A 72089-nucleotide genomic window follows, 5' to 3' on the forward strand; every position below is an offset into this window, starting at 1 on the left:
GGATAGACTTTTAAAGGTGATATTGTTTCCCCAACTTCTGCAGTCTGTTTCTCAGCCCCATGAAGACATACACTTTTAAAAACACGTCACAAATATATACTTTCTTTAACGGAAAAAAAGGTCAAGACATTTCTTAAAAATACAAAATTGTACATTTGTTGGGGACTATTTTCACCAGCGGATTAATACACACTTGTTCTAGTAAGTATTGCAGAACGGTGTGTGTGTGGGAGCAAAAATAAACTACAGTGTGAGTGTTCATGGTAAGGAAAAAACATGTCACCCAGTGCAGCAGTGTGGCTCATTGAGATGTTTCACAATGCAGCTCTATTGTACAGTGGAATCAGATTTATCAGGCCATTAACACAAATTCTTGCTCTCTTTAAAATGTGTTCAACACGCTAATGTTTCAGTCCAGTTCTCCGGTCTGTACTTCCTGCCCTCTCACCGCCACACTGGGCAGTAGGGGGCAGTGTGCTGGTCTTGGTGGGAGGGGGGGGGGGGGGACAGTGCAGCTGGAACCGCTGTGTGTTGCGGTCAAAGCCCTGGCTGGACTTGAGTGGGTGGGAGGCCGGGGAGATGAGGAGGAGGGCTGCATCTATTGTCTTTTAATGAGAGCCTTTGATGTGGCCCCAGTGTTTGCTGTTTGTACACCTGGGTCACTGCGCCTGCATTCAGATTGGCTGTCTGCTGGTGGGGGGGGCGACTCGGCATATCCCAGGTAACACTTTCCAGTCAGCTGCTGCTGCTGCTTGGCGTGGGAAGGCAGTAAAAGCTGCCCAGCCCCCTTTGTTTACCCCACCTCCAGTTTACGGTGCAGTGGAGCCCCCCCCCCCTTCTCCTATAGTCCTGCCTGTCCCCCAGACTCTGCAGGCAGACGCTGGTGGCCTCTCTGGGGGCCCCTGGACACCCGTAGAGGTAGAGCTGCATGTTTCAAAATCATCAACAGAAATTGGAGATTTTTTTCTATATATTGCTTAGAAAGTTATTTTTTATGTCATCTATTTATAATGAGCACATATTTGTCAAGCTCAGTTTAAACACATCATAATTCATTTTTTCCCCCCTCGTTGTTTTATTTGAATTTAAAAATAAAGTTAGAGGCCTGAAGATGTAAAATAATGCAGAAATTCACAATGTTCTGACCTATACTGTTAATCATCTCGTAACCCCGCAGATCTCTCTTAACGGTGCCCCAACGCCTATGTTGACAACCACAGGTTTATATAGAAACGTTGTGGCTGCAATGGCGACACAAAGTGCATCTGACACCTAACAGTGGCACCTGTAGTAAATGGCAAGTACTTTTCTGCTCTTAACCTTTAGCGTTTTATTCATTTATCGCTGACATTTCCAGGTTAATTAGTCATCCATATCATTGCTGGGCAATGAGCTAAGCAAGTAAGTAATGCTGACGGCTCATTGGTGATGCATTTGAAGGTGACACGGTGTTGTGTGAACATCTCATTTTAATTGTGCATTTATAGAGAGAGGAAGTGCCGCCAGAGGAAGAGGGTGATGAGCTCTGAAGTCACACGTCCTCTGACTCTGGGTAAATAATGTTCCTGGCTGCACCTATCATTAATCCTCTGTCTTTAACACTTACTGTTTGTCAGTGGAAACTGGCCTCGCTCCTTTTGATCTCACCCCCCCACACACACCCCCACACCCCCCCCCCACACCCTGGCCCATTCAACCCTCCCACTAAAAAAACTCAGCCACCCAGGTCAGAGCAGAGAGAGACTGTCCTATGGCAGACTGAGGCGGTTATAAGAAGTCTTCCCGAGCAGACAGCGGGGCCGGGTTATGATGAGCCACCCAAAAACTTATGATTGATATCTGCTAATATTTGCTAATGTCTTTCGAGCTTCCCAGGACAGCCAATCCCTCTTCACGTCAGAAGGAGATCGGCTGAAGTGTGATCTCACTCAACAGGGTCTACAGTTAATGTGTGTGTATGTGTGTGCGTGTGTGTGTGTGTGTGTGTGTGTGTGTGTGTGTGTGGTAGCATGTGCACACAGCTGGGAGCTGCAGCACGGAGATTTAACTGTGTTTTCTCACACACTGGTGTCTGCTGACCTCAGCTGCTCATATTTACATCAGGCAGCAGCACTGATCGCTGTGGAGGAAACAGGCGAAAACAAAACCTGCAAGGAAGAAAATAAGTGTGAATTACAACTTCACTGTCTACTAGGGTGGAAAACCATGAATCAGTGACAATGTTTTTCCGTATAAATAGTACAGAATTGATGATAATTTATGTGAATCAAAAGCAAAGCTGAGCTGTTCCTTGAGACGCCCATAAATAAAACCTGTAGTGTAATACTGAAACAAACTGTGAACGATCACACATATTAGGACACTGCCCGTCAACCTGTTTCTTCTTCTTAGATAAGACAACCTCTGGGTATCAAACTACTGAATTATATAAGACTCATACCCGTCCTGCTCCTGAGAACTTGATCTTAATCTTGGTGTATTATTTTGCTTTCTTCTTTTTCTTCTTCTTTGCTTACATTTTGTCATAATTTGCACATATCACACTGGTCCAAATGCAAACAATATACAACACTTTGAAGTACTTTAAAGTACTTAACTTGAGTATTTTCACGCTACCTTGTCTACTCCACTATTCAGAGTCTTTTTCTCTAATCTGTTGAATTTTTACTCGGCAGGCTAAACGAATACGTCCAATGGAAAGAAGATCATTGAGGATTTTTTCAAACTTCTCCCATTTATCATCAATTCCCTCATCCTCATGTTTTTAAGTTGTTTTCTAGAAACCTGACGCGTTTCAACCTTTGCTCATTCATACCAGCAATGCCTTGCTTCATAACACAGTTAAACAGTCTCCTTCGTGGGAGCTGTATTTAGCTCATTTTCTGAAACGACACATCTTGGTGCCGACCTAACAAGTTGTCCTCCCCGTGGTCTCCTCAGCATTATTATTTCTCCAGAGCTGGCTGGCTCAGCCCCTGTAGTGTCAAAGCTGAGCCTCCTGACATTAGCATGCCAAAGGTCCCCAAGGTCTACTGTAGGGCACCTAGATGGGGGCCGGAGGGGTGGGGGTGTGTGGGGGGGGGTGGGGGTGGGGGGGGCAATTACTGTCCCCACTAATTCTTTTTATCCCTTTCAAAGGGACGGGTGATTAGAAGAGGAAAGTTTAGATTTCCTGAACTTGAAGTGGAAACGCAAAAGTGACAGACGAAGGCTCAGGGCTCAATCCGCATCAGGGAGGGCTGGGGCCGTGTGTGTGAGTGTGTGTGTGAGTGTGTTTACTGGTAGGCTTACTATGGGATGTGAGGAAGTGGTGGCTGCTGGTTGCTGTCTTTACCTGCACACAAACAGAGGGATGTATTATAACTTTAATCTGACCGCTTTAGTTCTTTACATATGAAGATTTTTGAATGCAAAAATGTATGCTAATTATAATGCCTTGTTATTGATTAAACTGCCTAAAAGTATGTATTAGCTCCATTAGCTATACAACATTTTAATAATAAGTAATAATAATCAAGATTCTGAATAGAGGACTTCTACTTGTGATGACATGAACTAAATTGTCAATCGGACTCAGAGAGATTGTTTTTTCTTAAAAGCTCGCAGCAATTTGAACTGCCTTCCTCAGGCGTTATGTCAAACCGCCATCACAAAGCAGAGCAAGCAGTATATCGACTCACACACATTCAGCACTCAGGTGATTGAGATCTGCGTGATTTAGAGTCAATCTACTCTCAAGTTGGCCCAATCAGAGCAGAGCTGGACTGATACTCCCACATGAGGGACGGAGCCTCGATGGAAAGGAAGCAGAAACATCAAGATCAACATAAAACAAGCTTATATTAATCAAAACATTACAAAAATAGTCAAATTTAGATTTATATCACATAAAACATCTATAAACATCATATACATAGACTTTTTTGTCAGGAATACAATCAAGTTCAGTGATCAATAATATGTTTGTGATAATATGTACATATTAACTACAATACGTAAAAGTCAAAGTTATAAAATAACAGAAATCATCCCTAAAAATGAACATGAAAATTATTACAAAGAAAAATACAAAAAGTAAAAAAGTAAAAAAGAAGAGTAATATATTACTCACCCAAAGAGATTTACGTACAACACAAACAAAACTGGAAGAAAAAGTGGGAGGTTGCAGCGACGAAAGAGATTCGAATTCTTTAAGATATTTGTAAAAGTAAAGTTAATCATACTTAGAAAAAATTTTTTGTTTCATCAACCACTTACAAAAAAAGATCAAAATGTAAGCTTTTAGGTGATATTACAGGTAATAATACAGAAAGCATCTCTTTCCAAGAGGACGATGTTGGTGTCCCCTCCCTTTCTGGAGGTTTTCACGTTTAATCCCAGTTTATCTCAGTGTGCTCACGTCACAGCCACGGCTCTGATTGGGCCAATTTGAGAGCAGATTGACTCTCAATCATGCAGATCACAATCACCTGAGTTGTGAATGTGTTATGAGTTCTGAATGTGTTGTATATTGCTTGCTCTGCTGTGTGATGGTGATTTGATAATGCCTGACGAAGGTCTCTGGTAGATTGAAACGTTGCACAGTTAAATGTGCCGGCCTCTGTTAACACAGTGTGCTGATCTTTTGTTTTTCAATCCTGCACCTGTTGACGTTTTGGGACGTGCGTATACCCTGCACACTGTTTGTCTTCCACATTCCCCAATTTTGTCTAAATGACCCATCGTAGATGTATTATATCACTTCAGGCTGCTTACACCTCTGAGACTTCTCTTCGTTTTGGTCCTTGGAGCTTCAGTTATCGTGTTGTTTTGTTCAGTAACCCGCTTATGTCATAATTCATAAGAAAATGACTGTGTGTGTTTGTACATGCGTGTGTGTGTGTGTGTGTGAGTGTTTTTTCTTCCCAGGGCTGACTCATCCGCCTACTTGTGTTTACTTATTTAGGCCGACGAAGTCCTCTGGAAAATATGCATCGTTATAACTGTCCCTTTGTGAAGCACCAGACCTCTGCAATATTTCTCACCTAGGTGAGTGTGTGCCGATGCCAGAGCGAGGCCTTGCGCCGGTTAACCCTCAGCTCGCCGGGCGGCAGCGCTGCGCTCACGGGGGGGGGGGGGGGGGAGAGAAGCAGTGGGGAAACTCAGCTGGTTTATTCAAGTAAACTTTTCAGAGCAGACATTCGCTCACCGTACGGGATCGAGATGCTCCTCCTGCACCCTCGGTTCGGCCTGTCAGCCAAACTGCACGGATGTTTTGTGTTGTTTTGCGCTTTAATAATTCTCACCAGGCAACACCTGACAAAAACACAACACACAGCTCAGGTTCAGCCAAGAGGGTTTCGTTGCTGCAGCTACAGACGACTCGTCCCCTGATCGATCAAACAGGCACGATGAGTGAATGAAATCTTAACGTGGCGTTATGAGGCGGCTCCCTGCGAGTCTGACTGTCTGTCGGGGGTCAGCAGAGCCTTCAGGCCTGGTCTGCGGGGGTTTTGTCCTGTATGCAGCCGCTTTTTTAACACTCTCTGTGTCCTTCTCTCAGCCTCCAAAACTAAAAACACACACACACACACGGGGGGAGAAGGAAGAGACTGCTGAATGATACGGGATGGAAAGGTGTGAGAGAACCCCTTTACATTTATGGCCTCTGTAGAACTGGAGGAAGTGGTGTAGTAAAGTGGAGTCGCGCTCCAAAGCCCTCACTCAATTCCAAGTACATCACAGACGGTGGAATCAGAGGCGAGAAAGCAAGAAGGCTCAGATGTGAAACATGGAAATCTTCCTGGGGATCAATGGGGAGCATTATAATGAATACTGTAAGGCCGGGGATGGACGTGGAGGAGGTTTCCCTTCAATAAACGCATCGGTCTATGTAGAAATACTCTATTACAACACTGTACTTATCAGCCATGTCCAGTGAAAACTGTTAGTCAAAGTTTTGTGATTTTGATCTTTCCAGATAAACAAAAGAATTACGTTTTTTTTAAATTTTGTGTTCAAACAAAACATTTCTGAACCTAGACTATTTACAAACTTTTGGGATTTTCAAAAAAATTTGTTTTTCTGACAATTTGGAGATACATCATTTTCACAGGATAATTTAATTTAAAGAGGTATAAGCAACTCATATATTTTGATGTAATATATATTTTATAAATGAATTAATGTATAAGCAATATTTTGATTATACATCAGACCGAGCTGGAGCTCATTTATCTACTTTATATTAACAATGCACATTTAATCAATTCAATATATAAAAGTTAAAAAATAACTTTCAAATGCAGTGAAGTTGCATTCAAAAGTAGCCGATCGAGTACTCAGACCTTTTACTTTGCAAAAAGTAGTAACAGAATGAAGTAAAAATACTTCATTACACATTTCACATATGTAGAAGTATGAGCAACAAAATGTACTTCATGTATTTAAAAATAAAACATGCTCATGATACAGCAAAAGGCCTTTCAGTGCTATCAATATCAATTATCATTGTTACTAATTGCTAATTCTTTGTATACTGTTGGGTAGTAAAATCTGTAAAAATCTATAAACTCTCCATACGTTTTGTTTATAAAAATCTTAATTTGCTAAGTGGTTTTCACACTGCTAAATGAAAAAGGTTGGCATCATTATTATTTACTTAAATTGTCAAATAAATGTAGTCACATTTTGTTTTTCCCAGTTATGTGCATGTTCACTTTAAAGTACAACAGAGAGACTATAAGAGCAGGATGCTAACTGTTGAACAGATAAACTCTATTTCATTGTTAAATACAACACTTCCCTCTGACATGTGGTGGAGTGGAAGTAGCATATCATAAAATAAATACTGAAAAAAGGTACTTGAATAAACAGGACAGGAATCTATTAAAACAAGTCACATTTTATTGCAAAATTCTCTGTCAATATTCCGCGACGCTACAGTTCCACTTTCTGTCTGAAATGTATCCAGTAAACCGAGAAGTTCTGCTGCTGAACGATGTCAGACAGAGAGACCTTTTTCACACCTTTGGTTTGGTAGAAATACGTAGAAATAGCTTCGGCCGAGCACTCGGCCTCCAACTGGCTGAAATGTTTAATATCAGAGACTCAGAGGGAGTCGTGCAGGCCCATTATGCAAATCCAGGCCTCAGTTGTGTGCCGTCCACACTTTGGCACAACAGGAACACAAAGTCTGCCCTAATGGCCCATACTCAGTAAACACATGTGGATTTGAGACAACAAAAGATTAGCACTATTTGCAAATATACAACTGAGTTCAAAGGCATGGCTCTGTGCCCTCGCTTCCCTTCTTTTGTTTGAACGCAAAGCTTTGAATGAGTATGGCATCAGCTGCAAAAGACTGTAATAGATTTGTAGGTATCAGACTATAAATCCCAAAGTTCACGCCAACCGCAACAGGAAAAATGCATTATTTGAACTTCCATAAAAGCCGTGAAATATAGATTTTTTTTAAAATAGAGTTTGGTTTAGGAAAAAAAAAAGTGCAACATTTTTTTTTTATTATAAAGAAAACAGTTATATTGTGGAGAGATGCTCAGCCTGGTGTGGGGGCGGGGTTTGGAGACGTTGAACCCGGTCAAAGACGCGATCTGTGTGCGCACAGACCACGCCCCACATCCCCATGAGGTCCCTGGGGGCCCTTAAATGATGATGCCTCGAGGTTTAGAAAGCAGTATCACTCGGGCCTTCTCTCTGTCAGCGGTGTCTCTGTGAGCCCCTGCACTACACATCTTGGATTTAGATCTATCTACTCTGCTTGGAAATAATGACTTCTTCCAACACTGACCAGCGCCTGGAGCATCTCCTCAGCGCCGTGGAGAGCGAGTTCCAGAAGGGCAGCGAGAAGGGGGACGCGTCCGAGAGGGATATTAAACTCACGCTGGATGATGCGGATTTGTGGAACAAGTTCAAAGAGTTAACCAACGAGATGATTGTCACCAAAACTGGAAGGTAGGTCCAATGAAGCACGCAGCAGCCTGTGGAGATGCCGAGGTGGTGCCGTTTACGCACTGGCCAGGCACATTTACGCGCTTTTTACGCACGGGGTTTTCAGTGTGATACGTGTTGACGCTTTATAAAATGTTATTGAAGTAAATTGTATTTTTAAGTCACTCTGGGTCGCGCGTAAGTGCTCTGTCAAAAGTGCTGCCCCGGAAGCCTTAAAGGCCCTGGGACGTTTTAAAAAACTAACGAAACTTGGATCTGTGAGTGAGTTCATTAAAGTAAAATGAGGTGCTTGAAATATTGGCGAAATGCACTCACAAACGCCATGTATCAGTGCTTACAAATGCCGTCCTTGTTGTTTTCCAGGAGGATGTTTCCGGTGCTCAGGGCGAGCGTCAGCGGCCTTGACCCCAACGCCATGTACTCGGTGCTGCTGGATTTCGTGGCCGCGGACAACAACCGGTGGAAATACGTGAACGGGGAGTGGGTCCCCGGTGGCAAACCGGAGCCCCAGAGCCCCAGCTGCGTCTACATCCACCCGGACTCCCCTAACTTCGGAGCGCACTGGATGAAAGCGCCCGTCTCCTTCAGCAAAGTGAAACTCTCCAATAAACTCAACGGGGGCGGACAGGTGAGGAGACTGTTAGATATGCAGGATCCATGCGCGAGGAATATCATAAATGGTGGCGATATGAAAAGCGTTTCTGACACTTTTTATAATATTTCAGTTGTGCCACATTTGGTTCATAGGACAAAAAACGCACACGATGCATTCATTTGAAGATGCCTTCTAATATAAAATTATTATTTTAACTTTACCACTGGAATTTAAAGTATACACTCCATTTCACGTGTTTTAGGAACTATTGGATTTTTTAAATTATTTTGAAACATGACAAAATATTGTGGATCTTTGGTATCAGGTGAAAGTCACTTAAATCAAGGAACCAGTGGATAAATGTAACTGAAGTGCAGTTTCTTCTCTTGATCTGGGAACAGTATCAAATTGACTGGGAGTAACATTAGTCCTGCTCTTTATTATAATGATAAATAGTACCATTAACTGTGATTATCTTCTGTAGATCATGCTGAATTCTCTGCACAAATACGAGCCGAGGATACACATCGTGAAGGTTGGAGGCATCCAGAAGATGATCAGCAGCCAGTCTTTCCCCGAAACACAGTTCATCGCAGTCACCGCCTACCAGAATGAAGAGGTCAGCTGCGCTACATGAAACCTTATCAACACAGACTTGTTTTAGATATTGATTGAAATTATCACAGTTGTCATGTCCTCCTCACAGATTACTGCTCTGAAGATAAAGCACAATCCCTTTGCTAAGGCCTTCTTGGATGCCAAAGAAAGGTAAAGACTTGAACCTCAATATTCCTCAAATGATCAAGTTAATGTATAAAGCATGGTGTCTAATAATGTTGTTACTGATTGCAGGAGCGACCATAAAGACATCCCCGATCACAGTGTAGACAGCCAACAGTCGGGCTACTCTCAGCGTGAGTTTCCTTTATTTAGACTTTACTGAACATGGTAAATAAAATAATGCTGATATAGTATGCTTTCTGTATTTTCCCACAGAGATCTGTGATGTGTTTTATGACTTAAATCTGTTTAATTCCACAGTTGGAGGTTGGTTCCTCCCAGGCCAGAGTCCCATCTGCCCCAGCAGCAGTCCTCCTCAGTTCAGTGGCACAGGGGGCCACTCCTCGGGCTCCTACTGCGAGCGCTACTCCAGCCTGAGGAGCCACAGAGCGGCCCCATACCCCAGCCACTACCCCCACCGCACCTCCAGCACAAGTAAGACCCCGCTTGGACCACACATACCGATAACCTCTGTGCCTCTTTCTGACCCTGTATCACGTCCTCCTCATCCTATCCAGTTACACATTTACCGGAACCTCGTTCATTTATTAAATTGAACATATTGGCGGGAACATTTTTTTCTTATTAAACCTTATTTTCAGACAACTACATGGACAACACTTCAGGGACTCTGCCCTCTCATGACAGCTGGTCTGCTCTCCAGATCCCCAACTCCACAGGCATGGGCACTCTGTCCCACACCACCAACTCCACATCTAATTCCAGGTAAGCCTCGCAACCATACGCAGCTTAACCAGTGCCACGCATTTCGCATTTAGAAAGGTGAAGAATGGCTCCAGAATGTCTTGCTCTATTTTCAATAAAAAAAATGAATATCATCAGCGTAAATTATCTCTGTGTTTATTAATTAATGTGGTTCAGTTTCTCCTATGCTCCCTGGCCCTGTGCAAACAGTTCTGGGTAAATTTTTATGGCCCAATGATCCCTGCTGTGGCGGCCATCTTTGAACCCTCAGTTTTTGAGTAAACAATATCAAGTGCCATCTCAATAACAGAACCCTCTTGTCCCTCTCGTTCACAGTCAGTACCCCAGCCTATGGTCAGTAGCCGGCACCACCCTCACCCCTTCAGGCTCGGCCTCAGGCTCCATACCTGGAGGTTTGACCTCCCAGTTCCTGAGGGGCTCCTCATACACAGGCCTGACCTCCTCGCTGCCCGTCTCCTCGCCCTCCTCCATGTATGACCCCAGCCTGAGCGAGGTTGGGGTCGGAGAAGCCCAGTTCGAGAGCTCCATCGCCAGGCTGACCGCGTCCTGGGCGCCTGTGGCTCAGAGCTACTGAGCTAAAAAAGTCTGCTGCCTCACGGTCGTCTCTAGAGGCTTTAATAGCAGGACTAAAGACACAAGTAAAAGGTCCCGGAGAAGATGAAATGTGACGTCTGCAAGGATCTCCTCTGGCTCCTGTTTGTGAAAAAAAAACTTTGATTAGTCATTCCAAAGCCTCTAATTAAAAAAAAAAGGTGTTCAGTTATAGGCTGGAGTCATACTGAGCAGTTGATGTGCAAAGACAGAACTTGAAAGACAATCAACATCTTTCCATGATGGACAATATCATACTAGAATAAAAAACCTTAGAATAGCTTCATGATCAGAACTCCCCCTCTGCTCTTAGTAACTCCCAACATGCTTATTACACATTTATAACCTGTTTATTACACCTTTTATGAACTCCCTTTAGTGCCACACAACCAAACTCAACTAAGCAATCCTTTGTATTGTTGTTTTTATTCTTGAATATATAAGATGAAAGAATGGTTCTGCTAACATAAATGTGTATATGTGTGTAAATAGAATAAATTAACGTCCAGTGTTTTCCATATAAATGTGCCTTTTCTGTTTGCAATAAATGTTCCGAGATCGGACCGAGAGACACAAGTGCCTTATGCATCCTGGCAGGGTTTTGTCAAGACCCCCCCCCCCCCCCCTGCACAAACACATGTACATAACTATCTATTTGTATTTGAACTCGCTGTGAGTTTTATTTATGTCATTTAATAATAAATTAAAAATGTTTGTTTTCTCAAATTTTGTCTGTTTGTTGAGTACCTTGTAAAATAACTATAACTCAAGGAATGTATTGCTTCTTACCTTTAAGTACTATAATAAGTTGCTATTTTCTTGACACAAAGCATTTAATACACAGAGGGAAACATCATGTACTTTAACACTAAAGTGGTAAAATCTCTGAGGTCAAAGGGAAAACAAGGGCCTCTGTGGTTTAATCAAGAAGAACAAACATCAATAGCATTTCTTATATTCTCATTTGGAGCCCACGGGTTTAGAGTCGAGTTGCAACTCTCACGTTGCCCTCGTTCATCAAACCTAACTCATCAAACTTTTGGCCCTGCAGTACAAACGTACTTTATATAACAGCTTCCGCACAGCTACGCTAAGTGAATATAGCTGCTCCGACATGTAATTGAAATGACGAGGTGATGGAGAAGTGTCCAGTTTAAGAAATCTGTCGGGGTACGTTTCCATCACTGGCACCCTTTTGTTACAATCTGCGTTATGGTGCGACATACGGCCAACACATTTAGATCTGCATGTGAGGAAAGTCAAAGGCACTGAAGACAAATCCAAAATGCCAACACCTGGGACGGAATATAATAAACTGAGATCTCCACAACAACATAGATATTACTCCAAAGTCAGCTTTGCTTTATTAGCAGGAACATAGTGGATTCAAACAAAACTCAACTCAGTTTACCAACCTTTTCATTTGCACAGCACTACTTTAAAACCCTTTTTTTATAATGTCATAATTTATTCTAGATATTATTATGAGTCAAATAATGTGTTCAAGTTAAATGACGAAAGATCCTGCCAAGAAAAGAATCATATGGTCTTGAAATGATGCATGAAAAGAAATTGATTTTTTGTTATTTACATTTTGATTCTCACTGACTGAAGGTTGTAGTTTAAACAACTTTGTGTTTAACACGATTCAATTTGCTTAAATGGACAAATCTTTATAATATATTGCAAAATCAAAAAGAAAACATACATTCATACACGCAAACAAATCCATCAAATTAATAATAGAAATCAGCAATTGCAAGAGAAAAAAAAACACAGAGGTAAAACCATCCAAAATATACAGTTTAAGTACTTTCTGGTTGATTCGGCTCCGTCCCTGGCTCATACCTGAGGCCAGTGGCTTGGCCGTTCACTCATGATGTCAGTGGTGTGATGTGTGTGTCAGGCCCACAGAGGCTCGGCCCCCAAGCAGTGATGGAGTGGTCCTCACCGAGGTGCAAATGAATGCTGGAGGGTCACGGGGCCACGGGCAAACAGTAATGAAGCAGCAATGTGACCTGCAGCTGGCGGGGCCGATCACAGCGGAGCAAAGGTCCCCTCATGAAACGCCGACATCTCTGAAAACCTCCACTTTACTGCCTTTCCAAATTTAGGATTTTATCTCCGTTAGCTTAAACAAAATACCGCAGCTGCCTTGTTTAAAACTGTCAAATGAGATATTCCACTTTTGAGATTTTGGATATCTATTCAGATGAACAAAATAACATTGAGTGTATTTATTTCTTCATGGAAGAAGGCACAAGTCTCCTACTTTACTTTATAATTACTTGTTGCAGAAGTAGAGAATACAACGTGCCTTAGTATCAAAGGCTACAAAGGCTCATTACTTTTTCAACATAGTGAAATATTACATTTCACTTTCATGTGCAATATAGCTTTTTTATTACTTTTATAATAATAATATATATATATAATTTTTTAACATCATTGCCAATATTACTTTTCTATTTCAGTTTCTATTAGACATTGTTGTTACTATTACTTCTTTTACGCTTTGTGTTTTTACTCCTATTTTAATTCTCATGTTGCTGTAATTTAGTTTTTTGAATTTGGCTTATTTAATTTACTAATTTGATTTTACTCGTATTGCTATTCTAGTTTTTATACACTTAATATTAATTACTCTCTTATTCTTACTCTATTTGTTTTTTCCTATTTTTCTGATCTAATCTTTAAACAATCTCTTGCCCAAGAATTTTCTTTGGGATTATTAAAGTGCTATCTTATCTTATCTTATCTTATCTTATCTTAAGCAAAGTGGTTAATTATTACATATTTTTGAATGAATGAAATTGAAATAGGCAAAGTGCAAGTGCCTAAAAAGTAGTCCAATCCTCACTGTCTGGTCCTTCAGCTGTTAAATGCTTCACTAATGTTCACTAGTTCATCACTGACACAGACTGACCTGAAGCCTGCCGCTTACTCGAGGAGCTACAAGAAGCGCGAAAAATTGCCTCGAGTAATATTGCTTGAGTCAGCATCGGTTGGGGCTGAAGACTACAAGTTTGACTTTGAAAGAATCTTGGAATGTGGAGTTAGAAAGACGTAAAACTAACTATTAGACATCTGTAGCCGGCTTCCCATCTCTGCTTGAGGCTAGCAGCTACATCAGCCGCTATACTGTACTAGCATAGCAACACCCAAATCTCTGGCTTAACCATAGACTGGATATAAGAAATGGACGTAGTCACCGTGACTTCACCCTTTGGTTCGTGCACTAGTTTGTGGACAAACCCAAATTAAGTGAGAAGTAGGGTCATTCTCTCATAGACTTCTATACAATCAGACTCCTTTTTGCAACCAGAGGAGTCGCCCCCTGTTGGCCTTTAGAAAGAATGCAAGTTAAAGGCACTTTCTGCATTGGCCGTTACATTTCAGACCCGTAGATTGCCGCCTATTGACAATCACGTTGTATTGTGGGTAATGTAGGCCACCAGGTTTAAAAAAGGAGGACGTGTGTGAAATAAAAAAGAAATCATCTCAGCCTCTCCTGAATAAATCGTTCATTTTGACTGACCATCAAGAGTCTGACTACTCTCATTGTCCTACTCTTATGAAATAGCACTTTGGGCTTTTTCTTTATTTATTTATCTGAGCTTCAGCTTTTACAAGAACATATATGTATATATACAGTCCTGTACATATACTGTACCGGACTGTATATATACTGTACAGGACTGTATGAAATGTATCACATTTCTGCACACTAATCCAACTGATTTGTATTTAACATGTATATATGATATAAATAATATTTTCATATTTGATTCACTGGACCAATGACCAACTGACACCTTTTTTGATATTAGCGAGTATTTGTGATTCATACTGGGCCAGAATGTAACACTGGTGTGTGTACAATCTCTACCACATATAGTATAGTGAGTAGGCTATTGAGGTACTTTTCATCTTAGCCATTACTCATAGAATTGGAGTTTGAAAGTTGATTGACTTTATTACATTCAGTAAACAATAAAATAAAAAGAGAGAGAGTGTGTCTGTGTGTGTGTGTGTGTTGATGCAAACCTGTTTATGAGCAGTTGTCCAGACTTAACGGGGAGGATGTTTGCTGATGGTCTTTGCTCAGTCTGGAGCGATAAACAGGTCCTGCTGGGCCCAGAGCCATCTCTTCCCTCTCACTTACAGAGAGTGTGTGTGTGTGTGTGTGTGTGTGTGTGTGTGTGTGCGCGTGTTGAGCTGAGGACTGACTCTGAGCTCACTGAAGCCTTTGTTGTCCATGATGGCTGATCTGCTCTGTACACCCCAGCCTGCAGCCTGTGTTGGCCTTCACTAATTGACAATTGGAGTTTGACTTTGCACACTGGCCTCCTCTCCACCCCTGGAAGTGTGTGTTCCAAATACGCTTTACAGAGTGTGCCCAGCACCCAGGTGTGGAGGACAGATGCAGATGTTGGGTTAGTACCACTGTTGCCTTATTGTGACAGTTATTAGTTTTAGTTGTAGTGGAGTTGTAGTGTAGGGTAAAACACACCAAAACTACATTGACATGACATAAATGAAAGGTATATCAATAGTTGAAAGGAAAAATTTGAGACGCCGACAATTAGACCTGCGTTTTCATCCATTGAGGTGAATCTAAATCTGACAGAGGAGGAAGATGCCAGTCTCCTGTCTCATCTTTGTCCTGGTGTCCCCTCACGTATCCCTCCTCCACTTCCAGGAATGAGCCACCGAGCAGCCTTATGGAAGAAGACAGAAGGGCGAAGCGGCCTCCGCAAACATCGCGATTATGATGGTGAGTCACATTGTGCAGGGCCTTGCGGCTGATTTACGAGGGGCCGCTGCCAAAAAACAAGTTGTCAAGTCTGGAACAGCGAGTCAGCGCAGCGGCGGGGAGGTGTGTTTGCAGACCGCCCCCTCGTCCACCCCAAAACCCTAACCCCGTCCCTCTGATGTCTGTGTGTCTTCGTTAATGAAGAAATTCTGGTACCTTGGTGAGACATTGCTCTCAGCTGAGCAGACTCGGCCTCCTCCGTTGCCCTCAACCCCTCTGCACAGTGATACAGCCGCCCCACCCATCCACTATCCCATCAGGCCTCTGGCTTCACCTCCCTTGCATTTAAATGGAGTCACTGGAAGTTTGGCTGCTACAGTGATCCCCAATTTGTGGCTGATTCTTTGCATTTCGTATCTTTTGCCACCAAAATTCCAAAGTTCTCAGTATGTTGATAAAATGTTTGCGAACAAACACCATGTTTTTATTTTTTCCATGTGATTATTAGATGTAGTTTGCCACTTTAAAGGGCCACTCTGGTATTGAATGGTAGTTTTTTCTTTCAGATACATTTTTGGCAAGTTCCAATGAATTCCACTGTTATGACGTTTGCTACAAGATCAAATTGGAGGATATTTCCCAGCCCATCTCATACTAGAACTCTGCAGTGGCCTAAGACCCAGGCTGACTGGATACGACTTAGGTACTGCCAAATTTGAGACTCCATACTGACCCGAATCTGTTAGCTTGCCAGGCTAACGCAACACATCGTTTATCTGTCTCAATCTGTCTCAATCTGTCTCAATCTGTCTCTTTCCCTCTTCCCTCTGGGCTTTGCAAATCTCCTTGAACACACATGGATGCAAACTCTTGGTACAGTCAGAGAGAAGAGAAACCTCTTCATTAATTACATTTAACGACAACCCAAGCTCGAAAGCTTTAAGCAATACAATGTCCTTAAAGTAATGTAGTTTGTAGTAAGATGGCTGAAACATGAAAAAACAAATGGTGCAGTCCGTTTAAATAAATCTCAGGGGTCACAAGATGACTGAAGGAATAAGGAAGAAAAAAACATATGTGAGATAGCCAGAATTATTATTTTTTTCTGACTTTTGTTGAAAATGAAAAACTGGATTATTTTGCCTTTTCACTCTCAGAAAAATCACAATTTGGTTGAAATGCTCCTTCAGACCACAACCTGGGAGGTTGGGAGCCACTGATCTAAGTTTACGTTCACCCTTCCTGGCCCTCGATTATATACTGTAAATACATCTAAAGCCCACAGTGTTTGCTTCTGTCACATCTGCCCCGTGTGATGCCCTGTATGGTAACACACCTCAAATTGTAAGTCGAAAATGGAGCCCAACACGTCAGCCTTTGCAAAAACACCATTGTCCCGATGACACAGATGTCCGAGGAGTGTTTTTGAACTACACGAGTAATTTCACACATTAGAAAGACTTGCTGGCCAGCATAAGCTAATGTACGTTTCCCCCGGTCACCACAGTGATGGTGACAGCCTCTCACCATCCTGACAGGCCGGTCCAGTTAGCGGTGGACAGTCACACAAGCCGAAAGGACTTGTAAGCAAACTGGTCTTCACTGAAGTAACATTTAGCAGAGGTGCATGACATCCAGTGTGGTCTGAGTGAGAAACCGTGTCTTTCAGTCACTGGTAAGCGGCATGCTGATTGTCCAGAGGGTTCAGACGACGGGTCAGTCGCTGCATTCACACAAAGCACCGTTTTGAGAAGAGTTCATTACTTTGTATGATTGTTAGGAATGTCCTCGACGAAAGAAAGTTTTAGTCGATGCATACGATATTGTCCACTAACGACCAGGTCTGTAAAACGGAGTTTCTGCACAGAGAATCATGCAAAACCAATTTAAATCTTGTGTTTACGTTTCTTTCTGGGTCGCATGTCAATTTTGATTAAAGATAACAGTAGAAATTCCTGACATTTTACTGCATCTCACACTTAAAGGGTGAAAATCCACAAAGTGTGCACATTAAAGTGTGTCTACAGGTGTCGGGGAGTACTGCTATATTATGTGGAAAGAGTTGTATAAAGCTTTTTACTTAAAGCTGAGAGACACACTGAAACTTCTTTAATGTCTTCATGAAGTTCATCTCTACAGTATGAATGTGGGCACTCACTGTACACAAACACTTGACACACTAATACTTCCAAACGCTCTCTTTACACTTTAAGGAAAACACTGCTCCCTTGTGGTTCGAAGTTAAAACTCTTTCCAAGGTGTGCATGCTGCATTATATCATTGGTAAACAGGAAGCCTAATATAAGTCAACTGCAAATAGCTTTTATTAGTTATTATTAGACTCCCAGTACTATGCAATTAATCTGTTAAGTGATGAGCTCTAGGAGAACCTGCTCTCTCTCATTGTAGGCCAGCAGCCTCTGGATAGGATCCAAACGGATCACATGGAGTTCATTGACTCAGCGGGATGGTAACACCACTCGTCCTGGCCTTGAACTCTTTAAGGTTAGGAACGTCCAAATTCATAGCCAGTAAAAAAAAAAAAATACAAAAGTGAGCCTGTAAAAAAAAAGGCTAATAATTTAAATTTCACTGCTTGCAATCATTTTCTATTACACTCTGCTGCTTTGATACTGAACTACCAGGTTGTGCTGACATTGTGGTAAATTATCCTTAAACTTCACTCTGTTAAGCTCCTTTAGTTACACATCGCAAGCCAGAGTTTCTGATCTCTCTGGAACACCGGACATAGATTTATGTCAGCATGTACTGTATGTGTTGTGATGTTTTAAATGTGTATTATAATGTCTATTGCACTAGTTGTATCTATGTTTTAATGGCCAGGTCGTCATTGTAAATAAGAATTGGTTCTCAAATTAATTATCTGGTTAAATAAAAAGGTCAAAATATAAACACTCATGCGTCACTTTGATTTTAAATTCATTTATTTAAAAAAAAACAAATCCAGATATATCTTTAAATATTGAGACGACATGCAAAAGGGAGAACAAGTGCATTTCAGTCATCAAACTTATTATGACGACGACAACGCACTTCAGACACGTTAAGTCAACAAAACCACGTCCGGTACGGAGAGATGGAGAGATGGACGGAGCCCGACGGCGGCTCTGATATGATGCACATGAATCAGGAAGTGGATTCCACAGCCAGGCTCAGCTGAACTTGGCTTTAGAGAAATCCATCTCTGGGTGCTGGGCCATGAACCTGCAGAGACACGAGACAAAAACGAGAGGTTTCCAGTCAGTCTAATATTTGAACTTTGTGTCGATAAAACAACTCCGACAGCAGCTACCATCTCAGTATTATTGTTTAACCATTCTGAAACTATAAACGATCTTTAGAGGTAGTTTTAACAGACATGTCTCCTCTGGTCTGAGAGCAGCAGGAGGAGGAAGAGAAGGTCATTTACTGCAGTGAAGAGAGCGTCACCGGGTCTTATCCGAGTTAACTACTGCTCCGTTTAATATTTGACATGATACGTCATGGTTGGACTACTGACTCAGTGGAGGGAGGAGGACACTGCTCCTTAAATTACTGACTATCCCAGTCAGAGTGCCACGATCTTATGACATATTGTAGTACGTTCATTAGGTTAAAGCACCATTTTATTACAACTCTGCACGAGGACAACGCTGCCTCTTTAAAAGAGAGTGGGGCTTTTAATTTTAATATTCATTAAGACCTCCGGTGTGAACGGTTCTTTATGCTGATGTAGCGAGACGAGCCTCCTGAATTTGCACCCAAAATGCCGTCAAGACTTTCACTTACAATTGCCAAACGACCCCAAATCACGAGTCGCACAGGACAACTATTACAGATTACTAGAAGGCCCCGGGTTATACGAGTCCCGTGCGAATAGGGATTATGAGCAGCTAGTTGTTCACGGCGATGGAGCTCAGCATCTGCACAGCGTAAAAATCCCCATGCAGACACTAAAATGAACTGAAAAACAATTAAATTTGAAGCATAGCATAAAAATAACAGGGGAGTAGTACACACAGTTTGTAGGTAATGGACTACAACATGCAAAACCCACTTGGATCATCTTAAACCTGGAGTCTTAGGGGTTTCTGTCGGGTATCGGTCCAGAGTAACAAGGTACCACCGTCACGGAGGGGAATTATATTGTGAGACGTCAACACAAAGGGTGTAGAGTGAAAGTCTACAGTTGATTTCTGGTCCCCGTCTGTGCATGCGGTGGGTACAAACGGCACACTATCTTTTATCACCTGCAGTTACAGCAGGTGAGCCTGGCCTTGAGCACCAAAAGGTAAAGCTAGAAAAAGGCAGCTTTCACTCTTCTTATAAAACCTTTGTAGATCATAAAGTCTCTGCAGAACTGACCCTGAATACAGCGTCTGTTTGGAAAGTTAGCCAATAAAAAACAAAAAAAAAACACCAAAAAGATGTCCCGAAACACCTGTAATATTCGAGGCAACACTGGAAACTCACTTTTTGAGAATGTCTTGTTTCTTCTGCTCTTCAGACGTAGGCAGGCCCATTGATTTCTGCCTCTGGTCGTACATCATCTTCTCCACCATACCACGCGTCTCTCCGTCCAGGTCTGACAGCTGCTCGGCAGGAAGAACACACAGTTAGGACGAGGCGGGAAGTGGTTACTGCAGATGCTTAGGAGGTAGGAAACATCCTTTTTACCTTGGAGTTCTCTGGACACACTTTCTTGGTGTTAATTTCTGGATCTGTGGTAACGATCTTGCTCCACCACTCCATTTTATTAATCTGAAAAGGAAATGATAGGATCAGCTCTTTCATTCACTTTGTCACTGCTGAAGAGACACAGATCAATGGTAATAAACAACAGTAGTGGTCTGAGCTTTCTTTCATAACGTTAGCGTTTAAACTCTGTTCTTACCTTTTCCAAGTGGACTGTAACAACCTTTCCGTCGTCGATGAGCCAGGAGCTTTCTTCTACCTTCACCTCGTTGTAGAGCTCGCCTTGGATAACGGGGGGTTGTCCCTTCAGGCCCACCTTGATGGAGCGCCGCTGGATGTCCACCACAACGTCTCGCCCCTTAATGCGGAACTTCACGTCGAAAGGCACGGCCAGCTGAAGGAGGAGGTTAAAAGTGTGTGTTTGTTAGAGACAAGACAGGCGACGTGTCGAGATACAATAGACAGGATGTGGGGAGGGATGTCATGGTTTGTTTTTTTGGTAAAAATCTGGCTGCTGTGAGAGGCTGGGGAAACACAAGCTGGTGATGCAGGAAACGAGTCAAAGCGTTATTCTGAAAAAAAAAAGGCACTCACGTCAACTTCAGACAGCGATTGTGTCCACCTGTAGTTCGGCAGGTCAGCTCCGTTTTCAGCGTTGGGCTTCAGTTTGTCTTTGTCCTTCTCGTCCTCCTCTCCTTCAGACTCAGACTGGGGGGAAGGGAAATTAAGATGAGCAAGTCAGCAGAAACAGAATTAAATGTCAAACTCTTTCACCAACATTTCACTCTAGAAACCGTTAACTCACCCCCTTCTCTTTTTCTACTTTTTCAGATGGCTTTTCTGCATTTGTTGTCACAGTCTTCTTTTTCTCCTCTTCTTTCTTTTTCTACAATAACACAAATACATTAATAATCTTTGTAAAAGAACAACAACAGTGATTCTCAAGGCTTCCAGATTTCACCTGGTCCAGTTCAGTCTGAAGTTTCTCTGCCTCTTCGTCGGTCAGTTCCTGAATTCTGGGACCTTCTTCGTTCGTCTTCTTCTTCTTTTCCTCCGCTAGCTTGGCGGCTCTTTCAACTTTCTCTTTCTTTTCCTTCTCCTGTTTCATCTGCTTCTCTTTGTTGGACTTCACCGCCAGCTGACTGTGGTGGGCGAGAGCATCTTTGACCAGCTGTAGAAGAGAGAGGTACTTCTCGGTCATGACACAAACACACAGCGCAGTAGCGTCAAATGTCACATTAGCTTGCAGATACAGTTACATCGCTCACCGTCTCTGCAGCACCTGTTTCACCACCGGTGAAGAAATCAGTTTTGCGGCGGAGGAAGCTGAAAAATGTGTTTACTAACTGTTGAGAGACAAATAGGCCGTCACAAATATATCAAATATAACAGATTATTATGTGCTTGAGGATTGTTGGCATGACTGGATTATATGATAGTCCCTCTATATTTATCAGCTGTATGACTGTTTTATCAACAATAAATTCTTCTTCCCATCCTCCTTAACCTCATGTTATCTCAAATATTCCATTCATTATTGTGAATTAACGACATTATTTATAAATAAATAATAATAAATGAATTTATTTATATTATACATTATTAATTACAGGGCCCAGCATCACAGTGTTACATATACAACAAATCAAGTGTAGCAAAGGACACTGGAAAATAAAAAAATGTAATTTTCACGTGCACGCCAAATTTAACATAACACCCCATTGATTAACGACGTATAGTTAGTTACAGTATGTGCTATTAACAATGATGAAAATATTAGCTAAACCCTGTATACAGCTGAAAACATCTGCTTTTCTGAACGCCACTGCTTAACGTTACATGCGAGGTGTGCATACTAGCCTACAGGCTAACTAGCTGTAGCATTAGCACGGTAGCTTTAACATGTGAGCGCTAACACTACGTTACCTCTTGTATCCCGCCTTCGTGTTGTTGCGCCATAACAAGCAACATGCCGTCATACTTCTCTTCATCATCGCCCATGTTTGTAGATTGAGAAACGGTTTGAATACAATAATGTTAGCTGTACGAATGACGAGCAAAAAGTTGAGATGGGCCCGTGGTCACACACAACTCACTTCCTGGAAACAAACCCCGCCCACGCTGAATTTGACCAATTGGAAGGTTAGGCTTTTGAATGACAATCAGAATATCCAATTAAGTGAGAGTATTGGTTCAGGGAGCGATTGAGGCGCCCGGGAGAATATTCTAGAAAATAAGGAATAGGATTTTATTGTAAATATACTTTTAAACCACTACATTATAATTTTAAAACGCAACTGTATTAATTGACTTTTGCCCTCGTGAGTTCATGGCCCCAATGTAGCGAAACATTGTATTACATTAGCAGAACAAAAATATTCAGAATAACAGTTTAAAATGAAAAAAGATTCTGCTCTTTTATGTCCGAATTATGTTTTGTAAGGCTAGAGGTGGCTTGATTAGTGGAATCCAATTCTGAAATTAAAATAGTATTTTATTAGTATGTATGGCTTCAAATAGGCTTTTGTTTTATTCATTTATTTGTTCAACTTTTTACAACGGACAGTTTCTCTTACCATACCAGGAAAATGATTTATATTGTTATTATTGACACCTTAATCATGGATGCTATCAACAAAGGCAGCTGGATGGTTTGTACCAATTTAACGGTTATGTCAAAGAATAAGCTTTTAAGTTTGCTTTTAAGATGTTACAAGTATAATTAACATCTTATGTTATGAATCATACAAAGTATTTTCACTGACAATTAGTGTTACCAGAGCACACATAGTATTAGAAAGTGATATCCATACTGGACGAGAGTTCACAGCTCTGTCTGCGGCCCAGATTACAGCATCTATAGAGGAATTTAACGAACTGATTCCACCTTAATTAAGCATGCTTATGAGGAGTTTCCAAATAGTTAGTTGCCTATATCATGTGCAAGATGCTCATAACAGAAAATCGTATGTCATAACAATCAGGTAAACATCAACTGGCAGCACAGTTGTAATCCTCAAAACCTGTTAAAAAAACAATAGAAACATTGCGACCTGTCATGCAGTTCCAGGGTGTAACTGGAACACATGACAGGTGGCATCCTGTGTGTTGACCCCGTCAGTCCTTGGTAGACTGGTACAGGCTGAGTTAATGACTAAAATAAACATGATGAATGTCATTCACCCCACCGGCTTCTGTATTTCCCTTCCCTTGTTCAGCTGCAGAGTTTAGCCTTATCACCGCCACGTGGAGAGAACCTAGATCCGTCATCATGGGAAGTCCAGGGTCACTTTTTCCCCCTCAAATGCAGGGTCTTAAAAAGGAGGGTCAAGGCTGAGCATGCCACATCCTGGATAAATACAGTCAGGGCCTGAGCTGGAGTTCACTGGAGTCATTTTGCGGATACTTTTTTTCCTTCGTAATGTTTCCTCTGGAAGAGATTACAAACCACTCTTGCTCTGGTTACCGGGATCAGCCTCCTCACACGATCCTTTACAACATCTTGAGCGGGAGCGAGAGTCGCTAGTGAACCTTGGTCGAGAAGCTCATGAATAAACATTTTAATATTTTCATAAAGCTTGAGAACTGTATGACAGTGTCCTACTGGAGGGGGGGATTTAAACGCAGCATGACCTGACCTTAAAAAAAGATGAGTACTTTGACTCCCTCATGTGGCCATGTGTGGCAAATGACGAGCAAACAATGACTTCTTTTTGTTTCACTTCATTTGCTTTATTGTTTTTACAACAAGAAATCAGTTAAGAGATGAGATAGTGTCAATATAAGAACCTGCCAACACATCAATGGCAGAAAATACAAAGTACAACACCTTGGTGAGAGGAAACCTTCTGAGAAAATCTAATGTGCGAATGAAAACAAAATGCTAAGCTTTGGCAGACAAGTCAACTAGTTTGGTGAAATAAGAAGTATGTTAAGATAATATATGACACAGATACACATTATCACCTCGACAATATAGTAGCATTTTCTGTTTCTTCGTCGAAACCTGAGCAACCAGTCTCACACCATTTCATTATAACCACCCTGATGCTGCAGCCAATACACTGTGGTGTTACGTCCCTTAAACGATCTCTGTCACAAACTTACTTTTTGCTTTGTACTTACAATTGAAATGGGGGCACGAGAGGATAGATCCTGGGAGAGTGTAATCTGGACAATTAAAACATGTGGATTAGCTGCCCGTGTGTGATAACTGAAGGTATTACAAAAGGAGTCCGTACGCTTAACGCTGATAAGAAGCACACAAGAGCTGAATAAATTCCACTGAGTCAGCTGGCCAAATTCCCATCAGAACCCAGGAGCAAACACAGCAGGCATGGCTGCGGCAGTAAAAGCAGACATGCGCTCCTGGAGTCAGAACAATGTCATTATAGGTCAACATGATATTAGATTAGCTGCAGTTAACAGAGTTCATGTTATTACACTAATAATAATAATCTGCTTTGAAGAAAGAAAAACAGGCTCCACACTCTATGAACGTCATAAACCTCACAACAGAAAGAAACATTTTCACAATTTATGTTCTGGGGAAAAAAACTGATATTATTTACTTGGCAAGAGGAAACCACTTTCATATCTGTACGGTGAATATATAGCCACAGCCTAGCAGGTTAGCTTAGCTTAGCATTAAGACTGAAACCGTGGAAAACAGCTAGCCTGGCTCAGTCCAAAGATGACAAAATAGTCCTATCAGCGCCTTTGAAAGCAACTCATTAACATGTTGTGTAACATTTCTAATAAGTATGGACACAAAACTGTAATAATGTCAAATTGTATCCAAGGAATAGTCTGGAAGGAATAGACAGCAGGCTAGCTGTTTCCCCTTGTTTCAAGTCTTTATGCTAAGGTGTAGCTTGTGACTCTCCCTTAGCAGAGAAGCTAATTTCCCCCCCAAAAAAGTGTTCCTTTTCCATTCTTATTACTACTGTACAACTAGGCGCACTACAAAAACTCCACCTAATATTAGAATGAGAAGATCTAAGCCATAATGTTAAACATTTTGTTCATGCACACTGTTTGCCACACAATACCTTCCTACATCAATCTGAAATATGGCAAATTATGAAAACTCCCAGAACATAATTTCTGATCATTCATCTGGAATCACTGACTGTAAATATGAGATACATAACCACTGGATTGAAAGCATTAAATAGAGTTTAAAAATCACACAAAGTAGTTTAAAATTAAGATAATTACAAGATGATGAAATGTGCAAAAAAAACCAATATATATATATACAACTTACAGAACTAAATCCAAATGTCCTTTGCTTAACAACAGCAGAATAATCTGAAGAGCCAAAATGAGTCAGCGTTCACGATCACAGCTCTCCTTCAAGGACAAACGGGACACAACAAGAGCCACAAAGAGCTGCTGCAGGACACGCTCTCATTCCAGCAATCCTTCAAACATGCACATGATATTCATCGAACATAAATATCTACACACAGACAGCCCTGAGTTCACTGAAGTCCTTCAGACGATGTGAATATTCACATTTTCTTCTCCCCACAGCAAAGCCTCTACAAGAGAACTCGGCTCAGCCAGAGACTCCCGTAGCGGTCGCCTTTCAACGTCCCACATGAGACCCTGTGGACACAGCGGGACAAAATAATTCAAGCATAGACGGCTCATTGTTGAGCAGGAATCATGTTCTCACAGAGGTGCGAATGAGTGGCACACCGGAAGAATTAGTCTCTGTGTGAGAAGGCGAGTAGGCTGATGGAGAACTGGAAGTATGATCTGTAAAAAATAAAAAAAAGACAGAATATATATACAATATATATCACATTTCACAATAACAATTTGGATTTATGTGTTTATGCGTCCATTGAGGGTGAGGTCCATCGCAAATGTTTTATGAGGAAGTGCATACATTCGTCACATTGTTTGACTTCAACAATACACAACGTGCATTTAAATGATTAACACAGAATAGAAACAGAAACTTTGTTTGTTTACAAGAAAACTCCACGAGGCATCTTTAAGAATCTTAATACTAATGAAATTAAGTCCCAGCTTTCTGCAGACTGCGGTCCAGGTGAACGTCTTACATCGCACCCAACAGTGGAACCAAAATCACTTTGCTTTGGCATCTAACTTCCCATCAAACTCCTCCCTCTTTATTTTCACAGTACATTGCAACTCTGATAAAATGTCGCACCAGCAAGTTGAAAACAAGCCGTTACCGACAAGCTTGTGCAGTTAAGAGAGTTCTGTGAATTCCCCGAGTAAAATGATTTACGTTTTTAGTTTGCTGTTTGGGTTGTTTTCTGTACTAGATATGGTCGGACGCACTAAACATTAACTAATCTCAAAGCGGTCTACATGGAAGAAGATCAAGACCTAAAATCATCTTTCGGGCATCTTTGTGTCGGTAATTGGTGTTGACTCACTGCTCTCAACAGATTAAAGGGAGAAAATCTCCAAAATCAAAGAGTTAAACTGCACCATACACACTTTTAAATGAATAGTAAACATCACTTTTATAGGCCATATTTCTATTTTCTACAAAGACGCATTAAAACTTGTTGTGAAGTAGGAAATGTGATTGAGTAGTCACATGTAATCACACAAAAGCAAACTGTAAAATAACACCAGAAGTCAAACACCTGCAGGGCCGACAATAAGGACACAGAGGTCAAGTCAACCTGTAGGGGGGGGGTTTAGATTCTTTAATTAAAAATGTAGTTCGGGTGCTTTATAGACTGAGGCATGAAGAAGCAGATCTTTCTCTCAACTTTAAGGGAGACTTGTGTTTCTTGTGTATCAAACCTCTGACAGCTTTGGGCAGTGTATTTTGAGAACCACTGATTTAAACCTTCATTTTGGGTCATAAAGTTTACAGAAAACTGAAATGAATGTATGAAAAATGACAAATCTAAATCCAATCTAGAGATCAGGGATGCATCCAAATACTTAGCATCCTTTAAATTCAGACTTGTCTCATCCGACATAAAAAGTGGATGCGAAAAGTCGGAACAGAATTTATCAGGAAGTCAAACAGGTGTGGAGCTACTTCTGATTAAAAAACAAACTCAGGCTTGTGCTGCTGGAGAAGTACTGTGAGAGCAGCCACTGTTGGCATACATGCATGACGGACTTCCCTTGTTATAACAGCCAAGTTATGCAAAACAAAACATGCACATTATTCAAAGCCACTAATCAAACTACTTGAAACAAAATAAGTGAATGACACACTATTCATCCAATTTTCATGAACAACAGTATGTGATTGTAACAGTATACTGTGTGAGTAATAACATAATAATCACCTCCATTGGTCCTCCACATCTCTCTGGCACACTTGTCAGAGGAAGTCAGTTCAGATATTTGGATGTTTGGATGTGATTTGTAATCATCTTGAGCACACAAGAGTAGAAGAGAGGGATGGTTACTTGATGGCAGAAAAGCATATGTATGGCGTTTTTAGAAGCTGATGTTTTTGGACTTAAGACGTGAAAAACTAGAACTCACTGTTGTTGCTGAACGAAAAGGAATCGCTCTCCCTCATCGTCTCATTCCCGCTGTCCGACAGCGTCCTCTCCACCCGGGAGACGTGCGGCCTCCTCTTGCTGCTCTTCCGAGTGCTGATGCGAATGATGCCGCGCACCAGCCGACACTCCGCCTCCTGCTCGCCCATTTTGTGCTCCTCGGCCAGCGAGTTGATGAGCTGGTTGATGGCCTTGCTCTTCTTCAGGAACACAGAGTCCGAGGTGCACCTGGCCAACTCTTCGATCTGATATTCAGAGTAGAGCTCCAGCAGCTTCTTAGCAATCAGGGAGTCCACGTCCTCCTCACCATCTTCCCAGCCGTCGAACCTCATGGACTCATGCAGAGACGGGTGGCTGGGCTGTGTTCGACCACCGGGCCGAGGCACATACGATGGAGATTTAGTTTCAACATCCAAGTACTCTCTCGGCGCGTCGACTTTGACTCCGGCGATGCGGACGTCGCCTAGCCAGTCTGTGCCGTCCTCCTCTTTGTCACCTTCCGGGTTCACAGATCGGAGGCTCACCTTCTCCGGTTCGTCTGGGGAGCTCTCGTTCGGCGCCAGGCACGGAGCGAGGATGGAGCGCTGGCAGACCCGGTACAGGCCGCAGGTGAGCACGCTGCACACAAAGCTCCTGCAGCTCCTCTGAGGAGAGCAGGGATTGCACGTTTGTGTCGCAGAGGACGGGTCAGCTGAGCCATGAATGAAGCCAATGGTCTCAGACTCCTTCCCGTTAGCATCCTTCAGGTGAGCTTTGTGGGCTAACTTTGGCTCCGGGGCGGGGAGCCTGTCTTCCACTGGGTCGACACAGCGCTCCTCGTAGGACGACCTCTGGCTGCTGCTCCGGCTAGTTCCATGCCTGTAGCTGCCGGGTCCCGAGCTGTGCCTCAAACTGCCAACGGACATGACTTACTGCCCCCAGAATCTGTACCAGCATGAGAGAAAATGAGGTCAATTTCGGTGTAACTTCATGCTAAGACAGCTGGGGGGGATTGCATCATCAAACAAGTTATCAAAGCTTGCTAAACTTAAAAATCACGTGAGGGCATCTCTCTTCAAAACAAATGTGAAACTACTATCCCCAGGTGGCAGGTAAAGTGACCCAACTGGTTCTCTGGATGATGTGTGAGCACGCAGTCACAGTAAACTACCTAGTCACTGCATGATGTCAGGGGGATTTCTAAAAATTAAACTAAGCTGTTACATTGCAACTGATAAATGTAGACAAAATATTATGTGAAAAAGGTTCAAAATCATTCCATATATCCACTGCTTAGTGCAGTGTTAACACTGTGACTCTGAATCAACACAATTACACCAAATTCAATTTGAAAATGTTGGAAGTTAATGCCACCCTTGCTTGCTTGATGACAGCCACTATTGCAGCAGACCTATGTTAAAACAATTATTAGAGTATCCATGCATCTGTTGAACGAATGTTTACGGCAGCTATACCGTGTAGTTATTAGCCGAAAGCTAATAAACAAACAACTAAAATGAAAATAATATTTAGCGGCTTTTTCCCACATTAGTTTTACACTCATTTACCATTATTTATACGTCACTGTTTGAACACACATTTAGCCACTTTCGTATAACATTATACATTGTTTTCACTTTCATGGCGACTTGTCATCTCGACTCTTTCCTCCATTAGAGGACTTACTAACTAAACATGAGCCTGTACTCACAGTTTACACGGTGCGTCCGCACAACTGACTTCCGAATTACTTGTTGTCTTCGCCACCTCACATTAAACATTTCTGTGTTAAGTCCATTTTTGAACGTCGTATATATCGACTCTGCTCAAAAAATGTCACTTTCAGGCGAGTTTTCTACCTGCTCTCCGTACCTGAGCGTCAAGGTGGAGGAAAAGCACCAGGTAGCTAGAACGGGAGGTTGGACTTCCGGTTATGACTTCAGAAATAAAACGCAAGTAAAATTGCCACTGTGATTTCATAATGTATTTTACGTATACACAAAGGCAACACGGTGTCAAAGTATTTTAATCACGTAGCAATTAGCAGAGGAGGGAGAAATTATATTTGTATACATTTGCTCACTCACACACACCCTCAAGTCAACATTTACACACTTTTATTTTGACATGGTTTCCGGTGTTACTCAAACACTGCCTGCCTGCCAAGAACAGCAGGTACACTGACATTGAAAGTAGTCTACTAAACCATGACAGTTTTTTATGACATACTACTATATTATTAAGAGGTGAAGAGGTCAATCTCATTCATGAGCTCACTTCAAATCATATTCATGAGACAATTTGTCTCATTTCAAATGAGATTTTAGAGAAAATGGTGCATTGTTACAGAATAATTACACAACAGACTAATAGCAGACCACCTCAAGGTCTTACTCTGAAATAACCAGGACATTCTGATGTAGCATTCTAAAATTAAAGCCCTTCAAAGTCTCATTCATGAGACAATTTGTCTAATTTAATAGGAAATTGGCAATAAATTGGGTGAAATTATTGAATGGTGTCTTATCACCTTTAAACAAACAATGAAGACACACAATGACTTATATACCCAGGTTTCATTATATCTGCTTACGCCTCAGAAATATGTAGGCAGTTTATTTTGAAAGAATATCAACCGGAAATAAAACCTTTTCTTTGTTGTTAAGTTTGACAACAGCTGGTCTGACCGGACGACTCGTTTCATGACAGCGTAGCTAAAACCAATACTTTTCACTAATGTTTCGGGACTCTTTTGTAGGAGAATATATAATATTAGGGAAGTTCTAGTGCTCCTCTTGGTTCATGCATGCAGGACCTCTGGAGATTACCCAAAAGGGTTTTGCAATTATGTGCAAGACGAGCAAGCTAACGAGCTAGCCACGGTGACTGTATTTTTGGGTGTACTGATGTTGCTCCATTCAGCTGCTTCATGCACGGGCGTCGGTGATGTTGTCGACCGTTGGACAAATGCCCCGGTTCTCCGAATTGGGACAGAGCCGCAAAACTTTAGTGTAAACCATGAAAAACTGCGAGTATCAACAAATCGACCCTCGGGCACTTCCGACGCCAACCCCGACCCCGACCCCTCCACCTCATCTCGGACACGACAGTGACAAGACAGAGGAGCCGAAGAGACGACCGAGGAGAAAGTGGCAGGTCTTCCCGGGAAAGAATCGTTTCTACTGCGATGGACGGATCATAGTGGCCCGTCAGAGTGGGGTCCTGCCCCTCACTCTGGGCCTTATTCTCATCACAAGTGGATTATTCTTTATATTCGAGTGAGTTCGTGTTTAATATTGTGTTTCACGATTCTGTCACATATCACCTGTGAGTCTGGAACATCAATGCATATTATTCCACAACGAGGGAAACTCGCTCTTTATAATTAATATTTTATTTTATTGACTCCCGTCTGATGTGTTAGATCTGCGCCGAACCGTAGATTCTTAAAATGTCCTTATTAATGTTTGACGACAGCAATTTATTTACTAACTTAAAAATAGGTCAGATTTCATTATGTAGTCTGGCAATATTTGCTTACAATCCTCTATTTTGGTTATACATAAACATTTTAATTAATCTTTACAGCTGTTAATAAGACCAACATGTGTACTATGATAGGGAATACTGCTTGAATATTAAAAAAAATGGCATTATTTATATCGCAGTGTGAAAAGTGTGTTCCGTCTCCATGGATGATTAAAGACACTGAATGTTTATTAAAACTAGATCCCCTGGTAGATGAAAAAAAGTAGACTAAGTTATCCGACAGGGGGGGGGCTTAGTCTCCAGCCTTTTGATTTGGTCCACATGTATTGTAGTTCACCATCTCTTCCCTGTATCACAGCTGTCCCTTCCTGGTCAAACACCTGACCAGCTGCATACCTGTTATTGGAGGAGGCCTCTTTGTGTTTGTGGTCATCACTTTGCTCCAGACCAGCCTCACCGACCCGGGCATCCTGCCCAGAGCGACACCAGATGAGGCGGCAGACATTGAAAAACAGATCGGTAAGGACCGACTCGGTCATAAGTGGGGGGGTCAGCGCTCAACGATTGCCTTAATTGCTTTTGACTAATATCAAAAGAAGGCACATTCTCATTAACAGTCAGCAGTCATTCTTTTGCCAGTTCAATTTAATGATGAAGTATCCTTTGACACATTAAAAGGTCCTCAGTAGAAGTTTCCTTTTGACCTCTAAAGTTTGGACCTTTCCCTCAGTCTGTCCTTTTTTTTTTTTTTAACCTCACTTCTGTTCAGTTTTGAGTCTTGCCAACAGTATCTTTATTTCCACTTGGTACGTCTCGATATATATATTATGACCTCCGTGGCTAAAGTTGGCTCATGTGCACCTTGTTAACGCCTACTCGTGGCCAAAGTTGACAGGAAACTGGTGGAGGGTGTGAGCATTTACTGCTGGAGCGAGCCTGGCAAGCGAGCTAACAACAGCTTTTTCACAAGTTGTAAATCAGACGGCGTTTGTGATTTTCATTATTCTCTTAGTCGATGTCTTTCCACTCACTGTGGCCAAGAAGCAGCTTTCCTTCTTGTAGCTTTTAGTATTTCACCATGCAATTATACAACCAAGGATCAATATTTCTCCTCCTTTCTTCCCTTCCTCACATCGGCTGGACATTGGAGAGCATTGCAATTACACTTGTCAACGTTTAGTCAGATCGAACTCTGCCAGAAGCTAATTAGAGTCAATTCAGAAGCGAGTGTTTCTCACCCTGCTCCTCAAAGAGTCGAACAAAGCTAACTGTCCACGCTCACGCAGTCCTGAGAAGACGTCCGATTGGGCAGCATAAGGAGAAACACCTTTTGTGAGTGAGTGTGTGTTGGCTGTGGTTGGGTAGCAGTTGGTGTTTAGGTGTGATGTATTTTATCTCGTTGTTCCTCTCTGCAGACAACACTGGCAACACCAGCTATCGGCCTCCACCGCGCACCAAGGAAATCCTCATCAACCAGCAGGTGGTGAAGCTCAAGTACTGCTTCACCTGCAAGATGTTCCGTCCTCCGCGCACCTCCCACTGTAGCCTATGTGACAACTGTGTGGGTGAGCTGTGGACACACACACACCAGCGCTCTGACATTTACACATGATGAATAATGAATGGTATCCTCGTGGAGTCTCGGTGAACACGATCCCAATACTTCCAGTTCAGGCTGGATCGACTTGATTGACATATTTGCTTACTTCTCAAAATGTCAGTGCTGAATTCTTGTTTTGGTGCATTTTTCATTCAGAGCGATTCGACCACCATTGCCCCTGGGTGGGGAACTGTGTGGGAAAACGCAACTACCGTTTCTTCTACACCTTCATCGTGTCGCTCTCCTTCCTGACGGCGTTCATCTTCGGCTGCGTGACCACACATCTAGCACTGAGTATGTGTTTTTTGCGCTGGTTCACGGGTGTTTTTTTTTTTTTTTTTTTTTTTTTTTTTTTTATGGTTGAAAAACAGTCAGGATCTTACTGATAGTAACTGCTAACACACCTGGCTCAAACAGCACCTGCCAGTAACTGTAAGTGTTTGTTTTGTCTCACTTGGACTGCCAGACGGGCGGGGTTTACCACATCAGAGCAGGTTAGGTGCCTGATAAGAAAAATATACAGAATGCTCTTTTGTTTTCAGATTTGTCGTGGTCTGTCGGTTTTGGCTACTGCACACATTTCCCTCTTTCTTGGCCTTAGAAACACACTTTGAGCCCGTGTTATTGTTTCCTCTCTTTCAGGGGCTCAAGGTGGAAAAGGTCTGGTGTTTGCTCTGCAAGAGAGTCCAGGCAGATATCCTTTAATCACAAATGTGTTTTCAGATTTTTAACACTTTTATTCATTTCTCCCTCCTCCCAAAATACTGATGCTCTCCTTGACTCAACCTTTCACTGCAGTGGAGCTGGTGATATGTTTCTTCTCAGTCTGGTCCATCTTGGGCCTCTCGGGCTTCCATACGTACCTGGTTGCTTCCAACCTGACCACCAATGAAGATGTGAGTTCTGCCTTGAGTTGAATTGGTTGCACTGCAATTACAGTAGTAACTTTGGTGTCCTGTGGTACAGTATTAAGATAATTTGGAATATTTGTAGATGATAAGTTGATTTAATTACATTGATATTACACTAATATCACATTTATATCTCGTCTGTTCCAGATTAAAGGCTCCTGGTCAGGGAAGAGTGGAGAAGATGTCACCAACCCATACAGTCATAAAAACATCTTCATCAACTGCTGCTCTGTGCTCTGTGGACCCATGCCGCCCAGGTTAGTCACACATTTGGTTTTGTTACATTATTTTTTTCTCAATTGATTTAATTATTTATTTTTCCTTTCACTTTACATTTTATTGTGTAGTACGAGACCTTGTTTTAAAATGTACATGACAGAGAATTTCCTCAATTGGTAAAGCTAAAATTAATCAATAGATAATTAGAATTGTTTTAATGTATATGCATATCAAACATTCAAATATGCAAATCACTTTAAACATTTAAGCCCAAACCTGGCTCTTTGATAGTGATTCAAACATGCCTCCACTGTGGTTTTACCAGACCGGTACAGTGAGTATAAGGCTGTAATACATATAGAGACACATCAAGTCACGAGCTGTTGGTACTGTCTTGTCTTGACCGTTTGCATCCCTAACCGCACCATAGTTCATTAGCATGATGATCCGTGAGCATCCACCAATGAGGGTGCATTAGATAGAGACTAAAAGAGGAACGTGCACACACCTAATGACTTGTTTCTGTCTTTTTTTTTTCCAGCTTGATCGACAGACGAGGTTTCCTGCCCGCGGATGAATCTGTCCAGACAGCGGCTGTGGACATTGAGCTGCCCACTCTGGCCACTAAAAACGTGGTAGGAGGATCTTCCCAGCTGGCTTTTGGCTTGCAGGAATCCCCCCCTCCTGTGCCTGCACCCCCCTACTCCCACCAAGCCTCTTCCTCTGCCTGACGGAAGCCTTGTTGCCGACTGTAGCTCCAACCCAGCATCTGTCTGCTGCCTGTTGTTGACTGTTGTGTATGGGTTAATCCCCACATATACTCTATTTACACTAAAGACAGAGCTTTGGTATTTACTTTTCTCAGTGCAAACGAGACATTTTAAAATAAGTTAACTTGCACAATTTCAATTAGTTTTAATCAAGTTGAAAAGCAGGTTAAAAATAATCACTTTTTTTTTTTTTTATCAAATTAGCTGTATTTTCAGAATGTGAGATCAATATCAACCTCATGTCTTTGTGTTAAAGCTAGCCTATTAACTATTAAGTGGTAATTTGCCCTAATGGTAAATGCCCAAACAGTGTAACGGGAGCACAAATAGAGACAAAAAAGTCAGCGAACTGACTCCGTAATGTCGGTTACGCAGCAAAATCCCTTTTGGTTTGCTAACATTAGCCACCCTAAGCTACTCGTCTTGACAAACTCCTGAGTGTGTTGAATTGAGCTGGCGTGCATCATAATTCCTAAGATTTCAACTTATTCTTTTAGAGGAAGATTGTGTTATTTGTTCCTTTTTTTTTTTTTTAAAGTTGGGATGTGTTTTCCTTCTTTTGCAGGCCCAGACTAACTAGTCGCCTCCTGTTTCAACTCTTTGTGCTAAGCTAAGCTAAGCGGCTGCTGGCAGTAGCATCATATTTAGCTTACAGACGTAAAGAGTGTTATCAATCCTTTCATCTCACACGGGGTGGGGCGGCAAATGCGGTTGACTGTTGGCCTGTTCATGCTTCTGGACAGCTCAGTCTTCTTTACCTCATGGAAATGACCAAATCAGGTTTACGGACATTTTTCTTTTTTTAATTAGCAGCAGGGATACTTTTCACTACATGTAGTTTCATGTCATCTACTGTTGTCACTGTTTCTATCACAAGCTACACCTCAGTGTTTTGTAATGTGCCGTCTTTGTCGACTCAGGGTGTTTTATGAGAGAGGAGAGCAGGAGGTGTAAGAAGTGAAGACTCGGATGCTGTTTCCAGCTCGTCCTCCTCTCTTGTTGCTCTCTCTGAAAGTAAGGGATATTAAAGGATGCCTGGAGAGTTGTAGAGCAACTTTTGTTTACAATACGTTAACTGTGGTTCAGGTAGAGTTGCTGCTGTTTGGCTTTTCGTTTTCGTTTTACGCCAGAGTGACGAAATTCATTTTGTTGTTGGGTTTGGCGAGTGTGTAAAAACTAGCCTTTTGAATTCAGTCGATACATTGGTGAAGCTGTGAAGAACGTTCCTCGTTTGTATTCTGCGTTGGTTCACTTTCTACTGTCTCATGTTAAGTCATATTTGTCCAATGTCAAAGTGCCAAATTATTTGTGACGCATCGAGCCAATCAACCATCGTTTCCCTTCATGCTTGTATTACATGTTTGATTTGTCCATCTTGTTTTCATACATATTTCTATATTGTCAGTATCTGAAATGTAAAATAATAAAACATGCATTTTTGTCCATCCATTTCATCATCTGTGTGTACTCATTTTTCATTGTACGGTTTGTCCACCCTCCCAATTTGCACATTTGGAGTATAGAAGGAAGGTCCTAACTTGCTGTTCTGTGTGTTGTCTGTCTCTGTGTCCCGCCACCAACACAAGGAGGTGAAATGTCTGGACTTTGCGGTGTTCTGCGCGGGCTGATTAGCCACTGTTAGTGCAGGAAAAGTGATGCTTGAGCTTGGTAAGCCTGTTTAGAGAAAGGGAAAGCGAGTGCAGTGTCTCCTGTGCCCACCACTGTGTCTGCATGTCCTGTTGGCTCGCTGCTGTACTCCTGCATGGCTTCATCCATACGCTGCCATGTTGAATACATTTCAGAGTGCATCGTTTAACACTATTCACAATATACAGACGTGTAGATACTGTGTGGCAAAAACAATTCCACTGTTTCAATTCAATTGTTTCTGTCAAGGGTTAAAGATATTTTTTTTATAGCATTCGAGCCGTGATTGGAGAGGAAAACTAAGCCATACTGAAGCAAGTTTTTAGTATTGCTCTTTTACTTTAGTTTGGAGATGAAAGGGATATATTAGCTGTAGGAGGAAGCTCATTCAGACGTGCATGATGCAGTCAATGTCATGGAAGAAAAATCTATTAGTGCAATGAAATGTAGGGGATAAACCGGTACTTATAATATCCGATGGATACATGATTGTTTTAAGGGCGAGCAGCTCCGTATAGGGAAACAAATGAGAGTTGTTCAAATGTGTCCTCATCTTTGAGGATGGATCGACCTGCAATTTAAGCGTTGTACACAGGGAATAGTGAACTGGCAGTTTTTAGTTTTGAATAAAAAATGAACTGAAAGGCTTTATGCTCTTGAAGGTTATCCATTATTCACACTTTGCATTAAAGCTTTTAAGTGCTTTAGTTACTTTTGGCTCACTGTTTTGGTTTTATGGTCCACAACTTCACTGTTTTACTCACTGCCCTCATATCAGCGTTGTCTCCAGCAGCAGCAGAAGGCAGATGTTTTCAGTGAAAAAGCTCTGATAAACCTATTGTACACTCCAGCACCAAACAGCAGTAAGACAAAATTAGCGACTAGCTAGTGAACATGAAGGAGCATTTACAAAACTAAAAGGACAACAAATAGTGGACTTGCATTCATCAAGTGGCCAGAAGCAATACCATTACTCTCAGTTCATTTGAATTAGACCGTAAGACTTTTCTGTTTGCTGCTGTATTTTATTAACTTAAACTTTGGACTATGTATTCATATCTTGCACTGTCGCTGCACTGTTTTATTCCATTTTAGTTCATTATAATCTTCTATTTTACTTGTTTAATCCCATTTATGTGTCTTTTGTGGCCTTTTAATTTGAATTACAGTATTAAGCTCTATGTGTGCAGATCACAGTCGCTCTAATTCCAAATGTAAATGACAGAAAGCTGTAGCTACATACTGGGTGCATAGAGGCAGGTGGCTCGAACAACATAAACAGTGCAGTGAAAATCAAAGCCCCACACTTCATTAAAGTGCAATACTAACTTGCTGAACTTGCTGGAGTCTTCTTAAACAATTTTGTACCACATTCTATCTTGCTGGACAATGTTCCTTGGGCTAAACATCCAACAAATAGGATTCCCCAGGTCCAATGTGCAGCCACATGCAGATCTAGAGCATGAAACATTTGCAAACTCCTGCTTCGGACCACTCGTGTGGCCTGCTTGCACTCCCAACTTGCCTGTGATTTGATCTCGCGCAGCTCTTGATGCGTTCACTGAAGTGTTGTAACACCCTGCTGTTCCCCCTGATTACTTCACTGGCTCGTCTCATCAGTTCTTGTCGTTTTTTCTTCCCTTTCTCTTTCTTATGCCTCTCCAGTGCACACAGGGAACTAAAGGTCTGCTGGAGTCGGCCACGATCCCTCCGCTCCTGTCCACCTCGTGTCCTCAGGGGAAACCTCCCTCGGCACATACCTGCCCAGACAGCGGCCCGGCGGTGAACTCTGACCCTTCACCGGAGCTCTCCACGAGCTGTGGGCCCCGCCACACTGCTAGATCCCAAGGCGATACCTCTCCACCACGTCACGCCAAGACTCGGTCAAAGAAAAGCAAACGAGCGGCTTTGCATACTCCCAACCCTTCTTTCGAAGTCCCCGTTTCCCCTACCTCTCCGGACGCTGGCCCAAGCTCCAAACGCAGGGGCCAAGAAGGTGCCAGCTTCGCCTCTTTGCACTGACTGAAATAACGGATGTCTCCAGTGAAAGCGCACATTGTTTGAAGCTTGCATGCTGTAACACGATCAGATACAAGTGGTATGAGTTCATAAATATGTATTATTTGTTGGTTCTCTGAAAGCTCTGGGTCTTGTCATTGTGTATGAGGATGACAATCGCTAAGATCTGTATTTGTGCATTCAATTTGTAGTGGAAGTAGGAACAGTAGAGCAGATTGGATGTATTCTGGCTGTAAAGGATCAACTTAGCCTTTGGTGTACTGATAGAGCCATATGCCTTTCTGATGATTCTCATGTAAAACATGAATTTTACCAGCATGTCAGATCCATCAAATATTGTGAAATAGTGGCTTTGATATGTATCAGGTGGACACAAGCTTTGTTTGGTCTTAAAGGGAAAATCCATTCCAAATGTTGAATTGACATAATTATGTCATTTCTATAACTTTGCGCAGCTCAGTTTATAGTGTGAACTTGAGCCAGTTTCTCCTTAAGTTGAACAGTAGAGAGACAGTCTGTGCTGATGATGTCATCTTGAGACATATAGGCAGTGAATAATTGAACAGGTCATGAGACTCTGACAGCAACCATGGAGCGTTTTTTCAAGGATATGAGGACATTTATGCCACTCATACTGGAAATCAAACGGTTTTGGATGCACAGATGGGTGATACATTAATGCTCATACAGCTCAGTTTTGCCCTGGGTCCCTTTAGCAGGTTAATCCGGCCCCTGAGTGGAGAGCACGGTTTAACACATTGCTCCAGAATCTCCAATAGGTGATCAGTTGGGCTGAGATCTAATGACTGGATGGACGATTCAATTCACATTCAAGTCTCTGCTTTTGTTTCTCCGCGCATGTATCCACATTTTTCTTTGTTGCCCATCTGTAATATCTCAAACAAAGATTAATGAGTTCATTGCAGCCCAGTCACCAGGAACACACATCTGCATTGTATTTCAAACTGATACAGGACGTTCTCCCTCCAGACTGCTGTTGGTATCCCATGTGTTAACTTCACCATTGTTACGTAATGTCACGAAAGAAAGTTGCTACATTACGTTGATATGTTACTATTTTAACACAAACCATGATCTTTTTTTTCGAATCTTAACCAAGCAGTTTTGTTGCCAAAACATGATGAATCATTTCACAACGTTAACCACGTGGCATTGTGCGTTTCTGCAAGTGTGACACAAGGCTGATATGAAACATATTTTTCAAAATGTATTTGCGGTTCAGAATATCGACCTTCAACATGTAACTAAAAACAGACAATGGCAACATTTTATCCTGGAGACTGGGTTGTCCATTGAGTTCAGTGCATTTTACAACCCCAAATATGGTCATGTGATGTCATTATCACAGCTTTCTTGCTTTAAAAAGGTGTTTTGAAACTGCACCTTGAATTCTGATTTTGTGTGGATTTTCCCTTTAACTTTGCACATGCAGCACCACAGTGTGTATTCGTTGTATCGGTTTGTACTGCTGTTCAGATATTTTGTACTGCTGTATAAATGGCAGTGAATGCAACTGCATGATAATGACTAAAGATGTATTTTCCACTTTGTTTATTTACATCCATTCAAACATCCCTTTATACACCTCAGAGATCCTGCACCACGTTTTAGTAGGACAACTGTGATTTGGACTCCTGAACATAGTTGTGTACGTGAACTGAAGCCGTACTGTTCATTGCCTGTGTGCTGCACCACCTCCTGCTTGTGCTGCCATTAGTACCACTCAACGATTTAAAGCTTCCACGTCCCGCTCACACTTTGTATCTGCAACAGCAATACCCGTTCTCTCCTCCGTAGAATGATTTGCTTCGACTATTCTAAGAATGTGAACGGTGATTTGTTCTCGGGTGGAAATGTGTTGGGGGGTAGGTATTCAATATGCAAGTTCTACATGTGACACACATCATGTTGGTCCTCATTGCAACCTGATTGCAATAGCTGCACACAAATGCAATGATCCGAGCAATCATCGCCGTGCACTAAAAACGTAGGCACACATACACACACATTAATAGTGTTAACACTGAGCAGCATCACGTGTGCAGTATTCTCTCTGTCCAAAGTCATCCAAACACATTCATAACGTCACACATACAAGTAATGCATTTCTGGGGAGAAGAACATCGTCTTGTATTTGTAAAAAATGTGAGGTCATTTAAGACAATACTGCCGTCAAAGTGAAGGAAAAGGAAAATAAAGTTGAAATAAAGAGGTTCAGTTTGTGTGTGTGTTTGTGTGGTAAGCACAGCAAGAAATGTGTAGACACAAACACAATGAGCACTCAGGTGATTGAGATCGACATACATAATATTAATATATTATTCAAAACATCATTTTTTCGGGGGAATACAGGCAAGTTCAGCTTAGCAAAAGAAAAAATGATCATGAAACTACATTGAAAAATACCAAAAGTAGAAAAAAGTTGCATATTACTCGGAATACAGGCAGGTTCAGCCAAGCAGTTGGCCAGTTCCAGTCTCACTTTTTGTATTTTTCTATATAGTTGTTTTTCATTGTGTCACTCAATCTCTTATGTATGGTATTTAATATATAGGTATTAATACAAATATTGGCCCATTGCTTGTATTCCTGAAGTTCTTTTGCGGCCAATCATTTATCACCATTACTTACTTTTTAAATATTGTTCTACATTTTCTGTGTAATTTCTATACAGTAGTTTCTAGGATTATTGTTTTTCCAAATGTATTTGAATTGTTATATATATATTTCGTATATATATTATATATATTTCACTAATTTTTTATGTTATATTTAATATATGCTTGTTTAATATTGAGAATTATAATATTGATGAGAACGTCACTCAGCTCGGCTCTGGGCAAGTTTGAGAGTAGATTGACTTTCAGTCATGCAGATCTCAATCACGTTATTGATGAATGTTTGTGTGTATATATGTTGCTTGCTCTGCTTCATGATGGTGATTTGATCATTTCTGACAAAGATCTCTGTTAGATCAAAACATTGCACAGTTAAAACTGCAGAGCTTGTAAATATAGTGTGCAGATCTTTTGTTTGATTCTTGCCTGTTTGTTTTTGTGCCACTGAAGTTCTGCAGTCGACCACCAGATGGCAGTGATGACCTAAAAACATGGAGCTGCTGTAAGATAATCACAATCAACCAGTTTCTTAAATACTGTGCACACATTGAGTTACAGGCATTTGTAGCACTTTCCCCTTCTCACGCAGCCTTTTCTCTAATCTCTTTGCTTCACTTTGTCTTCCTCTTGCTCTTTGTGATTACTCCGTGTTAAATCAGATAATTCAGTATTGGTGTGGGCTGGTTTCTGTAGTAAAAATAATTATAATAATAAACGCAAATTAAACGCATTAATAATAAAAAAATGATCAATAATATACTGATCATCGATGTCATCAGATTCTACGTCTAATAATAGTGTTGCTTAGTCCTGATTGGTCCCCGGAAATCCATGACATCATCTTTGTCCAACAGAACCGCGATCACTTCAAACCAGTAAGAAGAAAAAAACACAAATCCAGAAATCTGTCCTGTGAAAAAAAACAAAAAACATTAACACAATAACAGCCAGTCACGTAAAGGTACAAGTCGATCATTGAGAAAAGAAAAGTTTCTTATTCAGGGTGTGCATTATGTTAAGACAAAATCACAAACATTCATTCATCTGCCTATTTGTACGAGTCACAACAGTGTGTGGTTGATGTTGTTTTCACTTTGCCCACACGATAGTGTCACAACCGTACAAGATGCATTCACACAACTTAACAGGTGTGTTGTTGAGATCAAACGGCGAGTTCGTAGATGGGTTTGATCCGAGCAAGGATGCTCAAAGTAGGGGGAAGGAAGTACGCCGCCGGTCTGGTTTGGTGTCACTCCTGGTGTGATCTAATCGCAAGATAGTTTATACCTGCTCATCTTCTACAGGGTTCATTCCAGTTAGCACACATTGGATGAAAGGTACTTCATTTCTAAAATGAGCTTTCCTTCGGTTTAGGGTGTTTGCATGTCTTTTTGTCCTCATGGATGTGTTATAGTTATTGGATATCAAAATTAATAACAAGAAGTTTTCCAGCTTCCAGTTTCATTTCCGTGTTGTGCCGCCCGCTGAACATGCACATTAGTGTTTCTCCCACTGGCTGCTGAGCCAATCGCCTTTAAATTGGGATTGCGATACAGACTTAAAAATCCCCCGTTTAGGCTCCCGCAAAGTTTTACAAGTATAATACCTTCATGGACTAAAAATGTACAGTACAAAGTGTAATGATTGACCTTGTGGCAGCACCGTATCCTGTCGTATAGTTGCCCTCTGTGAGGCTATGATGTTTGTTTTGCAAAGAAACCTAATAAGCTCTGCTGCGTGGATAATCATACAACCTAAACGTCCGAAATGTGCATTAATGTGTGGACACATTTTGCATATTAAATCTATCAAAAGAAAGAATGAGGAACAGCAAGCGTTAATGCCTTTACTTTCTGTCAGGCTGTCTGGCTGTCATGTGTTTTTTCTTGGCTGTCTGCTATTCACATTCACACGAACATGTTTCAGCTTCACTCAACAGACTGTGTCGCCATTGTTGTCATCACAAAGGTAAAGAGGCGTTGCCAGCAACAAATGAATACTGCTTGAAGCAACATTACTTTTGTTAGCAATTGTGTCATGTTATTTAACAAAGAATAAATGAAGGAAAATATGCTGTTAGTTAGCTTGTACTGTATTTTGTTTCCTTACACAACCTTTGTTCTAAAATTCCCTAAAATGTCATTTGTTGCATCACCAATGCTTCTCCTGTGGTGCAAACTGCTACTGGAACCTCTCTGCATTGCTTTAAAGCTGCACTTGTCAATATCTTTATACAAACCATGGATCAAGGCCTATTTGTAACGTGAAAGGTATCTCTTGTAGTGATGATCCCACAGAGAATTACCATCTATCTCTAGAGTTCACCTCAGCTCTTTGGAGACTTTACTCTCTTTTAGCTTGTTGCTGTTTTGGTTCATCCATACCGCGATCATCAATCTCATTTCCAGCCCCATTAAACTCAGTAAAAAAAAATACTCAGATAAATCCACTGTGCGCTACTTAAACAGCACTAAATGACAAAACGACACGGTTAGCAGCTAGCTGGTGAAGAGGGAAGATCCAGATATTTTTCTCAGTAGTTGGTGGAGACCAAAAAGGGACTCCAAATAAATGCTAATGTTGTTGCATCTTTGCCAGATATCAAAAGGCAACTGTATGCTAACATGTTTTATCAATGACAAACATTGTGTAAAGCGTGTTATGCTACTTCCATGTTGCCTAAAAAAAACTGTTAATGCAGCTTCAAATGGAAAGGTCACTTAATGTTTATTTCTACCTCTGGCCAAGGGACAACAGTTGAGATTTAGCCATTCTGCTAATACTGGGACATATACAATGTTGATCGATGTGGTTTATCCTCGAAAAATAAATAATGACCTGTAAAGGACCTCTGGTAATGTCTGCGTCTAAAATCTGGCAAGAACCTGTGACACTAAAATGTGCTTTAATCATTACAGAGGCTCCAGGGTAAACCGTACTGTTTATAATCCCTCATTATTAAAACAGACACATAGGCCTACATGATGATGTATGTATGTTTGCAGTTTAAAAAACATTGACCTCATATGAAGTCATGTATTATGACTTTTGTTTGTCTAATCAGCCTATGACTAAAATGTGACATTAACATACTGTAGAGAAGAATCTGGAAACTGGGTTGCCCAAACTGCCCGCTGAACATTAGCAGTGATATCTTTACAAGCGGGGCTCCCCTGTTGCAATACGCTCTTAGGAATGTTAAAACAAATTAGATTGCTCCGGGCCAAAAGAGTCTGCCATCTTTAACGAGTTCCTCGGAAGAACAAGTAAACGTTTTATAGGGGAGCCGCCGCTTAACACCGCTGATCTCCCCTTCCTTGTCTGCTGTGTGTGACTGTGTCATGAAAACACAGCGCTGTTGCCAAGGAGATCCCCCCCTCTCTGCTTCATGATTGGGGCCTTTGTCTGCGCCTTAGGCTTCAGGTTAAACATTTTCCTCGCCCTTTACTACGCATTCACCTCTTGACACCGACAACATCTCATCAGACGCTATGACAAACTGTCATTTAGACGTATGGGTCTTCGGCAAAAGGCAGTGCCAAAGTCAAAACGACAGGCAGGAATGGGACCAGTTCCAGAACTTTATCATGTCGTCATTACCGACTTCAGCGAGAGTTCAACTGAGTCTTTGCAACTGTGACCGAGTGAGTGTGAAACCTCTTGCGTTTGTCATCGGCCAATCTTGCATTCCTCTGCAGCAAACTGCATTATATTTTGGGTGGCCAGTTATGGCATGCGTGCTCAAAGACCTCTTGTAGTTGCGGTGACTCGCACCTTCTCAAAACACCTTTTATTACCTGTTTATACTGCCATTGACTGCATGCCATACTCCTCACTCTCCACACCCCCCGCGGTTAGTTGCAGGTGATAGCAAAATGAGGGCTTCGCCAACATAATCAAAAGTTGCCCTAACTGGGAAGAAATCCGATCCATCTGTCAACACTGCTCTTATAACCAAAGAAACAATAGAAGACCCGAAGAAGAATGGGATTGTGAATTAAATGAATTTCCATTACAGGGTGCCAAGGTTCGCCTTTGGAGGCAAAGGTGAAGAGCCTGGACATCCGGAGGGAGCTCGGAGTGCTGCTCCTTCGTGTGGAAAGTATCCAATCCAGGTGGTATAAAAATGTGATTATCAGGATGCCAACTGGATGCCTCCTTGTAGAGGCAGTTATTCTGTCACATCCATCCCCCAGGCTGAGCCAGAACGGGGTTATACATCCCATCTGGCCTCAGGAACATCTGGAATAAGTAGCAGGCGGTCTGAGCTACTTAGCCGGCTGCCACCAAAACACCAATAAGTAGAAGAAAACGGACAGATATACTGTAAAATTACAGTATAGTATTTAAAACTGAAAATACAGGGTTTTCAGATTCCAGTGATCCTTTATAATTCCTTAAAACTCACAGTTCACTGGAAAGCAACACGTTGCATAGGATGGGAAAATGTGACGCGATAAACTGACGTGCCAGATTTCATCATATCTTTCATTTCAATCAGACACAACTAATTAAAAGTGAAGCTTAGAGTCACAATTACATTAATGTTGTGAAATGACCACGACCCCTTGACAGTGCATTACATGGAGGTGGCACTTAATGTGTTCAAATTGGGAAAGAAAATATTTTGGTTCAAAGAAACTACCTTTGTAATGTAACTACTTACGTACGGGACACAGAAATCATTCTCCTGGGTGAAGGTCCCGTGTTTGACCCATCCCCCACCCTGACTTTTCTATCTCTGCAGACTTTGATCAAAAGGTATTTCTGTTGAACCTGGGAATTCCTGTGTCTGCCATGACAAACAAATCCAATTGCATCGTTTCCCCGGTCATTTTGACACAGTCAGCGCATTCAAGTCTGAGGCCATTGTTCCTAATATTGAATATTTCAATCCCGCCCAGAAATGGTCTTTAGTCTTGTTTTCATAATGACAACATTGGGACACAGCACAAGCACAAAGTAAGTCTCAAAGATCATAATTCTGAAAAATTAAATGAAAGTGTTTTGTATATATAAATCGGTTGATAAATGGTTGTGAAGTAGCTTTGTGTTAGTAGGACCCTTCCTGTCTGTGTAAACCAGTCAGTAGCCAACTTTCCACTTTATCTTTTAACCGGAGTGCAATTGGTTTTACTGCAGTAACAGTAAATGGAAGGGGAGTCGTCTTCAATACAAGTGGACTAAAAGTCCAACAACCTTAAACAGTCCAGCAGCAAAAACGTCTAAAAAAGAATTTATGTCTGCTCTGTGTTAAACCCCAGAGTCAGTTGCACCTTCTGTTTGGTTAGGTGTTTAAACTATACTAATATCATTCAAGCATAAAAGCTCTGATTAGTGCATCTTCTAGTCAACACCTCGAGCAGATGCTTCCGCATGTTCTGCTTTTTAAATTTGACTGTATGTATTTACTGGAGTGTGTGATTCAGAGAGGTTTAATCCAATTCTGAAATTCCTCCAGCAGCGCTGCCTTCCTCAAAAAAGGAGTCCAAAACATCAGCACAGATGCTGGAGAGATTCAACTGCTTTGAGAAGATTCATATTAGCAGTTTACAAATCCACTGCTGACTTACACACGTTTGTCCTTTTATCTGTGATTCCAAAGACATAGGTGTTGGGTTTTGCTGTCACATTTTTCTGCACTGGTTGATATCCAGAGGCAGGCTGTCTGACCGCTGGCAGATGGAAATTGTGATGGAGCACCTGGAGGCCACGTGTTGACTGGATAGGAGCTGGAAAGATTCAGGCTGTTCTTATATACTGGCTATACCTAAGCAAAGTAATGCACTGTAACTCGTATACATATCCCACCAAATTAATTTGTATGTAATCCACGTAAGTATTAAGAGCGACAAAAGGCGCACATGAGAGGAGGTTAGATGTTGGTGGGTGTATCATAAAGCACCAGACATTTACCAAGGAGAAATCAGAAGTAAATGTTGATTTATTTGACGCATTACTTCCGTACTGAAGTACTCCTGTGGTAGTTTTGTCGCATAAAATGACTCGAATTGTTTCCTGTGAGGGTTGAAGTTTACTTAGAAAAGATTGAATGCATTTAACTGGTGTAACTTGACACGTGTTGCTGAACATTCGTAGGAGAATGCACCAAAAAGGAATAACTATTTGTAAGACATCATTAGAAACCGCTGTATGCCGATACGTTGAAAGAGTATTGGTGGAAGAACCTGTGACTGCTAATGAATAGATGAGAGAGGAACTAAGGGGCTTTCTCAATTTGAGTTTCAGATACAGGTGCTGCTCAATAACCTTACTCTCCCTTTTATTCCACAGTAAGATGGCCGTGTCCTCCCATACACGATGACAGAATCACCAGGTCAGGTTTTTTGTGGTACAATTAGTATAAACTGTGGGTTGTTTTGCAGTGTGGGCTGGCATTGTCTCAGCGTCCTCACCACCAACTGTTCAGCCTCCAACGCTGTGTGGGGTCCGCCAGCGTGAAACCCTGCTGAATGAAGTGGGGGTGAGAAATCACATGCAGCTGCTTGACTTGTTCAGCAAATTAATTGATTTTTCTTTACAGGCGAGATGTGAAAGATTGCGTGCAGTTTTCCCGGAACTACAAAAAAAACAAAAACAGCCTTCAATATTTGAATCTGGAAATAATTCACAGGTAGAATAAAGCATTACTATTTGTCTGTGCAATCAGTAACAAGTTAGTTTTAATGGCATACTTTCCAATTGTTTTTTTGTGTGTTCCTGTGTGGTTTGTGAGTGTGTGTGTGTGTGAATAGATCAGGGAGGTCTTTTTGAGTTATTAATGGTGGATGGCCAGTGCCATGCCATTGTCCCGAAGGCCCATTATGCCGAAACCCCAATAGTCTGATAAATGTCCCGAAACGCCCATATTGCTTTGCAAATACTAGCTTTTCCTGTAAAGAACGGGAGCACATGGCTAATTATTAATGAATACAAAATGACATTAAATGCCCTAATCTAGTACCTCTGGTTGGCTTACTGTTTTATACTTACCCTTAACCTAACAAATCTCACTTCTCAGGCCCTAACCAACCCAACCTACGAAGGCAACAAGTAATAAGGGGAACACGAAACCAAAAGTTTACTTATTATGGCTTGACGACTCTCAGTCAACATGCTTTCAGCCTTATATCTGTTGCCTCAAGCGTAGGCTACTTATTTTAAGCCAAACCATGATTTTCTTGCACTAACAAAGTAGTTTTGTTGAAAGATGAAAGGTGGTCAAATGATGACGTGATGATAAAATATATTTTTGTTCTCCTTTCTGTCACCTTTTCCCTTTTTTGGAGGGTATTTTCACACACTTATAATTATGCACACTTTATTATGCACACTTTATGCACACAGTTCATTCAATCACTGAAGAGTATTACTGTCATTACAACTTGGGGAGAATACATAGGGTAAATAACAAAATGTCATGTCAACGGCTGAGCTTGTTCTTGACCGTGGGAGGTAGTTGACCATAAATGCTACAACCAAGAACCAGAAAATAAGACGTCTGAAATAGAGTGAAGGACTGCAGTTCGGTCAATGAGCCGTGTTGTGCGGGTAAAAACAGTCCAGTGGGAAAATATGATCAAAGGGCTCTCCACTGGTTATCCATTTTTGACTCCATTTAAGTCAAAATAAAGCAACTGCGAGACACAAAGTTCACAGTACTATTATTAGGAGATAGTGGCTTGAAAAACACAAAGTTGCCACACCGCTGCCAAGCTGAGTGGGAAAGTAAAGTATGAAGAACTTTGAAATTAGAATTTCTGAAAAATTACAATTCATTCTCACACAAAATGAGGAAAGTCCGGTTTCCCTTCATCGAGGGACAATGTCTAGAAGTCGGGTGAAACCACAGGAAGCAGTCCAACACTAAAATAGCAGGACAGAAAGTAGGGTGTTGTGGTTGAGGTAGATACATTGGCCTTTAATTCACGACGTCTGCCTCGAGCACACTGTGAGTCAAGTTTTAATTATTACCTAAATGTTTTGTTGTTTCACCATAACCAAAGCCTCTCCCTAACCTTAGCCAAACTTGTTTTAGTTAAGTCTACGCATAAACATAGCCTCGCCCGAGCCATGAATATAGTTGTTTCAGTTGCCCAAACCTAACCCAAACTTTAGCCAGAGTTAATTTACTTGTCTGAACTTTTGATTTGAATGGAAAAAAAAAATCAGGAATTCTACTTCAAATGTGTTCAATGTTGAATAAATGAATGATGTGAAATCATGAAAGAAGTGAAACAATCATTTTTAGGTTTAGCCAACACAACTACTTGGTTAAGGTTAGAAAAAAACATCATGGTTTGTGTTAAAATAATTATAAACCGTTAAAACCGTAAATAAATTACAACTGCCCGTAGCGGGCTTTCATACGTTATGTAACAATGTTATGTAACAAGCATAAATTGAACTTCTACATTTTAATTTTCACACAAAATATTTTCTGCCAACTGGGTTGAAAATGGAAACAAAAGGCAAACTGTAGACTATAAAGTTAAAACATGACTTCCACATTTTATCATTATTAAATGTTTGTAACGTCCGACCAAGAACCACCTTCATACCAATCAGTGGTTAACTAAACAGCTGTGTCTTTACACGACGTGTGTATTTAAATTATAATGTTTGTGAGAATACCCTAAAACAGTGGAAAGGGCCACAGAGTGGAGAAGGAATGTATGAGATGACCTCGTTGGATTCTATCTTTAAGATCTTGTGTTGCATGTCAGCAGGAAGAGATGATCTGACAAAATAAGGGAACTATGATCTGTGAGGGATCTTAGCAAAGAAAATCCGAATAGATAATGTGAATTCCATTTGTGAAATAGGATTTCAGACCAGATTATACGCCTGTAATTCAATGAATGCACAGTAAAACACAAAGATAACAGGGAAAGAGACAAACAGAGTCCACGGGGATTTATGTTTAAAGCAGCTAGGAGACGTTGCTGCCATATACAAGCTTTTTATCTCCATCCAAGGCAGAAAAAATACACTGACGATCTACAGTAAATTAACATTGTGACTTTGCTTGCTTGCATGCTTTTATTTGTGGCAAATAATATTGTAATTTGCCTGCAATATAACCAAGCTATATAAGCAAAAATGATATTGCTGGCAAGTAAAAACAGCTAGGGGAAAGTGAGCATAATTGCCAATGGCAGCGACACGATGAGAACTTTTTTGCTTGTTCTTTTAACGTAAAGTACTCTACAGAGCCTCCATGTTAACAACGATTTATAAGGCAGCCAGCACTGCTGCAATCCACTTCTTGCAAAGCACCACTTTGCAAAATCTGACTTGCTTAGAAGCAAGAGAAATCATCGCAGTGAAGGTGCATAGATGTTGATCGTCCCTGAACCCTTAGTGGTGCCCAAACTACAGCGAGAAAGAATGCTGGAGCGATATTCTTGCTTCTGGCACAGCGCAATTGAAACGCAGCTGTCCAGAGTCAAACGCGCCTGTACCAGCAAAGAAGAATGCTCTGCGTTGAACAACTATTCTTAGCTGTTGTAAAATTACGTTAAACCAAAGCCTCTCATGGTTTAAAAGTATGCACACGAATTAACAATTTGTGAAAGGGATGTCGTATCCGTTTCCACTTCATAGTAGCTTTTCAAAATAAACTTACAGTAAGTGAGGATTTTGCAGCAAAACCTTTTAGTTAGGTTTAGGGAAAAGAGCATGGTTGACTTAAACTTTACTGACTAACGACTAAAGGGACAAGCCAGTGACAAAAAGTGAAGGTTTAGCAAGGCACCAACTGTGGTCTCTTGTGTAAGTCTCGTATTTTTTTGACCCATGTTGTAAGCAAATGTTAATTAACTTAAAATGAATTGAATTTAGTATTAATTACGCATTAATTATGTTTTTCCTTAAGAAGCACCCCAAGCTACAGCTACAAGGTCTTTATTCTACATTTTTCACAGTTTTTTTCCACGTGCTGGCTTTGTTACTGTAGTGTGGCGCTATTGCCCATATTATCTGCTCACAGGGTTTGTGAGAGTGTACTAAATCCAAGCCCTAATGAGGGAAGACCACCCTTGAAATACCCTGCTATGCCATTAAGTCACTTTCCATATGTTGAACCACACAGAGGTGTATTGTAGTGATTACACAAGGAACTGTATAATCACAACCATGAATACATCCACTCGTCTCAGATTGTGATTAAACACATTTATCACAACTGTATTTTCATGGCTAATGACTTTTCCACAGTTGATTACATTCATTGCACACATGGGTGCATTCTAGTTGCATTGAAGGAAGTGCACTACGTGTCATGTAAGCACACGAGTGTTAGTTGCAACATTTCCTAATTGGTAGAATGATAATTAAAACAGGCTTAGTTTGTTGAGCAGAGACAACTTTCTTTCTCTGCACAGACCTGTAGAAGATGTAATCTAGGTGTGGTAGCAATGATTTCATCCAATATACTTTCAAAATACTTGGATTATCACTGCAAGACTTCAAAGACCTTTACTTTGTCAATCCTGTGACGTATACTGCTCTCGACTAACATCAAACGAATGGACTGCGATGAATTTATGTGGCTGTAAAAGAGGCTTTTGGTCTGAGCATGAACGGGCTCACATCTGTCCTCAATCTTCAGTATGCCGTGTAATGAGATCACAAGGCCTTTGTTCTCTCCTTGAGGAGAGAAGGAGCTGGGGGGGGTCTTAAGCTCAGGTAAGCTTGTGTATGTGCCTGAGCCGCAAGTTATAGCTATAATGAAAAACATTAGTGGACGGCTATGGAGAATAGGGCTCTGCAGCTGAACTGGGGGTCTTACTGGTGGCCTTTAAAGCATGTGGCTGGATCATCAGGACTGACCAAAGGTTTGGAATCTCCCACAGATAAAAGCAGCGAGTGCAGCTGAGTCCGAAATTCTTTCATATCTACACTAAACAACAGCAGACTTACCATAGACGTATTCATAACATAGACTGTGTGCGTGAGCATAGTCACTGTGACACTTTGATGTCACCCGTTGGTTTGTGGACTTTGTTTTTGAAGCCTGGAGTTCGTCATTTTGGCCATCGCCATCTTGTTTTTTTTTGGAACCAGAAGTAACACAAGGGGGTGGAGCTAAGTACAACCAAAAGACATTGTTAGGCGATCAAAATGTTACAATTGTCTTTCATGAACTATAAACAAACTGTTAAAGGGTTACATTTATAAGACAAAACAATGGTCAACCATCACACCGGACAATGTCACGGTAGTGACCTGACAATCACAAGGTAGCCACTTCCTAGTTTGACTCTAAACGGGACCATTATTTAGTAAATGAACATCATGCTGTATTGAAGATGACTTGAAACTAGCGATTGAGACCAAAAACTCATGTTTACAATGTTTACTGAAAATCAAGTGAGTAAGAAAGTGGCCAGCTGGAAACAATTGCTGATACACGTTGATTTCACCAGTTCAAAAACATCCAAAACCACTTTGACACTTGATTCATCACCTGCTTCTGGTTTTATATCAGAATGCTAATTTGATGATGCCCATTTCCTGTTTTAACCAAGATATTAACAAAGCTAGTATGCTTATCCATTCTGTCTGTTGATCTATGATTTATGGCCGTTACCGTAGAAAAAGGTTCAACGGAATATTCTGTAAAATCGTTATATCATTAGATTTAAATTTGACATCTTACAATTCATATACTTTACACACTATCTTCAAGGACACCAACAACTCATAAACACAAAATCTGTGTATTGGATGATGGTAACAATCACAGTGAGCGGGTTTTGAAAACACTAAAATAGCAGCAAAACTGGTCATGATTACATTGCTCCACGTACCACTGTAAAACTAATCCCATTTTAATAGGGTTGTAATCTGATAGAAAGTCCACAAAGCCGGTCGCTGGGGAGTTGCAATAATGTCAACCCCACAGGTGGATTCAATATCCAACCCCGGGAGGTGTTTTTTTTTGGTAACAGGGTGGAAGTCCCGACACAAGCCACATCTTATCCCCTGGAGATGGACCAGAAGCAGTGCTTCTGCTGCTTCAAAGGGCTTAGCAAGGTGAGCAGGCATCAGCCTCCAGCATTAGCTACTCAACACCGGGGTTGAAGTGGAGCCGCGATACTAGACCTGTTTGTTGTTTGATGCCATAGAGAAAATGGCTTTACCCCTAATGGAGCATTCGTTAGTTTTTACTGCCATTACACCTCATAAAGCACGTTTTGATCTCTCCCGATCGTGTGTCGTGTGAATACCAAATAAAGGGTACGTGTCCCTTTTTCAATTATCTGATTTTACACAGGATTTTGTTCATGTTTAAATGCAATAATGTAACTTGATATTAAATGTAATCCAACATGTGATGTATTTGCCAAAGATCAGAAATAGACTTTGTCTCTCTTGCATCAGGATTTATTATTAGTTTGCTACAAATGGCAATAAGAAAACAATGAACACATTTGAGCAAAGGGATAAAGACAGTGTGAAACCGCAAGTAAACCAACCACCATTGTTCATAGCAGAGACATGCTGTACGATGAAACATGTCAATGAAATGTCATGAAGCAGTAAGACAAAGAGTTTTGTAAAGTCAATTACAGTATGTAGAGGCACACCTTAGCTTACTGGAACGAAACTGGTGGCAGGTTTCTTACTTCAAAGAACAACAGACGATGAGCCAAATGCTAATTTATCCCACATACTAGATTTTGTCTTGTGGACTTGGTAACAGTGAGGTCAAACCTGCAGCGTATTGCATATCCTCAGAAGAGACAAGAGTGAGAATTTCTAAAAAAGCTTGTGTGGCATGCTTTATTATCTCGAAACAGGACGGAGTAGTAAGGAGATGTTTTTTCTTGAAATGATTAAGAAGCTTATGTGATCATTTTATTGGCCCTTTATAGATTAAATGACCATCTATTTGATTTTAAGATTGCTGTCAGACTGGGGATGAGAGATATTTTCCCATTTGTAACAAAGCTTGGTTGTGGTATGCTGTATGACATGACATGTTAAAAACCTATAAAAACACATGATTTAACACGGTAATGGAGCATCGAAGCCATTTGGTTTCCTCATTTGGTTTTCCCTAGATTCCATGTTGCATATACCACCTCTCGTTTAATATAACTCACAAGCTGAACGACTACTTTTTTAAAGTTTGGCACCTTTTAGTAGATGGTAGATACAGTAGTTTTAAAAATAGTTACTTGTCTTAAAAGAATACACTGTTGGTTTTGTGTGTTTTAGCCTATTAACTACAAATTACATACATTGCATATTACTGCCAAACATTTTGTGACGCAAAGCACATGCTTTTAGTCTGATTCCTCAACATCCAGGCAGTTTTGCATTAATTTCCCTTAGGTGAATAAAAATCAACTTGCAGTGACTTGAAACATCTTCATTTTAGATAACTAATCACATTTCACAAAATTGCCTTTCAAAATTGTGAATGTTTTATGAATGTGAATGTTTATCCTTGATGGTGCATTTAGGGATACTCTGAAATGGGAGCTGCAGGGATGTCACAAGTGGAAATTTTCCTTTTAATCCAGAGTCCTTTCAACCTACAGTAACAGATTTCTTTGTGGTCACTCTTGAGCAACACTGACATATCGTCAGATCATCATGCAATGTATCTTCATACAAGGATTTGTACACAAATGTCCACCAACATGAGCAATCGGTCTGCATCACGTGAAACCATGGGTTTAAGTTCCATATGAATACAGTTCAAATGAAGTCCATAATATATGATACAGTAGGAAACAGGGGCCTAATCACACAACCAGCAGATATGGAGCAACATAAGCATTCATTTGGAGTTGGTGTTTCCGGCCACCTGGTGAATGTAACTCTAAAACTACTCTCTTTTAGCTCCTTTTTTGGTTTCCACCTGAAGAAATAATCTGGCTCTTTAGCTGCATAATGCTGCACTTACAAGCTATTTGCTAACTTTGGATGTCTGTCCAAAAACAACGCCTTTGGAGCGGTGAAAATATACCAAAACGGTAAAGTTAAACAGACTCTATAAACATCCTAAAGCTCTGTTAACTGCAGTGTTCGCAAGTGACACGTTACACTTGATCATTTAATTGCATGTCATTACCTCCTGCAAAGAAGGATCAATTATCTATCAGTCAGCATTCTTCTTCAACTAACCAGTATCAGTGGAACACTCACTGCATCATGCTTGAAGCACACCAGCCCTCCTCATAATCATGAAGCTGATTTAGCACTGCTGTATAGCCACAAAGTATGTATGTACCAGGTCACCATTCTAGCGCACATACAATGCACTTTCTCAGAACAGAGGCTAGAGGAAATGTTACATTTACAGTAGTCCTATAGTTTCCATGCTGACATAAACACACATTCTGTTTTGTAAGAGAGGTAGTGAATATAAATAGACGAGGAGACAGTTGACTGGCACAGCCTGTTAGGGATGAATGCCGTCTCCTCAACACTTCATTATGTCATAAAGAATGCATATCAACCAGTTATGCACTCTCGGAGCCTCAGAGATACAATTACAGGTTCGATCATTCTGTGTCTGGTAAAGGACTCCTTATGGTGTTTTTTTTAATCAATATTGCAAAAGTATGATAGGCAGGGCAGTGGAACTGGATATGCCAATATAAATGTTACGTGAGAAATCCCAGTGAACGTCAAGATGCTAATAGCTGGAATCAGTCTGGCAAGATAAGTAGATCTGTTGAAGTTAGCATTCATTGCATGTGACAAAAGGCTAGCTTGACATGTCACTGTTTAACCTGTCAACACCGTTATGCTACTGTAGTCCAGCGACATGTGTGTGTGGGTGTGTGTGATCTCTGTGCTCGAGACTTTTAACACATTCTTTCCTTCCAGGGAGGAAGGTCACTGTAGTAAAACAAAAGACAGACCAGACTCTATGAAATTACATAAGAGTGACGTGCTTTCCCTTTTAGGCACGCAAACACGTTTGTTACTGTTGTTAAGCTTTTGAAGCGAGGAATATAAACAACAGTATGCAAAGTAATCCCCGTTTGAATGTGCACACGTCATCGTTCAACATTGACTGACCTCTGGATTCACATCTTATTAAAATGACAAATTATCATATCATATAACAATTACAAGCATTACTCATTTTCCGTCTAAGGCTAATAAAATGAAAGTTTCCAGCTCAAGCACTTTGGTAACTTTTGGCTCAGCTTTGCGGTTTCATGATTTAGCCGTACAGACCACAGCGTGGTACGGCTGTCTCACTGTTGCTGGTATGATGTCACTATACTGTCAAAAGATTATTTCCATTCATTGTCTATTTTTGCTGTGAACCGAACGCTGCACGCAAAAGAAAAAGGCGAGACCTTGAATCTTTAGATGAGCCGCACCTGACACGTGCTGCTCACGGAGGAATTGTGAAGCACAGCCGTTGGCTTCAATGCAAACCACAGTTAAAATTACCCAGCGCTGGTCTAAAACATGTCTACACTATTTAGCACTCCCTCTCCAGCTATTGTCACGGCTGTGTCTGGACTAACTTGACTAACTGGACAATTAAACTAATGATGTTTAACCACTGAAAGTCTTGCGCAAAAAACACAACAGGTAGCAGTGAAGTGCGACTGAAGTGCAATAATTAGTTTTTGGTGGCCGGGAGGCGTGTTGACATGTTTCAGGTTGGAGGAAATTATTTTTAAAGGGGAACAGCACCTACATTTTTGTCACCATCCCTGTCTAGATATATGTGAACTGTATGACATTTACTGTTGAGCATGGTCATATTTTAAGTCTGTATTTTGCGTCATTTGTGTTATTACAAATGCCAGTGTGATTTTGAGTGAGTTTACTGACTCCTTAAAGTGACAATCCTTAAGATTTCGGTCCCGGGTTGATTTAGAATTTCTACTCGAGTGTTTAGAATTGAGCCTTAGAAATAGAATAGGAGTAGAACGGACATTTCTGTTCAGAGTAACGTAGCAGGACGATCAGAGTGGTGGCCATCTCTATGTGTACCGTTGCCATTGTGACTGTTGTAGCAGGCTAACTTCCATATTAACTGACTTGCGGCAAGTTGCAGACTCACTGAGGTGAGGTTTTGCAGTAAAACGAGCGGTGGAGTAGTGACGTCACAGAGCATATAGATCCAGAGTAAACGAGGAGGATGTAACAAGTTCTTCCACACGCTCGTCACAGCGTAGGAAAACACTTTGCTGTCACCAGATGAGTGACACCTTTGTTCAACTTATTTTCTGGAACCAGTAGCATTGAAGCCTGGTGGAATTAGCAAACTAGCTATTAAGCAAGCTTGCATGCAATGGAGAGAAACTGAAATAGAGCATATTTTTCAGGGAATGTCCTCACAGACAAATGTATAAACATTGTAATACTTTCATAAGTGGGCAAAAGACTCAGTCACTATTGTGTTACCTGTTACCTGTTTCTCTTCTTTTAAGTACCGCCCACTCTTTTCCCAATTAGTAAACACAAATTCTGCTTATTGGAATTTAACAGTGAGGCACGATGACAAGGCATTATACGATCAGCCTGACACATGATTCAGTCTCACATTTTTTTCATTTTCCTCTCCAGATCAACAAGACAGCGTGAAATGGACTTCCCTAAAAGTAATCAGGCCTTCAAAGACTCTTTCCAATTCTCCTGTGATTTTGTAATCAAATATAGCTTCAGTCGATGAAAGTGATTGTGGACAAACATCGGATTTCTTTTCTCATGATAACCTGGATGGTTGGATGGAAATATACCTTAAAATGTGATGACAGACACATCAGCCACAGTCCTATCATTGTTCCATTGCATTGGAGACATTCATGATCCCAAGTGAATGAATCTTAATGACTTTGGTGAGCATCTGACATTTTTTGTTTGCTGGATGGATTTCCATGACAGTTTCTACGTACATTCAAGGTCTCTTTAAACTGAATCTTTGTGAGCTTGTTGAACTCCGGACCACTGTCCAATTTGACCAGCAGGTCACATTTTCAGAACAAACTTCAGGTCGTCACTTCATCCATCAAACAATTTCAAGTCCTCAAACTTACACGGCAAAATACATCATTTGTCCATGCCACGTAGAACGACATCAGCATGCCAATGGTCAACAAACAGCATGAGACAATGGTCTCAGTCTGCCAAAATCATCATGTTACACTGTTTAATGTGACATCAATATGCTTAGTGAGCACTAAAGGGCTTTATAGGTGTAGGGAAAGACAAGGGGTTTGGGTTCAAATAAGTACTTTGTTATGCTTAGGGCACCTCCATCGTCATGATGACAAAACTTGTCGCTATGTTTTTTTTTTTTTTTAAACCCAATTGTCTCCTTTGACCTCCTCCCTATATGACCTTTGTGACTCTATTTGTCACCTGCCTCCTTTGCTGACTGCTAGAGGGCCTTGTTGCACGAATGCAAACTAACTTGCTGAACCGACTGAGTTTCAGTCATATAGGTCATAGCCATTTCTGTATTTGTGCTTGTTTTTGTTTTTTGCCGGAGCGCTTCTGAGTGCTTTAATGGCAATATTCTCATGCAACAAACATAATTTAGCAACATTTGAGTCAATCTGATTGAGCCACTCTCAAACAATCCCAAAGAAGCACCTAAACTGAGATTGTGTGTTAGAATCACAAATATTTATGTTACAGAGAAATTCCTGGTATTTAATGTTGACAGTGTGTATATATAATATATTTTTCAACATTCATTCTTTTCTGCTGAAAACTACATTGCTTAGTATGTATGTATACATGGATTAGTATAGTATACATGGATTAGCCTAAATAAATGTATTTTCAAACATACTTTCTCGACAACATACTCAAAACACAGCTAGAACAGGTCACGCAACCGAGACACAAAATATTGGAGCATTACGTGTTTAAATGCAGTTAAAGATAATTGCGTCGCTCAATTAGTAATTACCGCATTTCTTACAGTCCTTGAATCTCTCATCTCACGCATGGGACGCAAGCGTGTGCGTGTGCGTGTGTGAACATGTGCGCGTGGGTGCGTGTGCGCTGATTGTAGTCTTCTGTATGTTGAGGCGTTCATAAATCTCTGTGCAGCCAATAGGAAGGCTCCTGCTGATCCCAACTCGCTAAAAGGCCGGTGTGAGTGCAGAGCTGAGGAGAGAGTCAGTGCAGACAGAGGCAGAGAGAGAGAGAGAGAGAGAGAGACTGCAAGTTTCTGCTTTGGAGATGTCCGGTATTCAGCACAACTTTTCCATCACTTTACTGCATTTGGGAGGTTTGTGAAACCCCGAAGAGGAGACATAGCGAGCCGCTGTCTGCGTTTTCCCACAGTTCTCCCAACATCACCGGCTCTTCTGAGGGATTGCGCCGTGCAGCATATCACATTCTAGCCCTAAACACTCCGCGGACATCCCGTTCATTCCGGTCGTCATGTCCTCCGGTGATGCGTCGGAGCAGAGTCGGCGGACCAGCGTGCTGTCTTGGGATCAGGTGCAGCGGTTGGACTCCATCCTGGGGGAGAGCGTCCCGATCCACGGTCGCGGAAACTTCCCCACGCTGTCCGTGCAGCCCCGGCAGATCGTCCAGGTGAGACCACGGTCCATCGCAAGTTTTAATATAGTGTTCAAGCTCAAATTAAGTCTCGTGGCAGAGGTGGTGAAGTAGGGGAATAAAAATCTTAGTTTTTAGCTTTTGCTTTTTTGCTTTTACTGTGGTTTGAGTACCAAATAAATCAGCCCCACAGGGTATGCATAACGTCTCTCATTGGGACTTCTTCCCTGGGGGAGAGCCATTTAGTAAAGGCTGGCTATGGATTCAGTATAATGACACAGTTGTGTCTGCAAATCACTTGTGTCATTTCTATTCAAACATTGTCAAAGTAAACAGAAGAGGGAACAAATAGTTTTAACAGTAAGGGAGCTGACCAGGTTGAAGAAGTTCATACCCCCCCACCTTCCCAGAAAGATAAATACACGCTGACATATCTCCACATTGTGAAGTCGAATAAAATAGCATTGAGTGTGTTTCACATCATTATCAACATTAAAATCAGCTGACACTGATTATATGTAGGCTACCATGAGTCTGAGGAGGGTTTTTGCTGGACTTCTAGAAAAAAATGTAACTACCGTAACACCACAAAATCACCCTTACTTAACTCGTACTGTACATTGTCACTGCTTTCACACACTTGTGCAGCGGTAAGGATCTGTGGCTGAACTGATTACACTGAAGCAGACATTTGATCACTCGCACATTTAACGCAGTCGTAAAAGTCTAGATGATCTAACACCATGACTGCAGTGTTCCACTAGCTCACTGGATTTTCTTTTTTTTTTCCATATGCACAGCTCTTGTGAAAATGAGCAACAGATAATGACTGAGCTGCAGTTTATTTAGTCGGAACGAAATGTACTGGATGGTGGAATGCCTAGGTTGCAATTTTCCCGGACATCAATTAAATGTCTTTGCATGTACGTCCAGGTTCGTATTTCACTTGGGTGATTCATATTTTCTGTGGTGATCCTGTGGGGGGGAAAAAAAAGAGACCCTCACACATAAACATTTCAGGGGCCTTTGTAATCAAGGAGGCCTCTATCATCTACACTGAACATTCCCAATATTGTATCTCCTTCATTACACAATCCTGGAGCGTGCTAACATTTTTGCACGTTGGATTTGGCATTGCCTTAGACAAAAAAAAAGATCCTTTGGTGAGTCATAGTTCAAAAGAACACGTTTGTGTTTGAAATGCAAAAACGTCTTATGAAAACAAAAGAGGCTATAATTCAACCATTCAAACTTAGAGGTCCTACGAGAGAGATTATGTTTTGTCAGTTTTACAATGGAGCCATCTGCCGCAGATTAAAATCTTCTCCAGAATACGACTGTCTGGTGCCGACTGGAACATGTGAAGAGCGGCAACTATTGTTTCTTGAAGTTGGCGTCATTAAACAGTGACTTTATTACAAATGATAAATGAATTCCGTTGGCACAGTTCACCCTGTAAGTATAAAGTGGTTTGAAAAGCCTGCACTGCATCACCATGCAATGATTCCATTATTTTTGACAAACATAATAGCGGACGCCATGTTCGCTGTCATGGAATTTGTCAAGCGGGTTTCAAGTCTCTGCAAGTTGATCTTTGTACCATATGGCCATGAAGGGAAACCAATGGCTGCCTGGAAGGAAGGAAAAACACGCTCATTGATCTAAACCACTATGATATGTTTTGGAAAATGGTTGACAGTAATGTGAGGCATGCGTGAATCACGACAAATGGGCTAAAACATGCGAAACCGCCAGTCTGCTCCTTTTAAAATTTTTTTTTTTAATGTCATTTATTTTAAGCCTACGCACCAGACAGAGCTGTCTACCTGAGACGGCTGCTGTCGTCACACGCTGGGTAAGGTGACCAAGCGATCGCACTCCCGGAGAGTCAGAGGAACCCCTCTCAATGGCGGGTTTGTCTGAAGGCCACATATTCAAATAACATCTGTTTGTGGTCTGGTTGTGAGTGAGCCATGGGAGCAATGCAGGAAGCCTTTCACTGTTACTGACACCTCTGTGCTCTCCATTTAATGTCGACAGTCATCAAAACCACAGTCAGAATATTTTGCACTATGTTCCCTCAGCAGGCTAAATCTACAGAGACCGTATGTACCTGGTAGCGTCGTACCACATGATGAAAAACACAGATGTGTGTGTGTGTGTGTGTGTGTCATACGTTACGTAATTTGTTGAGTGGGTTTATGTGTGGGGGTGGAGCTATGGACTGAATGGTTTTAACTACTGGAAGCAGTACATCGCTTTCCCGGATGGTAGAGAGCGCCCTGGATTTGAAGCAGATTGTGAGTGGTGGATTAGTGCCTGTAATAACACTGGGCTTGCGGGTCAGGCTTGACAATGTATCACTGTGGTAAGTGAAGACCGGTCGCCCGACTCCACTGTGGCCCTCGCCAGAATGTAAACCAACTCCTCACTAGGCTATTGTTGAGAATGAGCAACATGAAGACACCACATGCTCCCAGTGCTCCCTAGAGGAGGTAACATTCAGTTTAGACTGTTCTGTAATGGTTTTTATTTGGCAGTTTGCTTTCAATTAATCATTTTGCATCCGATAGCATCTCTTTGGCTTGTTTGTCTGTTGATGAAGTTGGAGTTCTTTCTTTTTCATGCCAAAGTGCTCAATGGTGCTCTTTTTTTACTTCAAAATAAAACTTTCCATCACTTCCTGTGTGCCGACGGTGGCAGTTACCATTGAGGACACCAATGTTCTTTTTGTCCCCCAGGGGTTTGTGACTTGAGCAACCTGGAATGAGTTATACCTTTATAATTTATTGTTTAAATATGACTACTTTTAGTTCAACAAAAAAAATGAATGTAACAACAAATGATTTAGTATCCTTTGAGACATAATTTACAGCTTGTTGTTGGGAAATACAAATTACAAAAACTAAACTGTTTCGGTGGCTACATTTTGGGGACTTTGGCCTAATGACTAGTATTAACTAAGTATTTAACATCCTGGCTACAGCCCTATGTTGTGTGGCAATAGATTTTTGTGGGATAAATCATACATATAGCAGACAAGCGCAAGTTTTTTCCTCACTTTTTCGTAAAATGTTACATTTACACCTAAATTTAGCGTAACGTATGATACAGTGTGAGTTACTTAATTTAGGCAGCTCTTGAGCTGGTTGCAGTTTCACCTATGGAGAACAGCTGGATTTTTCTTTCAAATCTTAAGATGCTATCGCAGTTACACAATATATAAGGAGGGCTCTTCCTACCATAGCTTTCACTCCCACCCGTTTTATTTTACATAGCTATACTAGGTTTTTATGAGCCAGCCAACTCAAAGACATTAAAATGTTTGTGAACCCTTGAAGCAGATCCTCCAAACATCCATCTCAACGAGGAGTAACAGCATCACGTTTCAGTCAACCTGATCTGAGCATACAGGTGGAATCACCACCCGTGCATAGGAAATTCAAGGATGCTTTTTAAATCGGAGGAAAAACCATCATCATCCCCAGCTGCCTGCAAAGCTAGCGTACTGATTGGCTGGGTTAGTTTGAGTGAAGGTGGAGATCAGGGACTCGTAAATCCTCATTTGCTGTCGCCATATCCTTGGCAGAGAGATCATCTGACTCACCGCCCAGAGCTCTCATTGGTGTCCAGAGGACTATGGGCTGGTAAATAACTGGGTCATTTCAACCTGACATTATGAAAAAACACATTCAGGCCGCAGCTTTAATGAAACCCTTAAGGAAACTATTGAGACTGGTCTGGGGAAAAGTTGGTGGAGGGCCTGCTATGTGTCGCCAAGGCGTTGTCAACACCAGACAGTCTGGTCTGGCTTTTCTGCTCGAAACGTCGGAGGAAGTGTCTCCCCTCGCTCGGCTCACCAGGTGCTGGTGCGTCATTTGGGAAATGCGCTAGCCTGTTTTATGAGTGCTGAAGAACGGGGATGGCGGGGGTGGCAGAGCTGTGCTTCCTCATGCGCCCCCGCGTGATCCCCCGGACAGGCAGATCATGTTGTTAACTCGGACCAACTGTTTTAAGTGTGAGGTCAGAGCAAATACTGCTGTGGGTGTCCCTCACTGGATAGTTAAAAGGAATCTACTTATCTGTGCCCTGTGAAACCCTGTGTAATTTAGCTTTACAAAAGCATCTATCCTTTTCTCATCGGATTGCAAAATGATATTGTGTCTTTACTTAGTGTTAGCTTGCTGTTAGCCTGCCTAGAATGATAGCTGGTAGGACAACAGCAGATCTCTATGCCTCCACAAGAGTTTTCTCAAAGACAGCTGTGCTTTGAATTTCTTCAGATTTGGCCTTGTTTGGATGTTTTTATCCTCTTGGTGCTATTAAATGATGCAGACAGGAAGCATAAATATCTCGGGCTGTCTGTAGCTCAGAAGTTTTCCCAAGCATCGCAGCAGTGGGAGTGTTCCAATAACCAGATAAACCTTCGCCAAAGAGTGTTAATATGACAGCAAAGGGATCCCGTTCTCTCAATGTGGTCACAGGGTCCAAGTTTAAAAGTTCATAGCTTTGTTTATGTCTCTTACAGCAGACAAGCATTGACTTGTGATTTCACACAGCTTATCTCTGTTGTATTGATGTTGTGCAGGGTATTGTGTCGCTTACGCAACAGGATGGTCTTTGGTTAGTGACACTGATCTTTGAGCGGAGGATGACGGCCTCTAATCTGACGATTTGTTGTCAAAAGTGTTCTTTAGCAAGATACTGAAAGCCGGCCTGCTTTAGGAATCTGCCACGGGCTTTCTCTGACTCTGCATGTAGCTTCTGCATTCACCTGCAATGACATGTTCCAAAAAATGCTGTAAAACTGCAGTGTTTTCACAGTAAACTGATTTTCTATTATTAACACATTCTGCTTCTAAATTAAAAAAGTCGAGACATGTGTAACTAAGTATCTACATAAACATGCGCACATTTGTAAATATATGAAACATTATATCTTGTATTGTTCTTTATTCATACCAAACTTGTAATTTAATTTGATGACACTTTTAATTTTGGGTGCTTTCCTTCGTTTGTTCTGCCATCACATTGAATGAATTAGATGTCCTTCATGCTTTATTGCATCGAAATTACAGCACTCAAGATTTTTTTCCAGCAGCAAGGAGAAAACAGCTCACTTTTTGCATTTTCATCCTTGTATTTACCGTGTCAGCCTCTTCTGATTGTTTTCCTTTTTGTGGATATCCATTATTCAGTTTTTTTCCTCCCTGTCTGTGTACCTTTCAGGTGGTCAGGGCTCGACTGGAGGAGCGGGGCGTGGTGGTATGCGACGTCAAGCTGAACGGCTCAGCGGCCAGCCACGTGCTTCACCAGGACAATGGCCTTGGCTACAAAGACCTGGACCTGATCTTTGGCCTGAGTCTGACTGATGACAAAACCTTCCGGGTGGTGATGGACGTGGTTCTGGACTGCCTGGTGGACTTCTTGCCTGAAGGGGTGTGCAGGGATCGAATCACCGCCCTCGCCCTGAAGGAAGCGTACGTGCAGAAACTGGTGAAAGTTTGCAAAGAGACGGACCGTTGGAGCCTCATCTCGCTGTCCAACAACACCGGCAAGAACGTGGAACTGAAGTTTGTGGACTCCCTGAGAAGGCAGTTTGAGTTCAGTGTTGACTCCTTCCAGATCACGCTGGACTCGCTGCTGCTCTTCGACCGCTGCTCGGAGACGGCTATGTCCGAGACCTTCCACCCTACGGTGCAGGGGGAGAGCATGTACGGAGACTTCGAGGAAGCTCTGGGTCACCTTCGCTCCAGGACTATTGCCACCCGCAACCCGGAAGAGATCCGCGGCGGCGGGCTGCTCAAGTACTGCCACCTGCTGGTGCGCGGCTTCCGGCCGTTTTCCGAGACTCAGATGAAACAGATGCAGCGCTACATGTGCTCGCGCTTCTTCATCGACTTCCCCGACATCAACGTGCAGCAGAGGAAACTGGAGACGTACCTGCAGAACCACTTCGCGGGCATGGAGCACAAGCGCTACGAGTGCCTGGTGACGCTGAGGCGAGTGGTGGACGAGAGCACCGTGTGCCTGATGGGACACGAGCGCAGACAAACGCTGGCACTTATTTCCGCTCTGGCACTGCGCGTCATGGCCGAACAGAACGCTATCCCTGCTCTATCCAACATCACCTGCTACTACCAGCCCGCTCCATATGTCAGAGACGTCAACTTCAGCAATTATTACGTGGCACGAGTTCAGTCACACATGGCTACATGGAACTCTTATCAAACGTGGCTGCCTTGCAGTTGAGCGATGACTTTTAGGATGTGAGGAGAGTTTTCCGATTTGACTCTACGTTTATGTAAGCTGAACATTCATACGAGCGCTCTGTGCTTCTGTAGCAATGTGGCTTTTTTTGGTTTGGGGCCCATCGTGAACAAAAAGGAATTAATCTTGTCTTTTTTGTTGCCAAATCTTATATCAAAACCATTCCACTAAGTTATATTGATTAATACTGCTGTAAAGACAAATCTAATTTGAGCCATTATAATTATGACTTTTTAATTCTGTTGTCGTTTCATAACTAATGTGGACATGTATGGAAAAATATGAAGGGTTGATATGTGACGGAGGAACTTTGCCAGGTCTGTTTCTGGTCTGATGGAGGCTTGCATTGGGTCTTTAATGAATTGTAAATACTCTGTGCGAAACCAGTTTTTTGTTCTGTCTGTGGTTTCAACTGACCTGTTTGGGAGGGGAAAAGGACCAAAGCAAAACTTTCTTGTGTAGCATGACAAACAAAGACTGTATGTGGTCCCAAGTGCCTGAAACTGACCAACTGTCTTTACAGCATTTTCTCTGTAATAATTGTTTTGGAAACTTTTTTTTTTTTTATCCAGGTTACTTTACATTTTTATATCCAGGGTCAGGGTATTTGTTTTTAAATCATTAAAAGAATATATATACAAAAAAAATGGAATGATATGGTACATTGGTCTTTCTTTACATTTAAAAATCATGGAGGTAAGATAAGGACAAACTGTTCTGATATATGCTCCAGTTCACTCAAATTAGTCTGGGGATTTGCGTCATGAATGCACGCATACACTCCATTCTGTGTCTCACTGTCTCAGTAACTGTGCCTCTAAAGATCTCCCTCAGTCTATCTTTCACTATCTGTCTTGATCTCTCACTCACACACACACACACCCACACACACACACACACACACACACACACACACACACACACACACCTCATTGTGTTGTCTGTGTTCCATCAGCCAGACAGTGACTGGCCTGACACAAACACCTACTTGTTCAAACTCTGCCCGCCCCCCCAGAAACGGATTCCTCTGAGCCTCAGCATATACATTAGCCATTTCCTTTCACTTGTGCATCTGACATGGGGTTTCCTTGGCCTCATTGAGAAAGGGGAGATTGCCGTTGCTTGTCTTGGATGGGTTAAGCTCTGAGGGGGCAGCTGAGGACCAGGTGGTGAAATGGGGCCGCTGGCTTTTCAGCAAATGTAATCAAGCATTCCAGCACTTCACTTCCTGGATGATCAAAAACCGATCAGTATTTCATCCTTCCTTGGAGCAAACATTTCTCCCTCGACATTTCATGCTAATTACTTTTGCATGGTGGACGACTTCTTGTGATTTAATAAGAGCATGAAATGGCGCTGGGACACACCTGCTTACTATTGTTCCTTTCAGTTTTAGAACATGCTCATTGCTGTAGCGCTCACTTATTTCTTTATAAAAATGAATTTGGAAGGAAAGCGTCTGTCTGAGGGAAATTTCTCTCCCTGGGTTAGCTGTCAGACTTGTCTCCAAACTGCTACAGAAACACTTGAGAAAACATAAGACACCCCCGGAGGGAACGCGCATTAAAGTCTCAACTGAGATAGCTTGTCGTATCTTTAACAACCCAATGATTTTTGCGCCTGGTGGCCAGACCTCAAGAGTCAAGCAGAGAGCCGTGAACATCTGTGTAACATTAATTAACAAACGACATCAAGTTGTAAATGTGCTGAAGGTTAGGAGATTAATCTTAAATGAAACTTTGCGTGGAATTTTTAGCCACACTAGCAGCACGGCTCGATGGATTTGCTCAGAACTTTGACCCAGACTGAAATATTATTGGATGGATTGCTTTGACATTTTGTAGAGACTGTAGTGACTGATTCCAGCAACTAGCCACTCGGCTGGGTGCGGGAGAAGATCCTGTTCCTTACTCGCTACGACAAAGAGATTCCAGGCGTTTCACACTTTTGGATGAGGTTCCCGTTTAATTAGTGTTCACAGATGATACTACAATAGCATAGCACTTATCTCCCTGGTGTGTCTGGCTTGCGGTAGAAACCGTGCGATCTCCCCGTCACCCATGCCTCATTACCTGTCAGTTGCACCTGTGCCGCATATATTAATTACCTGTCACAATACTCCACACTGCCACACGTGGTCAACCTGAGGTAGGCTCCCAATATACATTTATAATACCCAGACCTAACTAATGGCTCCCACAGAGACAGTCGTTGTCCCCAGGGGATGACTCGGTGATCCGCTGACTTCTCATCTAAAAATGTTAACTTATTCAGCAAAATATCCCCAAATCTACATCATGGATTAGCACGCAATCTAAAACTGTGAAAATGGTAAAGATTAAACCATTCTAACATTGACATTGTGAGCATGCTAGCATTAGCATTAAGCTCTATCGCTTTGGTGCATCCTCGCTGAGAGACGAGTGTGGCTCCTAGTGTTGATTTAACTTTAAATATAACAATTTAATTAATTTTGTGAAAACATTCTATGGTTTTGAATGCTTGAGGGTGTGAAGAAAATGCCTTGATGTAGCTTTTATCCCATAGAGATTCAATTTTTTCAACACCAACAGTAGCTGTTTTTTTTTCTAAGTCATGCACCTTAGACTTAAGGCAAGGTTGCCCCAGTTTTGTTTTTTTGGGACAAAACAGATAAATCTGACACTGTGGTTCATACTGTTCCACCAGCTCTTAGCAGCTTGGCCTTCTCACCCCCTTCTGCTGCAGTCTACGTGGGTGGGCCCTTCTGGGTTCAACTCCCCCCACAGACGTTAGAACTCAAAAGGCCCCGTTATCATTTTTTTCCCCTCCTCGCTATGTCAGTCTGCTGTGAAGAGTAATCTCTGTCTGACGATCGCAGAGAGCATGTTCTTCAGGGATACGGTAGGTTTGCACGTCGGCTGATTAGATTATGAAAATGTCTTCTTTAGCGGTGACAGATACCACCTGGGGGATGATGGGAAGAGTCAGTATGAGCTCGGAGCGTAGAGTGGTCTCCAGCGTAATATACTTTTCACCTTTGTCAGCTCTCGGCTCCCTATCCGGATATATTGGCTGCCTGGGGAGGTTGTAGAAAAACACAACATTGTCCTCAGATGAGATGCTACATGGGTGGCTGGATCTCCTCAAAGAAAGGAGAACGCAGTGAACTTCAAAGAGCATGCTTAAAGGAGGATGTTAAAGGAATATTTGTCATGGGAGGTGGAGTTTAGGGGAAGTTAGAGGGAGAAGCAAATCAAATCAAAAGACATATTATATCAAAGAAAGAGGCGAGGACTATGCTTTCCCAGTTTCAGATGCCACCATCCAAATTAAGTTCCATAGAAGTACCACATGTACAAAAATCTGCAATTGAGATACAATGAAAACAAATAAAAATATTTTATTCAAGAATGATTGAATCAGATTGATACTTATTTCAGTCTTTACAGCTGAAGAATGAAGGACGTGGTGCTAAAGTTTTTGTCATAAAGCTGTTTTACTGGACTGGGTGGCATTGCTCCATCCATCATCATGTCGTTAGCGAGCGATTCCCAGGAACTCACAGGATTTCTATTTGTAGAACGTAAGGATATTCAGAGCGACTTCACCATGGTGATGTTATTTGTTGTCCTGAAATGCAAAGGGGATGCCTGTGCCATACAGTGGGCAATAAAAACTATGCATCCACCTTGGACTTTTCTTGCCACAAAATGAGTGAAAAAACACATTTATTGGGGAATTTCAGTTCAAAAGAGTGAAAATTCACGACATTTACGTGAAAGTCTAAAATCGAATTCCTACAAAAATACATTTCGCATATGTTGAGTGTAAGTAGTCAAAATCTGAGGTTGACTGTTTATTCTTGACCTTGGAAAAAGCAGCTAAGATTAGTTTCTCGCCACAAGGTCCTTTAAGCAGCAGCTACAGAGCTTTCAATCAATCACATGAGCTGCATCAGCGAATTATATTTCTTCTCTCTATGATGTTTAAAATGTCAAGAATGTACCTCAGTTTTTAAGCCAACATGGACAAGATTCTCTTTAAAGTTCTAATCCTGCATATTTCATTCTGGTTGATTTGGCGACACCTGTGGTTCCTGTTCCTGTTCCGACAAGAACATCTTAATAAAACAATTCTTTATTTATTTAGTATATAGGTCTATATGATCACGTTGGCTGTCAGAGGTATACATTCTCATTCTTGTTTGTTTTATTTTAGTACCTTCTATTCCTCAGGAAATTTAGGAAAAGCATATTAAAAGTTATTTTTAGGGGTATGGTCCATTCTACCGTATAATACTAGAACAGAATGTGAAATGTCTGTGGTACGTATGGAAGAACCTCGATTCCAGTTCCTGAAGTCTCATATAAAAATGACATGTCATGGTTCTTCTAACACTATAAAACTACAGAGAAATCCATAAAAGTAAAAGTTGGGGTGAATTGGACAGAAATAACAGAAATAGAATCTCACCAAACTCTCCATAAAGACCAGCTCAGTGACGAATCAATCAACAAAGTCAAGCAAATCAAAGTTCTCCTGGACTGACACAGACTGCGTAATACTTTCAGTCGCTGAATTTTATTTTTCCAAAACAAGCAGAACATAAATGCTCTCATATGCATCCACTGCCCTCACTGCTTTATTTGACCAAATTAGTGAGTAACCTATAATTTACAGACAACATCACAGACGCTGAAGAGAGGCCTCGGCTTGCGTTTTCATGACAAATAAGGGCTGGAACACAGACGGCTGAGCACCGAAATTCTGTTGAGTCACTCCCACACTGAAAGTAATGAACTGTATTTTTAAGAGAGAGTCCCAGACCACTGAGGGTGTAGACTATAAACAAAAAGAGACACCGTGTGAGCACACGACACAATTTTGGGAAAGATTTGCTTAATGGAAATGTCACGTCTCGGAATGGCACAGAGGAGGATTTCGGCTCACAGTATTCCACACAGCCGATGTCAGAGCTTCGTCCGAAGGCAAAAAACCCCCGAATGGTATCACACCAGCATCTGCTCAGGCCAAACACCAGCCTGCTTTCATTTGGTTTTTTGAGGAAGATGGGCGGGGGTGTTCTCTTCCCTTATCCCACCAGCTTCCTGACAGCCACAGTAAACACGGGCCCTCTGAAAGGTCACACTGTTTGTCACCCTTGGGCCCCTGCGAGAAGCTCTCCTCTCATAAATATTAATGGCCACTGTACCAAATGGGGCCACTGACTGTTAACAAGGGGTGTTAAGGATGGGGGTGGGGGGGGGGGGGGGGCTGTTCCTTTTAACGCTGCGAGAGGCTCCTCCACTGTGGGGCCATGGGAAAATAGAGAGGGCGAGCCTGGAAAAGTGTGGCCTCTGCTCCTTATGGATCTTCTGACTGGAGGTCTGATCCCGCATGGCTTTGATTGCCAGGCGCTCACTTTGGCTCTGAGAGTGAAATCAGTGATAGCGGACAGTTTCACTGCCAACCACATGAGCTTTCCACTTGAATAACCAACGACTGTAAATTCTCCTCAAATGATTGATTACACCTCCAGCCACTCCAACCCTTCAATGCACCCAGCTGGCCTAATACTGTATAGTTGGTCTTGTTTATCAGTTGGCCTCAGACAGCTTATGTAACAGTGTTAATCTGAGCCAAACAGACTAGATATACCACGCTTCCTCATGGTGTCCCTTCCATAAAGTTCACAAACCCGCTAACCCCTCGTAAAAACAAAAAAATAATAGCCACAACACATCTGGTTGTCCGCTGATTTCAACAGCAGCCAAATGATACGCATGCAGCAGCCAGGATGAGCAAAAAGAAGCTTTGTTTTGGTCCAAGACAACCATGAGTCTAGGAACTGGGGATAAAAGTAGAGAAAACTTTGGAGGTACGTTTGCTTGATTTAGAACGATAAAACAAAAAAAATCCAAGCCCTTCATTACTTGGCATTCCTGAGTATGAAATATTCTCTCTCTAGGCAAGTATGTATGTGAAAGATTTCTCATAACACGTTTTGCTTCAAAGGATCCTGATGGAGTTTGGAAGATGTAAGACGTGTGTGTCAACTCTCATAAAACATCAGGTCTAAAAAGGTATTATTCTAAGCATACTGCATACGCCTCCGGCCTGCTTGCCCCGGGGCCCATTTTCCTCTCAATTGGATTAGAGTCACACACTGTATATCAAGTCACACAAAGAGAAGCAATATTTCACCGGCAGTGTTGATGTTTCTCCCCCGAACTACAGCTCTGCAGGCACTGGCTTCACGGCTCCACGCTGAGGAGGAGGCAGGGAGGGTGATGGATGAGCCACAAGGCAGGGGCTTCAGTTCGAGCTGCTGTAAGCAAGAGGGGAATGACATCTGATCAGCCCAGGTGGGGAAGCACAGGCCTGCTTCTGTTTTCATCAAAATCTCTGCGGGTTCTGGATGTGCCTGGATGGTGGGGAGGGTAAATC

General features: G+C 41.7%; 5 protein-coding genes across 5 annotated transcripts; 3 read left to right on the forward strand and 2 right to left on the reverse strand.

Annotated features, from left to right (window-relative positions):
• Window positions 1-7768: 7768 nt before the first annotated feature.
• Window positions 7769-10625, forward strand: tbxta (T-box transcription factor Ta; the record flags this gene model as incomplete). The annotated part of the gene is made up of 8 exons (XM_079175578.1): window positions 7769-7953; window positions 8314-8578; window positions 9030-9164; window positions 9252-9313; window positions 9398-9459; window positions 9587-9760; window positions 9928-10051; window positions 10367-10625. The coding sequence occupies 8 exons, from the start codon at window positions 7769-7771 to the stop codon at window positions 10623-10625; spliced, it is 1266 nt and encodes a 421-aa protein (XP_079031704.1).
• Window positions 10626-18331: 7706 nt separating this feature from the next.
• On the reverse strand, window positions 18332-22179 carry nudc (nudC nuclear distribution protein). Its single transcript, XM_079176025.1, has 9 exons — window positions 22020-22179; window positions 21362-21439; window positions 21055-21264; window positions 20899-20979; window positions 20688-20801; window positions 20293-20487; window positions 20076-20159; window positions 19872-19990; window positions 18332-18623 (listed from the first exon to the last, which is right to left on the reverse strand). Exons 1-9 carry the CDS (start codon window positions 22092-22094, stop codon window positions 18572-18574), a joined length of 1008 nt encoding a protein of 335 aa, XP_079032151.1. The 5' UTR covers window positions 22095-22179; the 3' UTR covers window positions 18332-18571.
• A 1635-nt stretch (window positions 22180-23814) lies between these two features.
• On the reverse strand, window positions 23815-29449 carry kdf1b (keratinocyte differentiation factor 1b). The gene is made up of 4 exons (XM_079176461.1): window positions 29301-29449; window positions 27594-28534; window positions 27392-27478; window positions 23815-25859 (listed from the first exon to the last, which is right to left on the reverse strand). Exons 2-4 carry the CDS (start codon window positions 28513-28515, stop codon window positions 25765-25767), a joined length of 1104 nt encoding a protein of 367 aa, XP_079032587.1. The 5' UTR covers window positions 28516-28534; window positions 29301-29449; the 3' UTR covers window positions 23815-25764.
• An 837-nt stretch (window positions 29450-30286) lies between these two features.
• On the forward strand, window positions 30287-36021 carry LOC306707866 (palmitoyltransferase ZDHHC18-B-like). Its single transcript, XM_079175507.1, is given in 8 exon segments — window positions 30287-30867; window positions 31437-31597; window positions 32494-32643; window positions 32835-32972; window positions 33321-33406; window positions 33410-33574; window positions 33737-33846; window positions 34350-36021. Coding segments are annotated over 8 exon segments (1260 nt in total). The 5' UTR covers window positions 30287-30607; the 3' UTR covers window positions 34540-36021.
• A 23010-nt stretch (window positions 36022-59031) lies between these two features.
• Window positions 59032-66282, forward strand: tent5bb (terminal nucleotidyltransferase 5Bb). The gene is made up of 2 exons (XM_079176709.1): window positions 59032-59426; window positions 64620-66282. Exons 1-2 carry the CDS (start codon window positions 59271-59273, stop codon window positions 65640-65642), a joined length of 1179 nt encoding a protein of 392 aa, XP_079032835.1. The 5' UTR covers window positions 59032-59270; the 3' UTR covers window positions 65643-66282.
• Window positions 66283-72089: the final 5807 nt, after the last annotated feature.

The sequence above is a fragment of the Pholis gunnellus genome (assembly GCF_910591455.1).
Source record: "Pholis gunnellus genome assembly, chromosome: 16".
In the NCBI taxonomy this organism is placed as follows: Eukaryota; Metazoa; Chordata; class Actinopteri; order Perciformes; family Pholidae; genus Pholis; species Pholis gunnellus.

Excerpts from the sequence above, each read along its gene's own strand:
- nudc (XM_079176025.1), bottom strand. The coding sequence starts at position 22,094 with ATGGGCGATGATGAAGAGAAGTATGACGGCATGTTGCTTGTTATGGCG. Across the intron at positions 20,802-20,898 it reads AAGTAGAAAAAGAGAAGGGG|TCTGAGTCTGAAGGAGAGGA; the intron begins GTGAGTTAACGG and ends CCTTCCCCCCAG. Across the intron at positions 20,488-20,687 it reads AATCGCTGTCTGAAGTTGAC|CTGGCCGTGCCTTTCGACGT; the intron begins GTGAGTGCCTTT and ends CTCCTCCTTCAG.
- kdf1b (XM_079176461.1), bottom strand. The coding sequence starts at position 28,515 with ATGTCCGTTGGCAGTTTGAGGCACAGCTCGGGACCCGGCAGCTACAGG. Across the intron at positions 27,479-27,593 it reads CTTTTCGTTCAGCAACAACA|ATGATTACAAATCACATCCA; the intron begins GTGAGTTCTAGT and ends TGTGTGCTCAAG. Across the intron at positions 25,860-27,391 it reads GATGTGGAGGACCAATGGAG|ATCATACTTCCAGTTCTCCA; the intron begins GTGATTATTATG and ends TATTTTTTACAG.
- tent5bb (XM_079176709.1), top strand. The coding sequence starts at position 59,271 with ATGTCCTCCGGTGATGCGTCGGAGCAGAGTCGGCGGACCAGCGTGCTG. Across the intron at positions 59,427-64,619 it reads AGCCCCGGCAGATCGTCCAG|GTGGTCAGGGCTCGACTGGA; the intron begins GTGAGACCACGG and ends TGTACCTTTCAG.